This window comes from Sturnira hondurensis, unplaced genomic scaffold (assembly GCF_014824575.4).
Source record: "Sturnira hondurensis isolate 20B ecotype Veracruz unplaced genomic scaffold, ASM1482457v3 Scaffold0016663, whole genome shotgun sequence".
Taxonomy (NCBI): domain Eukaryota; kingdom Metazoa; phylum Chordata; class Mammalia; order Chiroptera; family Phyllostomidae; genus Sturnira; species Sturnira hondurensis.
The window spans coordinates 14,924,182-14,986,631 of NW_028089294.1; the positions used below are offsets into that span (position 1 = coordinate 14,924,182).

The window sequence follows — 62,450 nt, forward strand, 5'->3', positions numbered from 1 at the left end:
CTGGACTCCATCCTTGGGGCCCCGGGAAACGGGAGGCATCTGCTGCGGCAGGAACGAGCAGGTCCTGGACAGACCTTGGTAAAAGTGGGAATCGGGATACTAGCACCACAAGACATTTGCACAGAGGTTTCCCAGGCTCCAGCATGCTTCTGTTTATCCTCATTTTAGTTAAGAAGGGTGAGAATTCTTTCCTGACTTCACAGATGAGAAAACTGAGGCTTATGCAAGGTCAGCAACTTAATCAGGGTTACATGGCTTAAGGGTCACAGTTAACCCTTAAGTTAGTTTTTGGACTCTAGGTACAACACCTGCCCACCTCACCACAGTTCTTGAACTTTAGTCACTGGCATGCCTACTTCATGCTTTTGCCTCATTGCATCGCTGCCTACTATTATTTCCTTGATGTTTTTCTGTAAATAAAGTCACTTTAAAAATTGACCCCATTCTAAGCAACAATACACGTGTGTATATGTTTAAGTGATAATGTATGTATGTATACGTATCGTTGCTAAAATTGACCACACTCACCCTCCTCCCCGAAAGCCAGCTCTCACGAGCCCGGGACTGGCACTCACCTCGAGCACCCGTCCGACCGCCCTGCTCCCTCCCTGCTGAGGGGGCCTCCACAGGCTGGCAGTCACCAAGTGGCTGCCCTTGTGGAAATGCTCGGCCAGGAGGACTGCTTGAGGCCACCGCTGTCGTTGTCAGGGCTGGGCCTCAAAATCCCAGAACTACTGAATCCTGGAGGCGGAGAGAGATCACAGACTCTGACTCCTAAGGGGCAGGGCCTTATACAATACATTCAGCCACAGTCCTAAAGACGAAGGGGACACCATTCAGAGACAGAAAGATGAATCAGCTGCAGTCCTTGCTCTTAAAAACGCACGAAGATGACAAACACCAATAACTGAAAACCAGAGGAAGAAGCACAGGATCCGGAATCAGGAAAACTCTAGACTCAGTTCTGCCACAAAATCACTTTTGAGCAAGTCCCTTCATGTTCCCGAGCCCCAGTGTCCTTAAAGAGACATGATAATACCTCTTCTTTTTACCTGGTAAGATGGATAGGAGATTCAGATTTTTTAAATGGGTGTGATGTATCAACATCAAGGTGTGCACCTTAATCCTGCACATTCTTTTGTCAATGCTACGTCAGTAAAGATAAGGGGGGAGCGGGTGTGAAAAAGCCTCTGGGAAAAACCATAAAGCTGTAATAGAGTGTGTGAGGACTATACAGGCCATGCCCAAACTCCTGTGTAGAATATTTGCATTACAGCTGGAGAATGACTTTCTCCGGGTGAAGACTACAAACAACAGGTTGGGGAGAGATTTGGGGAGCACCACATGGGCCTGACCAGTGTCCCTAACTTGCTGCTTTCGGGTCTTGGGCCTGGTCAAGAAGTTGGTGAGTTGAACTTGCTCGGTGCCCTTCACTGCTTCAGAATGCTGCTCTTCTCTGATTCTTACTCTTTTTGCTTTGAAACAGGTAGCTCTCCAACCCACGGTCCCGTTGCAGCATAGTAATGGGTCTTTACTGCCCTCTTGTGGTCACTTCCAGCACTAGTGGCACTGACTTTTCAAGGGGTGTGCGTGACAGCCTGAGGAAATCAGACCCAATCTTCAAGATCAAGATTTTCCAGGGCTGGCAGAAGAACTAAAGCCCAATTAAAGCCCTGGCCAGTGTGGCACAGTGGTTGGAGTATCGTCCCACACTGCAAGGGTTGACGGTCCATCCTTGGTCCCAGGGCGGATCCCCAGTCTGGATGCATATGAAAGCAACCAATTGATGCTTTTCTTGCATCAATGTTTCTCTCTCTCCCTTCCTCTCTCCATTCCTCTCACTTTCTCTCTTAAAAAAAAAAAGGCAAATGAAAATGTCCTCAGGTGAGGATAAACACAAACAAACAAACAAAGCCAGCTGCTGGGATCCAGAGCTCCTTAATGGGAAGGGGCAGTCCCACCTGATTCTGTCCCAAGTAGGAAGAGAATTCAGGCCTCTGCATTTATCCGGCTAAACACTCAGTTCCTTGACTGTCCAGCTGGTCTGGAAATGAACATGGCTCCTCTTCCCTCTCTGGTTGGGGCGGACGCCCAAGGGTAGGCGGGCACGACTAGCCCATGCCCTCCAACCCCCACCCATTGAAACTAACAGTTACCTGAGCACCTGTTTAGTGAACAGAAAAGTGCCGTGGGGTGTAGGTGGGGTACAAAATAAGATATATAGTTCCTGTCCCCAACTCATAAAGCTTATAAGCATAAATTACCTAAGCACACATAACTAACAGACACCAGGCCACTGGAGGGAGGGCCATCACAGAAACAGAAACAAAGCGCTACAGGGCAGGCTGGGGAGGAAAAGGGAGTGACAGCCGTGGCGGTCAGGGTTTCCTGAAGCGGGGAGTCACTTGAGCTGGACTTCAAAAAGTGAGTAGGACCTCACCTAGCAAACACGAGTGCGGAGGACCGCAATGCCACTAACGATGACTGCATTTTGGGAGAACTATTTACGTGTCGAGCATGGTCAAGGGTTTCATAGCTACATGTTATTTAATCCCCACCACAGTACCACGAGGTATTATCTTCCCTATTTACTAGACAAGGAAACCAAGGCTCAAGGCCATGTACACAGCAAGGATTAATAGAAAACATAGAAAGTAAAAGCAGAAGGTGTGTTTGGGGCAAATAATCTGTTATTATTAGAGTATCAGGTACGCCTGGTCAGGTGGCAGAAAGGAAGGGACAGGGGCATATGGTGGGGTGGTTATGAGGATCAGAAAGTACAGGGGCCAAAAAGGCGAAGAGATGGAGAAGCACAAATTGGTAGTTCCAGAACAGTTACGGGGATGTGAACTGCAGCATAGAAATACAGTCAGCAATCCCATAATAACTGTGTATGATGTCAGATGGGTACTGGACTTATCAGGCTGACACCCAGTAAGTTATATGATGTCCAATCACTAACTATACACCTGAAACTAATATCATATTGTATGGCAACTATAATTGAAAAATAAAAAAATTATTTTTAAAAATTACAGAAATCCCTATGATAAGGGATTTGAAAGCCTCGAGTGAATTTAGACCTCACTCTTTGGGTCCTGGAGAAGGCGCTGAGGTTTCAGAGCAAAGGACTGTGCTCAGAGATGCACTTCAGCCACTGCAGACACGTGGAGGAGAGCCTGATGGGGCAGACATGAGAGGAAGGGGGCTCTGTGCAGAGTCCGGGGCGAGGGGAGCTTGGGTAAGACACCGGGTGAGGGGAAGGGAGGCACAGAGAAGCTGCTGAGATGGACTTGGGGGATGGAGAAGGTGGAGCTTCCCTAGGGGGGGCGCCATGACCCCTCAACTGCTGAGCTCTCCAGGCTGCATCGCCAATGCCAGGGCCAACTAGGGGGAGAAAGACTTCCGGTTTCCTGTGTGCTGGAAGTCTCATTCTTGCCCTACCATAGTCGTGCCCAACCTCTAAAACCAAAGCGAGGCAAAGTCCGTTCACATTGCAGAGGAGAAATCTTGAAAATTGTCCTCAATGTCCAAAACGAGCGAGAAATCTCAAGGTCAAAAAGCAGCCTGTCACAAGAAGACACCATCCCAGTTCGATGCTCTGACCTTCCTACCTCCCCTGCACAAAGGTCCGGGAGAGTTTTATGTCATTTCCCAGCAGTCCATCAAGCCTTGTTAGGTCCAAACCGTGTGTGGAAACTCAACCCCCCTCCCCCTCAACAAGGGCTTGGATTCCTGCTTCTGACAGCCATGGGGCCGGCGGGCTTTCCTCTGGCTCCCACTCTCAGGAAGTCAGTCACAGCTGCCCATCACTTGTCACACCCTATCCAGGAGGTGGCAGCATTTCAATGGTAAAGCAACAGATCCCCAGGCTGGGGCTGACGGTTTCAAAGTTTTTTAGGAATTATGTCACATTTCCCAAAAGAGCTAATTCCAACGAAGCTAGTAATGGGGAAAGGCTTGGGCTACCAGGAAATGCTGGGGCTTCATGCTTCCTGTCCTAGGTCAAAACAATTCCAGAGAAAATATTTATAGCAGGCATTCAACAAGCATTTTCTAATATACCAGGCAGTGTAAAACCCTTAGAAATTTCCTAAAGCAAAGAGGCTTGTTTTAACATTAAAATATATCCCTGACCTTTTCTCTACAGAGCTGCTAACTTCACCTTACTGCGCCCCGCCCCTCCGAAAATGAGCACTATAGCCAAGAAAAACTTTGTTTCCAATGCAGCAGACACGGAGCTCGGCTGTGCAAGACCGCCTGCAGCACTCCTGCCCGCCACCGGGTCCTCAACCTCACCTGCCAGTGCCCCGGACTCCGAGGCTCATCTCTGGCAGAGACGAGGGCTGTCCTCCGGCCCTCCTCTGAGATCCAGACCTCTGCAACCGGCTGCTTTCCGGACACTCTCACTTAGACATCTCAAAGGACATCAAGCTCCACCAGTCCAAAACTGAACTATAATATCCTCCACCTCCGCCCCATCCTCCTCCAGCGTCCCCTCACCTCAGTGAATGACATCGGCAATCTAGAAATCACTCCCCACCCTTCCTTGCTCTTTACTCCTCACTCATTCTCAGCCATTCTGCTTCTACTGGGTTTTTTTTTTTTTTGGACCTGGCCCACCACCCAGGCATGTGCCCTGACTGGGAATCGAACCTGCAACCCTTTGGTTCTCCACTTAGTACCAGCTGCCATAATCTCTCACCTAGACTTTGGGTAGATGTGAGATATGTCAGGAATGTGTTTTTAATGTTAAAATAAGTCTCTTTGCTTTAGGAAATTTCTAAAGGTTTTACACTGCCTGGTATATTAGAAAATGCTTGTTGAATGCCTGCTATAAATATTTTCTCTGGAATTGTTTTGACCTAGGAGAGGAAGCATGAAGCCCCAGCATTTCCTGGTAGCCCAAGCCTTTCCCCATTACTAGCTTCGCTGGAGTTAGCTCTTTTGGGAAATGTGACATAATTCCTAAAAAACTTTGAAACCGTCAGCCCCAGCCTGGGGATCTGTTGCTTTACCACTGAAATGCTGCCACCTCCTGGACAGGGTGTGACAAGTGACAGGAAGCTGTGACTGGCGTAACTGGTCCTCCTGCATCCTCTCACCCTCTTCCATCCATCCTCCACCTTGGAGCTCAAATGTTCTTTTAAAAACAGAAATCTCATCATTTCACCACGACTAACACCCCAGTGGCCTCACACTGCTCTTCAAATAGAGAGGTAGGTATGAGCTGATCTGCTGGGCAGTCCAGGATAGCAGAGCAGAGACACCTTGCTTTCAGTTAACTTACTGTGTTCTGCCTATAATGATACTTTTTTGGTAATGGCTAATAACCTTACATCTGTTTCTGAGGAAGGAGACTGATTACCTTGATTTCTGGTAATGATAAACTGTGACCGTTCAGGATGGGTAAGCCTTTCAAACAAAAACACTCCAAACTTCCAGGAACAGGGACACGCATCACTTCCTAAAGACCCTGTAAGGCACCTCTTTAGGCAGATGAGACCTTGAAAGATTGGCCTAGCGCAGCGGTGGGCCACCGAGGACCCACCGAGCAACTCCGGCCTGCCGCCCACTTTCGTAAGTATTTGCCGCAACACAGCCATACTTGTTTGTTTGTGCTCCAACAGCAGAGCTGGCAGTGGCAACAGGGACTGTGCCCTTGCAGAGCCTAAAGCACTTGGCACTGCCAGAAAGGTTGGCTGGTCATGTGCCAGAGGTTCTCCACTACAGGCTTTGCACTAAAGCCACCTGGAGTGGTTTTACAAGGGATCACCACAGAGATTCTGATTAGAATGCTCTGACGTGGGATCCACACACTGGAATGGAAAACTTCAATCTCCCTAGGTGATTCTGAGATGCAGCCACAGCTGACAATCGCTGATCTAATCCAGACGAGGACGCAGGTCCAGATGTCAAGATCTGGCTCCTGTTTGTAATGGACACCCACTACTGACATCTACAGGGCCCTCTAAGCCCGCGCATCCGCATCACCTCATTTGATCCTCGGAACAAATCTGAGGCTCAGACAGCAGGAAGCACTGTCGTCTCTGCTTCACACATGAAAGAGCTGAGGCTCAGGGGACGCAAGTCATATCCCCAAAGTCTGCTATTTAGTAAAGGGGAGCTGAGACTCAAGTGCACGCCTTTTGAATCAAGTCCACTGACCACTGACATTCACTATACAAGTTATATGATTTACCATTTTACTTTGGCATGTGGAGCCCTCTTTGCTCCAGCATCTCTAGATGTGGGGCCCTGCCTACCTCCCCAGGACACTTAGAAATCCGCCTTCTTAAAGCAGACAATGCTCCTTGGAGCCCCTAGGTTCCTCAGGGTCATTGTGGGGAGGAGAGACTGTGCGCACGCAGTGTGCGCAGACCCAGTCTCCAAGCCCTCGCTTCCCCCATAGCGGGCATATTTCTACCTGTTCAAGTGTTAGGATCCCACATACAGTTTCGTTGGAATGAAAAGTTTCACCTTTGAAGACCACTGCTCTGATTCAGACCTTTGTCCATTGCTTTCACACAAGATGGCATAGTAAGTCTGTCCCCAAATTCTTGTCACTTCTTATATTATTAACAAGTTCTTCCCTATTGCCTTAAATGAAGTTCAAAACAATAGTTTCTCACAATGCCAATCTTGGTATTGTTTTTTGAGAAGTGGAAGACATCACTTGTAGCAGACCAGCCTTCCCACAGCTATCAGAGTCACTGAAGTCTCTTATCACTGCTTCTTGCCTACCTCACGCACACCGTGCAATCCGCAGTCGGAAAGCACCACCCAGTCCATCTCCCGCTGGGCCACGCATTTCCCCTGCCTGCTCATTGACTGCCTCGACCCCAGTACACAGGCTCTCTACCTGCTTCCACGCTTAGGCTTTCCTTTCCTGTAGAAGTGAGGCATTAATGATGGGGGTGGGACAGGGGGAGATAGGACATCTTCTTGCACTTCTTCCTGCTTCTAGGCAGGAAAGGAACTTTTACTCCCCTCTCCACAGAGGCGAGAAGCCCCACATTGGGCGAGACACACCCAGTTTCCTTCTGTGACCTACCTGCACCTCTCCAGGGGAGAAGGAGTAACTAATCTGACTGGTCAGAGTCCAAGGCATTCAAAGGGCTGAGATTTGATCAGGACTGTGCACGAGGTATGCCACAGTCCTGAACCGGGTCCTGGTAAATCGGGGTCTGTTCTCAAACCGGCCCAGAGGATGACAGTGGGAGGGAGGAGGAAACCCCCACTGTGCGTCTACTTTCTGGTTCTAAGAACGCCAGGGCCATCAGGGTCACACCCTTGGCCCTAAGATACGTGGCATGACCTCGTATCTCAACACTCTTTGAGGAGGCAGTATCAGCGGCTCCTGGAGGCTGCCCGCCAGAAGCACCTTGTTGCTCAGGAGAAGCAGTCCCCAAAACTTAGTGAAAGACGCCGTGGCCTTAAACAAACATGAGACACCTTCACCTTCTCCTTTTCACAGTTACGTCTCTTACTTTACTAATTCTCAAAATATATGGTTCCTTTTTACACACATACACAAACACTTTGAAACACAAACCCCAAATTCAAGAGACTCAGATGGGCAGATAAATTTAGAAAGCCAACAGTATAGCAGAAAAGGCCAGTCACCAGACTTTACAAATGGTCATCCGAACTCCTCTGGACATTCAGCTTGATCTGTTATCCTAAACACCCCATGTCACACGGTCTCCACAGTCTTCCTTTAGGGTTCTGCGGCCATCAATAGCCATACTTGTCATTAAGGTGGGTCCTGCCATCTCCGCTTTGACCTACATCAGAGTATAAAGAGAGAATGAAATACATTCAGTTTTCCAAAGTCAGGAGGGAAAAAAAAGACTTTAGTGGCCAAAAAGGAAAACAGGTAAAGGTTCTTTCTATAATAAAAACTGACATTTTACATACAGTTTCAAAATACAGCCCTCCCTACACTTCTACCCTAACACTTATTAGCAAAAAAGCAAACACTTCCAATAATCCTATTTCTCTCGATTACTAACGTATTAGAAACCCGACCCACAGAAAAAGCGGCCTGGGATGCGCACGCGGGCAACCAGCATCTCCTCTGCTGCCCAAAGGACACGTGTGTGACTGAACTGGCGCGATATCTGTAGACTGCGATTTCAAATATCTTTAAAATATTCGCAGCTTCTGACCGAGCACGTTAACTGTCACCAGCTTTCTTCTGTGTGTGCACCTCTACACTTGCAAAGTGACAAATGGTAGAGGCTACTGGTTACAGACTGTCACGAGAAAAGGAGAAACACAGCAAACAGTCATCGAGGAAACTGGTTAAATGAGTGCAGGCACACCCACACCATTAGGAGGCATGTGCTCGTGCACACCTGGAAATCCATAGACAACTATAAGGGTCTCCATGCAGTGTTAAGTGTCAAACAGCAAGGCACAGAATATGCTTCCAATTTTGCACATGACATGGTTTGACTCATCTGGAATAAGAAAAACATTTATGTGACTAAACATTCAAAGTAACATAATTAGAAAATATTTTATTATAGGAAACCCAAGCAACATCCCATTCTGCCTAATTTGGAAAATATCTCAATATTTCCTATTATAAGTTTTGTGTAGTGTGAAAAGGGAGGGTTGATCAAAAGGATTAAACTTATTTCTATGATATCCTAATTGAGAAAAAAAAGTAATTACTCTTATTTTGACTAGTATATACTTCTCTTAAATAAAAGAACTAATCAAACTCTTACTTCAGTTATAAAGCCAATTAACACAATATAACTAACTGTATTCATCAAGGTTAATACTTATACTGGGTAATTACTTGTACTTGGGAAATAACAAATAAATTCACAAAATGCTGTGGGGTTCATCAGGTGTGGGCTGTAACAATGCCTACCACTGTCACAAATGCAGTTATTCTGACTGACAGATAACAGCCGTAAATACATCTATGGGGGGAAGAGAATAGGCTTCCATTAGGTGTAAAAAAAGTGGTGAAATATTATGTATGTTATTGCTTATGGAGGCATTTTATGAATTGTATATAATATATAAGAAGACATAGGAAACTAATATTTAGTTGTCTTTAGAGGAAATACACCGAGTAGCTGAGGCAGAGCCAGGTGATTTTTTTCACTTTAAAGAAAACTGAAAATATGAAAGTAAAGAGAAAGATAAAATGAACCTCCCCAAGCCCATCGCCCCTTTAACAACTGTCAGTACACGGCAAACCCTGCTTACCGACTGCCCCTCCACTCCCTTCCCCACCCTCCGACACCGGATTATTTAAAGGCAAATCCCAGATATCATTCCATCTGTGAACACTTCTATATATATTCCTAGAAGATAAGGAATTTTTCTAAAAAAAAAAAAATGCAACTCAACACCATTCACGCTCTTAAAATATTAAGAATAATTTCCTAATATCATCAAATATCTAACTAGTGTTTAAAATTAGCTGGCTTATAGCTTTCTCTCTTTTTTTAATAGATTCTTTTTTTTAAAGATAGATTTACTTATTTATTTATTTATTTTAGGGGAAGGGAGGGAGAAAGAGAGAAACATCAATGTGTGCTTGCCTCTCACATGGCCCCCAACGGGGACCTGGCCTACAACCCAGGTATATGCCCTGACTGGGAATTGAACCTGTGACCCATTGGTTCGCAGTCCGCGCTCAATCAACTGAGCTACGCCAGCCAGGGCCTACAGCTTTCTTTTACAGTAGTTTGTCTGAATAAGGATCCAGGGTCCACAAATTATATTTGATTGACATTATCTGTTCAGATCAGGGGTGTCAAACTCATTTTCACTGGGGGCCACATCAACCTCGTGGTTGCCTTCAAAGGACCAAAAGTAATTTCAACTCCTTAACTGTTAAGAAGTAGTTACATTTACACAGTCCTAAAATTATTTCGGCCCTTTGAAGGCAATAACGAGGCTAACGTGGCCATGAACATGAATTTGACAGCCCTGCCTCAGATCTCTTAATCCACCTGCTCTTCCAGAAGGGAGGTTATCCTACTACATACTCTTGTAACTTCCTTATTTTGCACCTGAAATACACAGGGGTTGGCAAAAGTATTTCCCAGTTATGAGTGCACAAAACAGAGTTTATTCTTGTAGTGTTTATTAATTAATGTACTGTTTGTTTGTATTACAACTGTAAACCTACCTTTGCCCATCCCTGTATATTATATATTCATAAATATACATAACCAAATCTTAGAGAAAAAGAAAGTAAAAACCACCCACCTTCAGGAGGGACCCACACACAGTAGTCTGGGTCATCCTCTGGGTATTTGGAGGAAAGTGCTGGTGGAAGCTGCAAAGAGGAGATGGGTTATTTTATTTAGAATATTTTTTACTCTAAGAATTATGGTTCCTATGCCCATCAGCAAACAAAACTAAGAAAGAACAGTTTCCCATCAGTGATCTTGCCATAAGTAATAAAAAATGGGGGCGCATTCTCTCTCAACCTTGACTTTGTTTTAAAGCCTCAAGGAGTTGATGTCAGTGAGTGAGAGTGAAGTGATGATTTTCACAAAGGGCAGTTCACACAGGTCCAGCTTCTCTCCCGGGGAGGGAAGTCCGGTGCTTGCCTTTTACTCCAGGAGCAGAAACAAGTTAGCACAGCAAGCCTGACTGCTGTCCTCTGAAAGGCCTGTTTGGGAGCTGGCCCTTAGCTGGAGTCTGGGAACTTGGGTTTCGGGGGGGTTCCCACTATCCTAACTGATAAGAGGGGCTTCACTGTGCCTAAACTGTTAGTAAAAACCACGTGACTTATGCTGAACCCGCTTTCCTTCTTGGAGAATGCAACTGGGTACGTGTTAGGCAGGCGTTCGCCCAGTGATCTCAGTCTTCGATAAAAATCCCAGGCACTTCGGCTCCAATGAGCTTCCCCAGTGAGCAGCAATTCACAGCTGGTGACAACTCGCCGTTAGGGGAATTCAGCGGGTCCTGTGTGACTCCACTGGAAAAGGACTTTTGGAAGCCTGTGCCTGCTTTTCCAGACTTCAGCCCATGGGCCTTTTCCCTTCGCTGACTATGCCTGGTACATACTTTGCTATAGCAAATCACAGCTGTGAATACAACCACATGCTGAGTCCTGTGAGGTCGCTTGTGAATTACCTAGCCTGAGGGTGGTACTAAAGGCCTCCCAGGGAGAGGACCTAGCAATCCCATTTCTGGGAACTTCCTGTATCCATACAAAATCCCGTCTATACAAGGTTATTCATAACACTGTTATAATAAAAGACTAGAAACAACCCAAGGAACTATCTGGAGGGAACTGGTTAAACAGAGTGCAGCAGGAAGCTCTTGCTGTACCGATATACAATGATTTCCACAAGAGGTTAAAAAAAAAAGCCCAAGATGTAGAATGCAGTAAATTACACCCTACCTTCTGAGTAATGAAAGGAGAAAAATAAGAACATATTACTCAATGTCTCTGTATGGCATACAAGAATGCAAAGTTTCACTGATTAATAAAAGAGGGATATGAGCAGTTACCAGGTAGATGGAGGCAAGAATAGAGAATTCAAAAGAAATAGCTTTAAAATAAAAATAAAATAGAGCCCAGGCTCCTAGGAGAGGGGCATGAGGCAGTTGGGAATTCAGCTAAGACAGACCCCGAAGACTCACCCATCCGGGTGGGAGGGTTTGTTTTCACTTCCCGAGAAGTAGAGGCTATAAGTAAAGGACTTACTCTGCCTGGACCAGGAGCTTTCCTTTTCTTCAACTCATCTCTGCTTTTCTCGTATTCATTCTTTGATGCTAATTTAATAAAGATGGAAAAACAAGAGGCAATGGCTATTTCAGAATAAGTAAAATAGAAAAAAAAATCCTGAGCATTATACTTAAAGAAAACATAATAATTAATTCTCAAAAACTCCTTCTACTGCCCTGGCTGGTGTAGCTCAGTGGATTGAGCGCGGGCCTGCAAACCAAATGATCGCTGTTCGATTCCCAGTCAGGGCACATGCCTGGGTTGCGGGCCAGTTCCCAGCAGGGAACTCACGAGAGGCAACCAGACATTGATGTTTCTTTCCCTTTTCCCTCTCTTCCTCTCTCTAAAAAATAAATAAAATCTTTTAAAAAATTCCTTCTACTATTGTAAAGACTGTATATTAAGAAAATTTCCCCGTCATTAACTCTGGTTTTCAAATCCTAAGGCTACTCTACAAGTTTGAATATAATCGCACCACTTGAATAAGTGAAGGGAGATGGGACTGACTTTACTACACTATAGTTTAACCATGACAGATAAAAGCAGCAGAAAATCAGATAAAAAGCCCTTTGAAAAGGCCAAACTTTCTTTTTTTTTAAGATTTTATTTACTTTTTAGAGAGAGGAAGAGAGGGAAAAGGGAAAGAAACATCAGTGTGTGGTTGCCTCTCACACACCCCCAACCAGGGACCTGGCCCACAACCCAGGCACATGCCCAACTAGGTATCAACGTGGCGACCTTCTGGTTTATGGGAAGAGGCTCAACCCACTGAGCCACACCAGTCAAGGCTGAATAGGCCAAACTTTCAACCACTTTCCCTGAACAGTTTTGGAATGATTCCCACAATAGGCACACATGCAACTCTGGGAACTGTAAGTTGTGAACGGCTTTGCATGGCCAGAGGGAAGCTGAAAAACATTAGGCACTTTGTGGGTCAGGGAGACAAAACCCAGGAGGCAGGAGAGGAATGAAGAATGGCAAAGGGGATGGCACCAAACGTGAACCTCTCACATATGCCGGTTCTCCCCAGGGCGCTGGCCACCCCTCCTCCAGGACACCGCGAGGCTGCCTGCGTGACCAGGCTGGCCACTCGCCTGAGGGTTCCTCACGTGATGAAGCTGTCTCGCTGATCTCTTGATAATCTTTATTCTGTCCCACTTGGCTGAGGTGACACATGTTTTCTATAAAACACAGAACCAAAGCATATTGTTACCAATAAACAAAACAAAAAAAGAAAACAAAAACAAAAGCAGGAAAAGCTAAGTACACACACCATCATCCAAGTTTACCATCATTCAACTAAAATTAAGTTTTCAATAAATGTGCCTCCAGAAGTCTGACAGAGAATCATTAATTTTCTACTTGAAAAACTAGCCACCACTGAGCTAAAACTTTTAGCAATACTTAGCAAAACCTTAAAAATGTACGTATTCCTTGAAATGTGCATATTCCTAGAAATTCTACTTCCAGGAACACGTTGTAAGAAAATAATCAGAGATGAGTACCAAGATTTATGATACATAAGCATGCTTAACATAGCCAAAATGAACACACAACTTGCATGTCTAACAACAGGGAGCTCACTCAATAAGTCACAGCACACATATGTGATGGACCACCACGCCCCTTGGTAAAACCACATTTTAAAAGAATATTTTAAACATATTTTTTAAAAGGTTACAAAACAGCATGTACCAATGTTGTAAAACCAACAAAAAAGCCTGAAGTAATTCTAATCAGCGGCAGATTTAATAATTAATGTATCTTATAAACCAAGTTTTAGAGTCTGCTATTTTTACACACATATATTTGCATTGGTCCCTTAAACAAAAAAACACAAAAGTACAATGCTTACCACTCCCCTCCCTGCTACATGGATCTAACATTCGGGTCAAAGACCAGATTCGGAAAAAGTACGAATAAGTACCTTCTTAAAAAAGGCCACCCGTTTTGCCAATAACTAAACAAAGAAGAATGCAAAAAAAAAAAAAAAAGAAACCCCAAAAGATTTACCTCTCTCAGAAGAGGAAATGGTAATTTTTTAACAACTGAAGCTGCTTCAGGAGTGTCTACATCCCAGGCCTGGTGTTTCATGCAGACACGCCCACCCGGCGTGTTTGGAAGAAGACCCGCAGACCCCCACACACATTCAGTGCCCTTGTCCGCCCCCCCCGCCCCCTGTCTTCTCCGCAGACTGAATCTTGCTGAGCAGTCTGGCTAATCTGCAGGAAAATAACCCTTGTGGGGGTAGGAGGGTACCGAGAAGATAAACAATTCATGTTCTGGGGTGAGTTTGTGGGAGATTTCTCTTTTCTTCTTTCGACTTTTATGTATGATTCAGTTTCTGATTGAGCATATATTCCTTTTAGAATCAGAAGAAAATACATTTAAAAACCAATCCATTCCCTTTCTCAGCAAGCCTTTCCTATGGGGGGGGGCGGGGGGCAGATACTACGTGCCAGGTTCTCCACTAGGCACCATGGACAGAAAAATGGACACCATGATGCTCCTCCCTGAGAAGTGTGTCCAGTGTGCACAATTACACTGAGTGCCTGTTTAGGACAGGGGCGACGAGTCAGGGGAGGCTTATCCTGAGACCCCCCTTATCAGGCCTCATCGCCCACCATATCCCACTGCCCTCCTATCACGTAGTGGCAACACTGCAGGACTGACCACGGTAGCTGGGGTTCAGATTCTGCAGCTTTCAATTTTCCATAATTCTGGAACAGACTGGAACCACCTGCCCTTATTTTGCAATGAGGATAAAAAAATGACTGAAAGTCGAAGTATGTTTACACAGAGTCAGCTGTACCCCACATCACGAAGTATTTCAAAGTCAAAAAATGCACAGGTAAGAACCGGCTTTGCTTTTTTCAATGGATCCACAATTAAAGCAGACATATCACATGAATAAAGAAACACATTACCATGCTGTTTTGTTTCTTCGGAACAGGTCCGACCTGCGGGTGGACTCGCTCCCTCCACAGCTTCTCCTGGCCCTCTTTCCTGCCGTGGCCCCCTGCTTCCAGCCTCTGGTTTTTTCTCTTCCTCATCTTCCTTTTCTTTCTCCTCTTCCTCCTCCTCTTCCTCCTCCTCCTCTTCTACTTCAGGCTCATCCTTCATTCTCATTAGAGCTGGAGGGAGTTCAGGACGCTTGGGAGGTAACTTCTGTAAGAGAAACAAATCCAGGAATAAGCAGTGCTACATACTGAAAAAGAAACAAACCTCTTCCAGGGGTGATGCTGAGTGTGTGGAATGTCTAGCCTCTATACGCTGATAAATCCTACAGAAGTTTGCTGGAAGTAGGACTTTCACAAGAAATTCTATCCATCTATGGGCCCTTAACAAGTATCTCTACTGGTGAATAGGGTCAAAGGAATATTAAGCACAAAACACTGGAAACTGCCTGTAAGGAACTCAAAAATTATTCCAAGTGAGTATCAGCTGCAGGAATTCTGTCCTGTTACCCCTTCATGATGTTAAAGGATCTTAATTCACCACCAGACCTTCTGGGGAATAAGTCAGACACACAATTCTAAGAAACGAATCATTTGTACAGCCTTTTCATTTTAGATTTAACACAGCTTCAAGGAAATAAGAATGTAAATAAGTGAAGCAGCTCCTAAGGAAAAGAAAGACATTTCTTGAAGAAGAAGACCAACTATTCTAGTCAAGACCTTTTAATAAAATTATTAGAAAAAGCTGATCATAGCTTAAGGAATACAGAAAAGGCACCAAAGTGTATGTTGGGTATATCATGTTTTACATATAGGGTTTATTTCAGTAATCATCTAAAAAGAGCTTTTTAGTAAAGAGCTTTTCTTCTGACTAAAGCATAAGTAACCCCTGCTTCCCCACCCCAACACACACAACACAGAAGAGCTTCCCTGACTCAGGCCAACCACCTACTCGCTCAGAACATATGGCTGGGACTTTGGAACTCTGCCACCAGGGGGCGGTTTACCCTAATTCGAGGTGTCGACTGACTTAGGTACCCCCAAGTTTCACAGATGAAGTCCCAAACCTAAGGACCTCAAAATGTAACTGTATTTGGAGATAACTCTTTAAAGAGGTGACTACGTAAAATCAGGCTGTTCGCATGGGGCCCTAATGCAATCTGACTGGTATCCTTAGAGCTGCAAATGCACAAGAGGATGACCATGTGAAGAGGCGGCAAGAGTGCAGCCTTCTACAGGCCAAGGAAAAACGCCTCAGACGCTGCTGCATGCTGCTCCTGGACTCCTAGCTCCAGAATTGTGAGAAAACACATGCATGTTGTTTAAGCCACCCAGTCTGTGGTATGTTGTTATGGCAGCCCTAGCGCACTAATATACAAGGGTCAGCTCTTTGGGGGAATGAAAACCTTTTAAAGGCTGCAACTACAAATAGGGATGTACCCAAATACTAATTCTCTGAACTAGAGAATAGTAGACCACAAAACTCAAGAGACAGCATACGTGGATTTGACTGTCAGGCTAATTACAAACTGACACTGTGACCTTATATTTAACCCCTCCAACCCAGTTTTCTCACCTGCAAGAGGTGAAATTGCCACACATCACCAGGTGTTAGGAGGATTAAATGGAGTAAGGAAGAGCCACATAGCAGAGCCAGGTGCACAGGCTGTTTGTTACCAACAAATGTCAGCTGGGTCTGAACACGACGACGGCTATCCACCGGGACGGAGGTATCCAACGCAGAAGGCCCTTTCTTAAATGTAGCATCCCCCCAAATCGATCAACTGGTATTCTGATTCGCAAATCAGTTACACGCAAATTGATGGGCATAAATCAATTCATTCTTTCTTTTTTAATCCTTCTTTAATCTTCCTTTTCTTTTGGGTTTTGTTGTATTTTTTTTCTCCACTCCCCACCAACCTTAATTCTTGATAACCCTAAACTGAAGAGAAAAATCCAAGACCCAAACCATGGGAAAGACAGGGTCATTACAAGTTCTCAACCTTTTCTCACATTACTATGGAAAAATGACTCATACTACGAAAAAAGAAGAAAAAAATTAGCTCAGATAACTCAAACGCTTGACACTTTGACCCACAACTTACCCCTACTGTTCCAGTTTTTAATTTGAATTTGCTTCCTCCTTTCATGGCACCAAAGAGAGGCAATGCAAGCTTTTTGGTTTTGTTTCCAGCATCTACAGTGTGGCTCTCAGTCCTAGGAAGAAAGAACAATTATGCACACCTATTGCACAGGGGACAGCAATTTATCTAAAACGTCATGACAGTGACAAAGAAACTTTTAGCAAAACAAAAATTCCCACAAAATGGGTATCTGAGCATCTACCAACAGGAAAGAGGTGTTCGGGCCAACAGAACTTGACCAGACAATGACACTACAGACTGTCACAGACACAGAGCTATGAAGGGCAAGATGAGCCTCCCGCCTTCGTCTAGTAACTCACCCCAGGCCACATGACTTCTCATTCACAAGATGATGCTTACAGTGCAAAGGCCACTAGCAATGGTAAGCCTGACCCCACCCCCACTATGGGGCAGGAGACGGACCCACCGTGTGAGGCCCTGTTTTCACCAACACCTCAGGAGGACTCCAAGTGCCTGCTTCCCTAGAGTCCACACTTGCAACCACACACAGCAGCTCTAAGCACAGAAGTTTTGAAAAACAGTGTATGTGTGTCCGTCTGTGTGTATATGTGTTGTGGGGAGAGGCAAGAGGAAGGATACTCTGTTTAGCGAGGAATGACAAAGGCGAAATGAGAGACCCTACAATGAGTCTGTCAATGTTCTCACTGGCTGGACATAGTTATAAAAGCTAAGCCCGAAAGTCAGGTAAACCTGAGGAAGGGCAAAGTGAAGGGACTGCAGAAACTAGGGGAAAAAAATAACAGAGCAGCCCTCACTAGTGTGGCTCTGTTGGTTGAGCGTCATCCCACAGAGCGGAAGGTCGCCAGTTCGATTTCCCATCAGGTCACATGTCTAGGTTGTGGGTTTAATCCCGGGTCAGGGCATATGGGAGAGGCAACTGATCAATGTTTCTCCCCTTTCCTTCCCTGCTCTCTAAAAACCCTGTAGCAATCTATATCTCACAAATGAAATAGGTTTTTCATTACTCTATGATGCCACTGCCTTCTGTCCTTTTATTTTTCGATTAAAGATATTATCTAAAAAAATAAATATATAATTCAAATGTTATCTGTGCAAAATGCTTATTTAAAATTCCAAGTATATACTGTAGTAATCACTTCATAAATTATATAAGTGTCCAATCACTGTGTTGTACACCTGAAACTAATATAATATTGCATGTCAACTGTAAGTGAAAAATAAAACAAAAATTTAAAAATACAAATAGTGACTAAACAGAAAAAAACTTTTTAATAAAATTCAAATAAATAAATAAATAAAATTCCAAGTATAAGACTTACTTTTTTAGTTCCGGAATCTCTGCTGGCTTTACAATCTTTATCAACCCTTTCAGCCTCTGTTGTTCCTTCCGCAGTTCAAACGTCCTCAGGTGAAGTTTCTTCCGGGACACACCATCTAACGCACTCCCCGATTTCATTTCCGACATGAACGCATCTAAAGAGTCCTGAGCTGGGGACTCCGACAGAGCTGTCAGGAGAGGGATAATACATGTTTAGAAAGATGACTGCAAATGTTTTACAATTCAGCCGAAGCTTCCATAGAAAAGTCACTAACACAGAGCTAGACAAAGGCCATTACTGATACTAGGAATAAGGAAGCGGGTTATAGCTGGGAGACCGTGGGGCATCACCTCGCCTGAATGGACTTCATTCCCATCATTTATTGAATAAAGAGGCTACAGTAAATAATTTATAATGTTCTTCCTCATTCCAAAATGTTATGTTGCTCCTTAGAAGGCTCCATAATTTATATGATACATCTTATTAAACAATGGAGCCCAGCACCTAGCGTAGTGTACAACAGACGAGTCGTTCATGGCCTTACCTTTGCTTGTGGCTTTCAGTCGCTCAGAAATTTCAGAGAGTTCCCTTTCAGCATCATTTAACTTTGCAACCTGTAAGGCCCAAATTGACAGGGTTAGCACACATTTCTCTTCTTTCAAAATTTGGTAGCTTTCTCCTCTTACTGCCACTATTGTTAAGTTTAAGATGATTAACTCAAAGTCCAGTTAAATCTGTTCTTATGGAGTTAACATTTTCCATTTGTTTATTTAATTTCAATTGAATTAATTTCTGAATTAAAGAATGCAAAATTAATCAGAATATACGTATAGAACACACTTAATTTTGCTCAAAAGAAAAAGATTAAGGTGTTCATTTCCAATGAGAAATCAAAAGGATAGATGCTGGGTAATGTTTGAAGCTCTGAGTACTACTTAATACAGTGAAACCACCTGCTGCCTTATGATAATTTCAGGAAGGATACTCGGTAAGACTATTATCAACCTAGACTACTCAAAATTCCTTCCAGGTTTGCTGACTGCCAGAAGCTGACCGTCCAATTCACCCCAGAACGTCCCAGGTGGGAACCTCTTCCTTTCCTTTCTCAGGGTCACATCCCAGGATGCGCCCCAGGGACCACCGACTACCCAGAGGTGGACAGACACTCCAGCAGCAAGCCGAACTTTTTTTCAACTTGCTGAAGACTTGCTACTATCAAATTTACAAACGACAAAAGTTACACTTCACTACCAGCTTTCAATACTACTACTTTAAAATTTGTAATTATAAAAAAATTTAAATAGCCCTGGCCAGTGTGGCTCAGTTGGTTGGAGCATCATCCTCTAGGCCAAAAAGCCACAGGTCCAATTCCTGGCCAGGGCACATACCCAGGCTATGGGTTCAATACCTGGTCAGACTGTGTACGAGAAGGCAACCAATGAAATGTTTCTCTTTCTCACCGATGTTTCTCTCTCTCTCTCTCTCTAAAAGCAATGAGAAAATGTCCTCAGGTGAGGATAAAAAAATAGAAATAATTTAAAAATATATATATTAAAAATTTAAATACATTATTTTATTTTTTAAAAATTTTGCCCTGGCTGGTGTGGCTCAGTGGATTGAGTGCCAGCCTATGAACCAAGAGGGCACCAGTTTAATTTGCAGTCAGGACACATGCCTGGGTTGCAGGCGAGGTCCCCAGTGGGGGGCACAGGAGTGGCAACCACACATTGATGATTCCTTCCCTCTTTTTCCCTCCCTTCCCGTCTCTCTAAACATTAATAAATGAATCTTTTTAAAAAATTAAACTACTGCAGCTACTTCTATAAATAAAACTTGCCAGTGATTCGAATGTCTCCGGCTTCTCATCGATCTTCCCGGCCTTCTTCATTCGGTTCAAACGCTTCTTCTCAACCAGGCCAGTCCGATCAAGAAATGTGTCATCATCACTGTCATAAAAGTCTTCATCTTCCCAGTTCTTGGCTTTCCTCTTCCGAGATACTAGAGATAGACAAAATAAATGTTAATGAAGTAAGTTTAAAGAAAAGAAAAAGAAAGAAGGCAAGTGGGCAAGCAGCTTAAAATGTCACTATCAAGGCCAAGATGGAGGCACAGGCAGATACGCTGTGCTTCCTGGCACAACCAAAACAAGGACAACAACAAATTTAATAACAAAAGACAACCAGAACTGCCAGAAAAATCAAACTGTATGGAAGTCTGACAACCAAGAAGTGAAAGAAGAAACCTTCATCCAGACTAGTAGGAGGGGCAGAGAACAGCAGGGCGCACAGCTGGCAACCTGATGGTCCCACATTCACATGCAGATAAACCAGGAGGAACAACTGGGGAGTGAGACATACCACGCAACCCAGGGTGCCAGTGCAGAGAAATAAAGCCTCAAACCCTCTGGCTATAAAAACCTGTGGGGGTTACAGCAGCAGGAGAAACTCCATTAGAAGGACCCATGGTGTCCTAGAATGCACACAAACCCACCCACCCAGGAATCAGCACCTGAAGGGCCCAATTCACTTGTGGGTAGCAGGAGACATGACTGAAAGCTAGGCAAGAGCTGAGCAAGAGGCATTGTTCCCTCTCTGACCCCTACTCCACATCCAGCGCCAGAACACAGCCAAGTGGGTTGCCCCATCCTGGCGAATACCCAAGGCTCCACTCCTTACAATATAACAGGTATGCCAAGACAAAGAAATAGGTAGGGCCCAGTTGAAAGAACAGATTGAAACTCCAGGAAAAAAACTAAGCAACAAGGAGATAGCCAACCTATCAGATGCAGAGTTCAGAACACTGGTAATCAGGATGCTCACAAAAATGACTCAGTGCAGACACAAAATAAAGGAAGAAGTGAAGGTTATGCAAGTGAAATAAAGAAAAATACACAAAGAACCAACAGTGAAGAAAAAGAAACCAGGACTCAAATCAACGATTTAGAACAGAAGGAAGAAGTAAACATTCAACCAGAACAGAATGAAGAAATAAGAATTCAAAAAATGGGGAGAGGCTTAGGAACCTTTGGGAAAACTTCAAATGTTCCAACATCTGAATCACAGGGCTGCCAGAAAGACAAGAGGAAGAGCAAGAAATTGAAAACTTCTTTGAAAAAATAATGAAGGAGAACTTCCCCAATCGGACAAAGGAAATACACATGCAAGTCCAGGAAGCTCAGAGAGTCCCAAAGAAGGTGGACGCGAAGAAGCACATGCCAAGACACATCATAATTAAATTACCTAAGATTAAAGATAAGGAGAGAATCTTAAAAGCAGCAAAAGAAGAAAGTTATCTACAAAGGAGTTTCCAAAGACTATCAGCTGATTTCTCAAAAGAAACCTTACAGGAAAGAAGAAGCTGAAAAGAAGTATTCAAAGTCATGAAAGGCAAGAACCTACATCCAAGATTACTCTGTTCAGCAAAGCTTTTATTTAGAATGGAAGGGCAGATAAAGTGCTTCCCAGATAAGGTGAAGTTAAAGGAGTTTATTATCACTAAGCCTTTATTATTTGAAATGTTAAAGGGACATAGCCAAGGAAAAGATCAAAACTATGAACAGTAAAAAATGACAATAAGCTCACTGTCAGCAAATGACAAATAAACTATCAACAAATGAACCTAAAAACCAAACTAAGCACAAAACTAGAACAGGTACAGAATCACATAAATGGAGATCACATGGAGGGTTATTAGCGGGGAGGGCAAAGGGGGAGTATGGGGAAAAAGGTACAAGGAATTAGAAGCATAATTGGTAGATACAAAATAGACAAGGAGAGGTTAAGAATAGTATAAGACATAAAGAAACCAAAGAACTTTTATGTGTGACCCATGGACATGAACTAGGAGGGGAATGCTAGTGGGGGGTGCAGGGTGGAGTGGAACAAATGGGAGGAAAAAAATGGGACAACCGTAATAACATAATGAATAAAACACACTTTAAAAAAAGAAAAAGAATCTTGTAATTATGTATGATGATGGATGTTAACTGGATTTATTGTGGTCATCATTTTGCAACATTGACACACATTGAATCATTACATTGTGTATATGAAACTAATACAATGTTATGTCAGTTATTACTCAATAAAAAGAGAGATAAGTATTTTTTTAAATACCACCATCAATTATTAAAAGACAGGATTCCACAAGGTGGTCCAATTTATTTGTTGGACCAATTATTGGTTCCACAAGGCGGTCACACATTAGCACGCAGATTAACCAGGCAAAGGAGGGAACAGTGAGACAGACCACACAGGCCCCAGCGGCAGGAAGCAGCAAAGGGGACTGGCATTGCCCCTCTTGGCCCCGCTCCACATACAGCGTCACAACCAGCAACTGAGTTGAAAACCTGGTGAACATCTAGGGCTCCGCTCCTCATACATAACAGGCGCGAACAGACCAAAACATTATGGCTCAAGAAGAACTCAAAGCCCCAGAGCCAATAACTATAAGCGACCAAGAAATAGCGAACCTCTCAGATGCACAGTTCAAAACACTGGTGATCAGGATGCTCAGAGAACTGGTTGATTTTAGTCACAAATTAGAGGAACAAATAAAGGCTAAACTAATTGAAATGAAGGGAAATGCATAGGAAACCAATAGTGATGGAAAGGAAACTGGGACTCAAATCAAGAGAGTGGATCAGAAGGAAGAAAAAAATGACCAAACAGAAAAGGATGAAGAAACAAGAATTCAAAAAAATGCGGAGAGGCTTAGGAACCTTCAGGACATCTTCAAACATTCCAACATCTGGCCCTGGCTGGTGTAGCTCAGTGGATTGAGCACGGGCCTGCGAACCAGATGATCACGGTTCGATTCCCAGTCAGGGCACATGCCTGGGTTACAGGCCGGTTCCCTGCAGGCCAATTCCCAGCAGGGGACACACGAAAGGCAACCATACACTAATGTTTCTCTCCCTCTCTCCTTCCCCTCTAAAGATAAATAAATAAATAAAATCTTAAAAAAAAAAATCCAACATCTGAATTATAGGGATACCAGAAGGGGAAGAGGAAGAGTGACAAATGGAAAACTTATTTGAACAAATAATGAAGAACTTCCCCAATCTGGCAAAGGAAATGGAAATCCAGGAAGCTTAGAGAGTCCCAAAGAAGTTGGACCCAAGAAGGAACACACCAAGGCACATCATAATTACATTAGCCAAGATTAAAATGAAGGAGAGAATCCTAGAAGCAGCAAGACATAAGGAGACAGTCACCTACAAAGGACTTCCCATCAGACTGTCAGCTGATTTCTCAAAAGAGACCTTACAGGTAAGAAGGGGCTGGAAAGAAGTATTCCAAGTCATGAAATCCAAAGACCTACATCCAAGATTGCTCTATCCAGCAAGCTTTCATTTAGAATGGAAGGACAGATAAAGTGCTTCTCAGATAAGATCAAATTCAAGGAGTTCATCATCACCAAGCCCTTATTATATGAAATGTTACAGGGACTTATCTAAGAAAAAGAAGATGAAAAATATGAACAGTGAAAGGACAGCAAATTCACAGTTATTAACAACCACACCTAAAACAAAAGCAAACCAAGAGGACAGCTAGATCAGGAGTGGAACCATAGAAATGAAGATCACATGGAGGGTTAGCAACAGGGGAGTGGGAGGAGGAGAAGGGGGGAGAAGGTACAGATAATAAGTAGCATAGACGGTAGGTAAAAAATAGATAGGTGGGAGGGCAAGAACAGTATGGGAAATATAGAATCTAAAGAACTTGAGACATGTGGACATAAACTAAAGGTGGGGGAATGGTGGGGGAGGGGGTGTGCAGGGTGGAGGGGAATGAAGGGGCAGAAATAGGAAAACTGTAATGGCATAATCAATAAAATATATTAAAAAATAAAAATAAAAATGAAAATTCAAAGAAAATGTTTTGGAAATTAAAATCTTGATAGCAAAATAGAGACTGAAATATAATATAAAGTTGCAGAAATCTGCCACAAAGAATGAAAACACATAGAGAAAGAAGGAAAAAAAGACAAGAAACTTAGACGGTCAGTACATGAGGTTCAATATCTCGATAGCAGAATTCCAGAGACACAGAGCAGAGAGATGAACTAGTCAATGGTTCCTGAGATGTTCCTGAAATGCCAAGATTTCCAGATCAAAAGGACCCAATAAGAACCCAGAAAAGTGGTGCAGAGACCCACAGAAAGGTGAAGGCACCACAGTGAAGTTTCAGAACCTTGAAAACAAAGGGAAACTCCTACCAACTTCTAGTGGGAGGGGAACAGTGCTGTTCAGGAGAAACATCTCCCCCAAATATGAGAATTGATGAATCACTTACTGTGATTGACCATGTGAAAAACATACTGAAAAACTCTCGAAAGGTGTGGGAAGAATGAGCAAGAGGTACAAAAAAAAATCAAACACATGAAAAACAGAATTATGTTTTTAATTAAAATATAGTTAATATAAAACATTATATTAGTTTCAGGTATACAACATAGTTACTCAACATTTATATACCTAACGAAGTGATAACCAAGTTAAGTCTAGTAACCATCTGACCCTCACAAGCTTATTACAATATTGACTATATGCCCTGTGGTGTAGATTTCATCCCTGTGGCTTATTAACTTTTTGACTATCAATCTGTACCTCTTATTCCCCTTCCTCATTTTTGCCCTTCCCCTCACACCCTTTCCTTCCGGCAACTATCAGTTTGTTCCCTATGTCTGTGAGTCTGCTTCTGTTTTGTTTCGTTTGTTCATTTAAAACAAACACAATTAGCCCTGGCTGGTGTGGCTCAGCAGATTGAGCGCAGGCCTGCGGACTAAACAACCGCAGTTCAGTTTCCAGTCAGGGCACATGCCTGGGTTGCAGGCCAGTTCCCAGCTGGGGACACGTGAGAGGCAACCATATATTGATATTTCTCTCCCTCTCTCCTTCCTTTCCCCTCTAAAAATAAATAAATAAAATCTTTAAAACAAACACAATTATTAATTTTAGGAAAAATATATAGAATTAAAAATTGCTCAGCTGTGACTAATACTGGCATAAGCATAATCACATACACAGTAAACCCTAATTTAACAGAGCCAGTAGACGACTAGGTGACTAGAGATGAGGACTGAGGAGGACCAGGACAAGGAGCAGGTGCATTTTGTTATAACTTTTGGTAGTTTAAAACTATATACGTTACTTTACAATAATAAAAAATTAACTTGGAATAAATAAAATATAAGCCCTATTAATAAATGATAGTGTAGCCAATTTTTAAAAATCAGGTAAACAACATAACGATGTAGGCAATTTCCACAGTACATTCTTATTAACAAAGTAAGTCACTAAAGAGTACAAATAATGTAACTGCATTTGAGTACAAGTGTTGGTTTTTGTTTAAGGATCTAGTTCTGAATACACATCCGTACGCACAGAAAATGTCTGGGAGAATATAAACCATGGCTGCCTTATGGTATTGAGATGCGGAATTTTTTCTTTTCACTCCATAGAATTCTGTACAATTTACATTTTCCTCCTAAAAAGAGGTTCTATTACCTTTTATGTTAAAACTTCCTCCTCCTTCTCTTCCTTTTTTTAAAGACGAAAGCGCTCCCACACTCACCGGCCTCCTGCCGTAGCAGTCCCAGAGTGTCGAGGATTCGACACGCTTCCAGGGAGCACTGGATCACCGCTTCTTTTTTCTTTCCTGAGTGGATGGCCTCCGCCACCAGCTGTTTTCCAGCTGAATCATCCACAGGTAATCTGCATTGGTTTAGAGGGAATTACAGCACAGCACTAAGCTCCAATTCTAATGAAAAAATTTAATATGTTATGGTAATAGTCATTTTTTTGAGATGGCTTTTCAATCTCTCAGTTCATTTCGTTGTATCTTGCTAAGGTTAGATTTCAAATCTTTTTCCCTTCCACCTCTTACCCATCCCACCCACCCCTCCAACAATATAAGTGCTACTACACTATCAAGATCCCAAATTAGGAAGAGTTTAATAACTTAAATTAATAACTTTAATTAAAATTAAAACTAAAGTTACTCTTTGGACTGTTAGCTATAACCATAAATTAAACCTGAAATTTCCCACTTTCCAGAAATGGCCATGAATGAGAACAGAACACACCTCACCCTGCAGAGCCAAGTGCTATGTCCCTGCTCATCAAATTCGTATTCCAATTCTTCTCCTTTGGAAGGAAGAAAGACAAAATTTTAATAGTGTCTAAAAAAGTTGATACAAAGAGAAAAAATAACTAAAGTTAAATAAGATTATCAGGTTTCCCTACCACACTGAAAACTAAATTTCAATGCATGTCAGTTCTTACTCCTGGGGATTATCATCTGATAATAAAAGTAGGATGAGTGTGAGGCAGGAAAAAAGCAAACTCAAATCAAAACAATCAACTCTCCATACATAGCTTTGTCCACTGTATAGTAGCTTTCACACTTTTAGTAAATTGTAGACTTAGATTATTAAACTGCCTGGTTTTTAGAAGCACAAACATTAAGCAAAGAATGCCACCAATTCATATATTCATGGACTCACACTCTCACACATATACACACCTATCCAAACACACATATACACACAGACATTCCTGCAACATATCACGAATGAAACAATCCTCTGCGGAATTATTTTTTAAATCCAATAAGTCAAAATCCATGCGAAGAATTACAAAATATCAGGTGAATTAAAAAATTACAAGAAGTTGGCTCAATCTTCTGCCACCAAAATCTAGAATCTTTTGGGGGAAAAAATGAGAAGAGTCAGAAGAAAAGAACTTCCTTCTTTTCAAGGTGAGAAAGACTAACAAAACTTTTACTCTTTTCCAAACAAACCCGACACAACTGACCACAAGGGCCAGTGCTGAAGCAGGAAGACAGCAGACAAAATGCGGCGTTCCTAAGTGCCTGGAGACCCAGAAAACAACACTGCTGAGGACACGTTCTACCAGGAGGGCCAGAGTGTGTTCACGCACCTTCTCGTTCAAAAAAGCCTTGGAGGGCCTTTTTCGGATCCTTTATGTAAAAGGCCTCCCTTTCCTGCTGAAACTCTAAAACAATGGGGTTCTCTTCAGCCTCATCCTCTACAGCATCTTCTCCTACAGGATACGGGAAAGAAAGGAAACACAATGAGATACAAGAGGAGACGATATGAATGACACTCACCAGCCTTTCAGGCTTCACAAAGACACAGTTATTAGTGATGAAAAGGAGAGGTGGCAGGGAGGACAACCAAAAAACCACCAGTGTCGCCATCTTCAGGTTTTCTGAATTATTTGAGAAGTTAAAACTTGGTTTTGTGACACTTTTTTCCTCTATCACCGTATTTTAAAAGCAAAATTACCTACTACGTGTTCTACAGAAGAACTATCTAAGCTCCAGGTCTCATACTTTGCCTTCAATACAATTTTCTAGCACTTCTCCTCTCTGCCAAACAGACTGGTCTATTCATTGCTCCCCGAAAATCATCAAACCCTACCCTGAACACCACCCCTTTCAGCTTCTTCCGGCTACTTTTTCTTTCCTTTAAGTCCCAGCTCAAAACTCTCCTGCTTATAAACTTTTCCCAAAGATCTAAGTCAGTGCTGCCCAACAGAAATCAAGTAAAAGCCATATATGTAATCTAACAACATTTGCTAGCAGCCATGTTAAAAAAGAGAACAGGTAGCCCTGGCTGGTGTAGCTCAGTGGATTGAGCGCGGGCCTGGGAACCAAATGACGGAGGTTTGGTTCCCAGTCAGGGTACATGCCTGGGTTGCAGGCCAGTTCCCAGCAGGGACGCAGGAGAAGCAACCATACATTGATGTTTCTCTCCCTCTTTCCTTCCCTTTCCCTCTAAAGATAAATAAATAAAATCTTTAAAAAAAAAAAAAAGAGCCCTGGCTGGCGTAGCTCAGTGGATTGAGCGCGGGCCTGCGAACCAGACGATCGAGGTTCGATTCCCAGTCAGGGCACATGCCTGGGTTGCAAACCGGTTCCTTGCAGGCTAACTACCAGCAGGGGATGCACAAAAGGCAACCATACATTGATGTTTCTCTCCCTCTCTCCTTCCCCTCTAAAAATAAATAAATAAATAAAATCTTTTAAAAAAAAAGAATAAAAAAAAAAAGAGAGAGAACAGGTGAAATCATGATCAAGTTACTGATATTAAACATTATCAATGAGATGTTTTACATTCTTCTTGCACACTAAGTCTTCACATCTAGTGTGTTTACACGTACAGCACATGCTGATTTGGACTAGCCACACTGGGAGTGTTCAATAGCCAACACATGGCTAGTGGCTCCCACACTCGACAGCGTGGGTCTAAGTCCTCAGAGACCGCTCCCTATCTGAACCCTCACTCTACTGCGGTTTCTAAATTTGTTTGGCACTTACCACAGTAATTTCCTGTTTATCCTGTCCTCCCAACAATATATTAAGGCCTTTTCTATCTTTTTATATTCCTAGCTCCTCTGGCTAAGGGACCAGCTTTCTCTGGTTAGCTATTTCACATTTCAGGGTATTTTTACAAAACATACAAAAAAATCAAAGGGAATATCCTACATGGAATAATATTCCAGTTTACTTGCTTAAATGTAGTTCCAGCTTTTTCCATGATAATCAAAGTCTGTACTTAATTTTAAAAATTATTAAATGGTTAAAATACCAATTGTATTTTATGCTGTACATACAATTGTAATTGTACGCAAAGGACGAGTTTCCAACGAGTGAACTGTAAATAAAACACATAAAAAGAAACCCACAGTGTCCCTAATTCAATGTTTTGACTTCAGAGAAGTAAATGAATCTCTCCGGGTTTTGGTAACCTGATGTGAAAATTGTATTTAGAGTCATTAAAACTTGCTTGATAAAACACATCTGAGGGTACCACCACTAATAATTTTAAAATATTAACCTCCAGCAGCAATTTTAATTTCTTACCCATTCCCCAGGTGCAGCCCATTTCATCCTCCTGACCACCGGTATTTCTTTTCCTTTCAGTGTTATCCATTTCCTCATCTTCATCCGAGTCTTCTCCCAGCATCTTCTTCTCCAACAACATTTGTTGCTTCTTGCGCAATTCCTTCAATTGCGTCACTGTCAACTCGGATTCTGCCTCTTGGTCTTCCTCTGGTCCCTGATGAACCAAGCGAAATAATTCTTTTAGGATTCCGGAGAGTTGAAGTCGCTTTCAGAAATACTGCAGTGTGTCTTGAGGTTTGGAGACCGACCAGATTCCTCCACCTTTGTAATCGCCGAGCAGGAGAATCTCCCTCCGCTGCGGAAACTTAGGGAGCTCAGGAACCCAGCCCGGTGCGCTCCCGAGATTCCAATTCTAGGTTTTTCTACTTACCTGAAGAAGAAAGAGCCTGGTGCTGCCGCCGAAGCGGAGGACGTGCCCGACGTGGACCCGACAATAGGTGCGGGGTGGGATGCGAGTTTTGTTGAGAAAGGTGCCGTGGGTGCTTCCCAGGTCATACAGGTAGAAGCCCGGCTCGTGGCCGTCGCTTTCTCCGCCCGGGCTGGATGCCCCGTGCTGCAGCACGGCGTGGTACCGAGACACCGAGGGGTGCTCCAGGCACACGTCGCAGCTAGACAGCCTCCCGAAAAGGCAGTAACTGGTCCCTTTCAAGCTACGGGTGCCAAGGATCGTGCCGCCCTTCAGGGTCTCTAGACTGTAAGGGGCGGTGGCGGGGCCGGCCCACGGCGGCTCTTGGTAAGGCGGGGCCCGGGCGGGGCCCCCGGGAGCAGGAGCGGCTGTCCGGGGCCGCGGCTGCCCCTCCCGCGGACTCCTAGTCTCCGCGCCTTCCGGCCGAGGTGGAGGGGCGTCAGGCTCCCTGGAATCTGGGTCCTGCAGCGCCGTGGGCCCCTCCTTTACCTCCTCCGGGTTTGAACGATCGCTGGTCGGGTCCTGGCCCCGCACCGCCGGGGGCACCGGCAGGGCTGGCTTTTTGAAGTCGTCAATGAGTTCTTCCGAAGCCGTTGGTTCCGACAGAGGACTAGCGGCCATCCTCAGTCCTGTGCAGTCTCGAAACTCGGTCCTGGGAAACCTCTCCCTTCGGTCTCCACGTTCCTCTCCGCGCCTCCCTCTCCCCAGCTCCCTGCGGCCTCTTCGGGCAGCGGTGCTGGAGTTGCGAGAATAAAGCGCCGTGAAGAGGTGGGTAGGGCTATACAGTTATAAGAAGAGGAACCCCGAAAGGAGGTGGTCGGGACAACTGTCAGACGGGGACATGTTTGGAAGTTGCACACTGGGTAGTAAGCACTTCCTATGGCACAGCCCGACTGCGAGAAGCCCTTCCGGAAGCCTTGGACCACTAACCCACGCCCAGCCTTCCGGCCCCGAAGTAATCCTGTGCTCCGGCCCGAAGTAATCCTGTGCTGCGGCCCCGAAGTAATCCTGTGCTCCGGCCCGGTTCTCGCGACGTGGCAGTGAAGAGTGGCATCTCCTTGCCTCTGTCCAGGGCCAGACCTTCTCGTCTCCCCGCTGCCCCGGGCATCAGGCGACTCCAGGACCCTGTGATCTGTGCCTGAGACTGCGGAGGCTCCCGCGGCGAGTGGACATTCCTTGGGCTTGGAGCTTGTTCTTCGCACTTCTTTCGGTGAAGTTAGGGAAGAGGGCAATTTTTGGGTCTCTTCGTTCATTCATTAATTCGTCCATTCTTTAATTCTTTCCAAAAGCAATTATTGAGGTATCGTGTGTGGTGGTTAAGAGTACAGACACTGGAGCCTGTCTTGATTTCCCCCTTGGCCATTTGTGACAAGTGGGCAAGTCAGTGGACCTCCGCTTCCACATATGAAAAATGGGATAACAGTAGCTACTTCAGTGGGCAGTAGAGAAAATGGAATTAAACAATTAAGGCAAAGTCTGGCACATACTAAGCACTCAGTAAGTTCCAAATATTACTGTGAGCCAGACCCTGTACTAAGATCATGGTTTTGAGAGATGGGAGAAAAAATCAATTGCAATAAAAACTCACTTAAATCCAGGAGTAAGTGCTGCGATGGAACGTGCAATACCGTTCAGTGCAGTGCTAGGAGAATATAATGGAGGAAGGTGTACTGGGCACGTCATGGAGGGCAGGGACTTAAGAATGGAGCTTAAGTCTACTGGGGATGTGATGGGTGTGGCAGGGAGTTTCTGGCAGAAAAATTCCTTAAAGAATGCATGGCATGCTCAAGAAACTGGTTGTATGACGTTATTGGAACTGAGATAGTCATTCCCTCCAGGAACTGGATTTCCACCGCACAGTGTCTGTACCTCCAGAACAGGACTTACCACACATTTTCATATTGAAGTGTTCTTTTTATTGTTCACTCCCTCACCTCAGGTCAGGGATCTTACATTGGTTTCTGTCTCCTCCCATAATGCCTGGTATTTGGTAATTGTCGTTGAATTTGAAGAGTCATATGAGCAATTAATCTGGAAAGGTAGGTTGAAGCCAGATTGTGGATTTTGTTGAATGGTAGACCAAAGAATTCTGACTGGCTTTTTCTGATAGGAAGTGGGAAGCCATTAATCTGAGTTTTTAAAAGAGTAAGTGTAGCAGTACTGGAGGGTAAATTAGACACACGGAGAGATGGGAGGAAGGAAATACCAGTTAGGAGTCAGGAGAAGTCTCTCAGATTCTTCCTGTATGTGCTTCAGAAATTGAAGACATTAAGACCATTTAGATTATTGGTTAACACTTTTTTTCCACCAGGACCAGTTAAAAGGTTCCCCATACACAACACACAGAATAAAAACCACCTTTTCCTATTTTAACTGTACTCCCTTTTCTCCTGCAGATCCAGGACATATGTGTCAGATAAAGAAGTATTCCACCTGGCCTGGCTGGTGTAGCTCAGTGGATTGAGCACAGGCTGGGAACCAAAGGGTTGCCAGTTCGATCCCTAGTCAGGGCACATGCCTGCAGACCAGGTCCCCAGTGGGAGCCATGTGAGAGGCAACCACACACTGATGTTAAAAAGAAAGAAAAAGAAAAATATTCCAGGTCTTATTTAAGCAACCAGCTTTGCAAATTGTTCAGGATTGGGAATGATGATGGAAAACAGAGTCCCAGATACTACTGCAGCTATTAGTCTGCTAGTAACCCAGATTCCACCGTGTGGTTCAGTGCAATAGGGACTGTCATTGTGTATGATTTGATGACTGTCATGTAACAGTTGTATCTCTCTTGATTTCTTCAGGGAGACCATCATTAGTCCCATGGTGTGGCAGACACTAGCATTTTTCTAAGTGGTCTTGAACAGCCTACTTTTCACAAAAATAACAGTTGGACTTCATGTTTTTCACTTCAGAAGCCTATAATCTATAGTTGGCAGAGATCTGAAACACTACTTTAGGATATCATCTACATTTGACTTGGAAACTCTTCTTATTCCAAAATGTTGAGATACTGGGGCGAGATACCAATCTCATCAAGCCAGACCAACCGAAGTTCCTTTGACTTGCTGCCGCGGGAGTTCCGTCTAGTGGAAGTCCATGACCCGCCCCTTCACCAACCCTCAGCCAACAAGCCCAAGCCCCCCACTATGCTGGATGTCCCATCAGAGCCATGCAGCCTCACCATCCATACCATTCAGCTGATCCAGCACAACCGGCGATTGCGCAACCTCATTGCCACAGCTCAGGCCCAGAATCAGCAACAGACAGAAGGTATAAAGACTGAAGAAGGTGAACCCCTTCCCTCTTGTCCTGGGTCACCTCCTCTTCCTGATGACCTCCTGCCTTTGGATTGTAAGAATCCCAGTGCTCCATTCCAGATTCGGCACAGTGACCCAGAGAGTGACTTTTATCGGTAAGTCAAGGTTTTGCTGTATGTTACTTTTCTCAACAAAATCTTTCTGACAACCCTGTTGGTCAGCATGTAATAACATTTCCCTGAGGAAACTTAGAATAAGAGACATGCACTCGGCCACCATTGCTCAGGTAAGTAATGGGAAGTCTAAGACTTGAACCCCAATCTTCAAAATCCAAAGTCTGTATTTTTTTATTTTCTGATGCAATAAATATTTATTGAGTGCCAGCTATGTACCAGGACTTCACTAGGAGCAGGTACGACACTGGTATGTGAAACAGGCCATGGCCTCATCGTCCTCAGAACCTAGTCTGTCTCTCATTTAAAATGTTTATCGTGGATTTAGCTTGGTGTCTTCAAATTGAGATTCATAGACTTATTCTGGTATTATTAGGAACCCATAAGTTCTATACCAGAATTGTTTAATGGTGTACTTTCATTTTGATAACACAGTTTAGGAAATAACAGTATAAAACCATTCTTGATCCTCACTGCTCAAAATCGGCACATGCCTGGGTTGCAGGCCAGTTCCCGGCAGGGGCGAGTTCCCAGCAGGGGATGCATGAGAAGCAATCATACATTGATGTTTCTCTTCCTCTATCCTTCCCTTCCCCTCTAAAGATAAATAAAATATTTTTTAAAAAAGAGAGAGAGATTGCTTTAAAAAAAAATCTGATTGAACACGGCAGCATCAACATCACCTGGGAGCTTGTTAGAGACACCGTCTCAGGCCCACCCAGACCTGCCGAACTGGAATCTTCCCTGTAACAAACTTCTGGGAGAGTTGTGTGTGTTTAAGCTTCAGAAGCCCTGCTCTGGAGCTTTGAATGGCTGACTTATAATCTAATGCTACTATAGGAGTTCAGCAAGTTTGCATTTGGTGCCAAATAACTTGTTCTTTTCATTTTGAAATTTGTCAGACCTTCAGAAAAGTTTAAATAATAGTACAGTGAACGATTACTCTAGTTATGTGGCAGGTTAACGTTCTGCCATATTTACTTTCTCTCATATGCATTTTGGGAGAAATGCATATACACATTTTTTTGCCAAATATTTTAAAGTTGCAGGTATCACAATATTTCATGTCTATATTTTTCACTTTAGCCTAAGAATAAGGAAATTTTCCTGCATAATCCCCATGTTATTATTACACCAAAGTAAATGAACACTTAATTAAATGGTATCATATAACAAGTTCACATGCAGATTTCTCCAGTTGTCCCCGAAATATCTTTTGTAGGTAAATTGTCTTCAATCCAGGAGCTAACACAGATTCATGCATTGCATTTGGTTTATGCCATTTTAGTGTCTTTTAAGCCAGAATAGCTTCCCTTTTTATATTATTATTATTATTTTGTTGTATTAAGTTTATTGGGATGACATTAGTGAAGCTTCCTTCTTTTTAAAAAACATGATATTACATCTTTTCTTAAGAGTTTAGATCATTTGTCTTCTAGAATATCCCACTTATTGAATTTTCTGATTATTTCCTCAAGATTAAAGTTAAATTTAACAAAAAATTTACATAAGTAATATTGTATATCACTTATTGCACCTATTTGTTATAATAGTTAGTACTATTTCAGTTGTCCCAAATTGACAGAAAGAAACTTAATATGTAAGTACAGAAAGAAACTTAATATGTAAGAACAGAAATAAACTTAATATGTAAAAGTTGCATTTGGGCTGATGAAGGCCAGATGATATCATGGTAAAGTTGGAATCATGAATAGGGAAGGAATAATTATGTAATTACATGTAGGGCACATTTTTATAGGTAAGTCCAACTTAAAAGTACTTGCTCTATAGCAAGCAGCACCATTTCAAGAGCAATTTAGTTGTAACAAAATAGTATTGTCCATCATATTAAATTGATGTTGCTACGTAGAATTTTGTAGTTTTGTGTCAAATTTCTAACTTTATTGTTACAAAGAGCTATAAACATCAGAGGGTCATACCTAGTTTGTTTTATACATATTTAAGAAACTGTGTAACCAAATTAATTTGCATCAGTTATGAGGGTGCCAAAAGAATTATTTTCCTTTGAAAATATATAGGCCCCTGCCCTGAAATATATACACCCATGCCCTGGCTGGTGTGGCTCAGTGGACTGAGTGCTAGCCTGCGAATCAAAAATATACAGATCCATGTATTACTCAAGTAAAGCAAAACTGTTTAGCCTTCTGTTTACTAGGCACTTCTGAGGCCTGAAGTGTTTGGCCCAGAAAGAATGCCTAGGAAATGATGAAAATAGTGAACGAAAAGTTACTTGGCAATTGGTTTTCTTATTTCCCAATTGTGACGTGAATCGCAGTAGTCGCTACTGAGCAGATAAGAAGAATAAAGTGGGTGAGTGCTTCCTCAAGCGCTCTTTGTACTGCAAGGGCTGACCCACGCCAAGCATGGAGCAGGGGAGAGTAATTTTCTGTGGCCTGTTTCATTTTTCTATATTTTAACTATTTACTTCCTTTGTCAAGGCAAAGTAGAAGACAGGAAATTTCAGGAAACAGGTACATTATTAGAAGCTGTTAAGAGTTATTTTTAGGAGATCAGACAACTTTTTGAAGTTGTCCATTGGAAAGGTTACAATTTCTGCAATAGTGGTTAGGTACAAAATGGTGCCTTATGAAGAGTGTGGGATCTGGAGTCAGGAGCCCCATGCGGCACTGATTAGTAACACCTAGACAGCTTTTGGCAAGCCAGCCCCTCTGAACCTCGATTTCCTCACCTACCAAATAGCAATAATCATGTCGACCCTATCCATTTCACAGCGTAGGAGAGGATTCAAAGGCTTTGTAAGCTGTATGTGTTCTACATTGCTTTGTAAAATTGAGTTGCTTCCCCACTTTTACAAGTGGTCTGTTGTAGTTATGTGAGAATCTCCCAGTTGGGACTGTAAATTTCTGAAAGGTCATATGCTGCCCAGCATGTGAGGGCCATGTTCCAGTGAGATAACCAGGGCACATGGAGCAGTGTCTGGGCTGCACTCTTAAAATTAATCAGACCCTATAAGAGATCAAAATTGAGCAGTTGATATAAGAAGGACCCTTCCTTTTCAGTGGGTTCCTTTCTATACTCTTTCTTACAGGCACGTGTTGCCTAGTCAAACTGTGCAATCGGAGGAGCTCGGAGATACACAACTGTGGGTTGCTTAGACATGCTCTGACGGCAGCAGAGGTGGAACTGGGCTGTGTAACCTGCATAGAATTCCCCTGGAAAGCTGGGCCAGCGGTGTGATTGGGATTGTAAAGCTTGTAGGGAGACAGGACAGGTCAGCCTTTTGCAAGAGTACTAATAACACTGCTACCACGTCTCCGTTTCCAGTGGGAAAGGGGAGCCTGTGACCGAACTCAGCTGGCACTCCTGCCGGCAGCTCCTCTACCAGGCTGTGGCCACCATCCTGGCCCACGCAGGCTTTGAGTGTGCAAATGAGAGTGTCCTGGAGACCCTGACTGATGTGGCACACGAGTATTGCCTTAAGTTCACCAAGTTGCTGCGCTTTGCCGTGGACCGGGAAGCCCTGCTGGGGCAGACGCCTTTCCCTGATGTCATGGAGCAGGTATTCCACGAGGTCGGCATTGGCAGCGTGCTCTCCCTCCAGAAGTTCTGGCAGCACCGCATCAAGGACTATCACAGTTACATGCTACAGGTGAGGTGGCGTGCGGAGAGAACGGAAAAATATGTGGTCCAGGGGCGTTGAGCAGGATCCTGCAATTGCTATAGAATGCAGAGCACAGGATCCTGGGACAGAGTGGACACAGCCTGCTTTCCTGAGGCCCGAGCTGAGATTCACTGGCCTCATCACTGAGCTGGCCAAACCAATCAGCGAGGTGATACCGCCCAAGGATGGCAAGGTGGGGAGAGACACCACTTTGAGTTAGAACCAGAAATATCTCACCTCTTCAACCTTTGTGGCCTCATGCAAGTCCTAAGTTTGTTCACGGTGTTGGTTTCCCAAATCTAAAGTATCAAAGGGGGCTTTTAACACCCAACAAAAAAGTCTTTACTAAGTGATTCTGATTTCTTACACCATTCATTATCCACCTACAGTACGTATGTTAACTGTTGGTTTTTATAGCCAAAAATGTGATCTTTTGTCCCAGTTCTGATTTAGCTTTGTCTGTTTTTCACCTTTATGTAGCTTTTCACTAATGACACACACACACTCTCTGCAAACAAATTTTCTTTACATGCGAACTCAACACCTTAAGCAAATTCCTTCCATTTATAGTGGATGCTTTATTCGTATTCATATGGATATTCTGTTGGCTTTTCCATGACTGTCCAACTTGTTTCTAACATTTCTTTGGAAAATTGTCCCCTGCTTGCCAATAGATTAGTAAGCAGCTTTCTGAAGAGTATGAGAGGATTGTCAATCCTGAGAAGGCCACAGAGGACACTAAACCTGTAAAGATCAAGGAGGAACCTGTGAGTGACATCCCCTTCCCTGTCAGTGAGGAACTGGAGGCTGACCTTGCTCCTGGAGACCAGTCACTGCCCATGGGAGTCCTCGGGGCTCAGAGTGAGCGCTTCCCATCTAATCTGGAGGTTGAGGCTTCACCACAGGCTTCAAGTAAGAGAAACCCACTTACTTTGATTCTAGGAGATCTCGAATCTCAGTGCTTTTTGCGTTACGGAATCACACTCTGAAGACAGAATAACAAAGTGGGAGGAGAAGAATGAAGTCTCAAAACAAATACAGCTTCACTGATCTGGAGATACCCACAGTCTTCTCTCTGTTAGAGGACGGGCACAGCTTTACAAGCATTCTTTAAAATGATTCCTACTTAGGGTGTAGATTCAGTACATGTTGATCTGCTGATCGGACGTTAATTCAGCTGACCCAGCGAGGGACGCAGCTGTCCCCTCCGTCCCTACAGGGCTGTCAAACTCATTTTCACCCGGGGCCACATCAGCCTCGAGATTGCCTTCAAAGGCCTGAACTAATTTTAAGACTATATAAATGTAACTACTCCTTAACTGTTAAGGAGCTGAAATTACATTCGGCCCTTTGAAGGCAACCATGAGGCCGATAGGACCCCTGTGAAAATGAGTTTGATGCCCCTGCCTTAGTATCTGTGTTGGTCCTTCCTGGTACTTGTACTCAATTAAGACAACTTCCAGATAGACAGAGGAGTGTTAATTGCTCAAATATACATAAACAGTTGGGCTTCCTTGCTAGAGTAACACAACAAATTGGAGCTAAAAGCAATTGAAAAGGAGCTATACCGAGGTAGCTGGCCTCTTCCAGATAGACTCTGCTGTTAATTTATGAACCAGGATGACTTGATCCTTAAGTCAGATTGCAAATTAGTCTAGACACTGGTTCTTTACAAATATAAATTGCCATTTCATCAATGCACAAATGATGCAAACAGCAAGCCCTCCGGTGTGGCCTAAGCAGAATTAGATCACAGTTTTCAAACACAGGCGGAGCCTTTCCCCACGGAAAAATAACCTCAGAATGATATTGCTGGAACACACGGAGATAGGACGGCCGTGTTGCAGAGACTCGGGCTGTGTCTCTCTCTGGCGGTCTAGGAACTGCCAGCATTTTGGTGTGATTGCTGACTTTTCATAATGTGAGGCAGGACTAGCGACCGAGACAAAAAGCAGGAAAACAAGACTGCCCCGTTAAAAGAAGGAAGGACAGGCAAACTTAAGAAGAGCCTGTGGTTGTACCTGCCTTTAGGCCCTGAGACGGGGACTCTTTCCACATACAAGCAGTTTTACTTCCCTGGTTTAGCAAAATGGGGGTGGGTGAGGTTGGATAAAGGAGGGTGCAGGAAGTGGAAAGGAAGGTATTCAGAGTTGGTCTAATTTTTTGAAGCAGAGAAATACAACCATATTCTCCAGCCAAACAGAGTCAGAACATAAGCTGGGCTCAGAATCCATCAGTCCTGGGTAGTATATTCGTTCTACTTGTTCCAGTATGGGCTTACCAGCAGTTATATGCTCTTCCATTTTTAGGTACAGAGGTGAATGCTTCCCCACTTTGGAACCTGGCCCACGTGAAAATGGAACCTCAAGAGAGCGAAGAAGGCAATGTCACCGGGCACGGCGTGTTGGGCAGCGATGTCTTTGAGGAGCCCATGTCGGGCATGAGTGAGGCCGGGATCCCGCAGAGCCCCGAGGACTCAGACAGCAGCTACGGTTCTCACTCCACCGACAGCCTCATGGGCTCCTCCCCCGTTTTCAACCAGCGCTGCAAGAAGAGGATGAGGAAAATATGAAAGGGAGGCTTTCTGTCCGGACCAATAAACCCAACAGAAAACCCAATGGACTTGAATTTGTTCCCACAGTGATTTGACTCTTAAACACAGTGGATTTTCCTGATTTCAGTGGAATCGGACTCAAGGAAACAAATTTGCATCTTACTCCTGTGCCCAGTTTTTGTAGTTTCCCATGGCAGCCAAGCCACCTCTCACAGAGGTCGTGACACAGGGATGGCTTTTGGACCTCAGCACAGGCTCTGACTCGTCCCTACTGTGAGACTGGACATGTGGCTTAGCCAGCCTCTCTGGGCTGTTCCTCTTGCACAGCTGAGAAGAATCGTTCCCTCCAGCCAGTGTTGCGGGGCCCTCTCGAATGCCGAGATGTTATTAAACCCCAAAGCTGTGCTTGAACAGACCCACAAGTAAACGCATGCTGGTATCAGATGTCAGCTTTTTCATTTAATCTCCTTCATTTTTGGTTCTGTCATTGGGAATCCAGTACTATTACCTGACAGGAAATAGCTAAATTCTGTACAACCTTTCCATCGGGAGCCTTTTAAATTCTTGTTGCCCATTAAGTCTCTTAAAATTATCTGTGGTAACAGACTTTTTGGTTATTCAGATAGCCCTATCTCAGCCACTTATTCTTGCTTTAGATTTATTCCATCTATTCTCATCCTTTTTGTCTTTATTTTCTTAGTTCCACTCAGATTTTTAAAATACTGTCATACCTTGGTACTTGTTGGCTTCAGAACTTGTGAAATCCTGTACTTTTTGTATTTTGACAAGAAAAATCAGCCCTCAACACTTGCTCTGGACTTGAGTCACAACGCTACCTGCAGAAGGAAATTTTTCGTCGTTTGGTATCAGTTTCAGCACTCTCTTGAGTTCTGGAATGAATTCAGGACGAGTACTGAAGTATACCACTGTATTTTTATTGTATTATTTCAAGTTGTTTCTTTCATTTTCCCCTTTCTGAATGAAACAAACAGGGCCTGTCCAAGGACAGGCTTGTGCTTATTCCATGTGTTGCATCTGCCTGGCCTTAGAGGACAGCAGTCCACTCCTTTGCCAGAATTCTGTATCTGCACATTATGCTCCTACTGGATGCACAGCCTCTATAATGGTAATCGGTACCTTTCTACTTTCCACGTCCTGAACAACTTTACTGTCATTACTCACCCACCACAGTACTGCCCTGCCTGGCATCTGATAGTCTCCGTCAGTCTTACTAAGTAAAGGGTGCAGCCCTGGGATGACCAGGGGTCATCCAAACGTCAGCAAGCATGTGCTTTGTGCCTTGGTAATAGGTACCAGCATGTTAAATGCTGCTGCTGTTTGTTCTTCAGGTGCAGAATGCGGGTCTTGTGAAACTCGGAGCACTCCTTTACTAAAGGCCAAAATCAAGGCACAGCTTAACTCAGTACACTCCTGAGTGCCTTCAATGCCCCAGGCACTGAGAATAAAGATGAATGCAATAGCAAGGTTATAATCTAAACTGTTACCAGATCATTTATAAATTTGCTAATTGTACATCCTTAGCACACTTATTTAAACCCTTCCTTTTCCAGGCTTAGTTTTGTTTGCCTTTTGTTTATAAAAGCGGACATTGGTTTCCATACAGTAGTCATCTAATATTTAATTCAGTTAGGAAGTATTTATTGAGTACCTATTATACGCTACATCCTTTCCAAGGGACACAAAGATGAGTAACACTTTGTACCTGCCCTTATGGAGCTGGTAGTGTAGGCCACGTACATCATTCTTTTTTTTTTTCTCCACTACCATTTATCCCTATACTCTCTACCTCTTTCACCCATCCTCCTTCCCCCACAACCCATACAAGTTATTAAGGGAAAAGTATTCAGAGGCACTAAGGAAAAAGAAACCAGGTATATTCAGTGCTTTACAATGCATATGGTTTCCTGTAGAAGAACAGGTTCAAATTTTTAGACCAGTGGTTCCCCTTAGGTGCAGAATATTGAAATTAATACTTTTTATAATGTTTAAATTGGAGAATGGGCACCAGATGGTGGAAGTACTGAAGTACCACTGTATTGAAATGGACAGGGCCTGTTAGGGTACTCGAGGTTCAGCTGGCCCGGAACGGTCCTGGGCTGTTGGAGTTACAGCGGCAGTTCAAACAGACTGCTGGGCCCACCGCTTCCTGAGTCAGGTCTTCAGTGTCCCGTTTCGACCCATGTCCCAGGAGAAGCTTATGCTTCTGGTCCAGCGACCACACTTTCAGAACCACTGGAACAGATTACACAGGGAAAAAACTCCTTACAAGAAAGGTGCTGCGTTTTAAGGTCCTGGGAAGAATGAAGGCAGGGTAAACCCCTACTGTGATCACTGGGTGTGCAATGTACATCTGACCCACGCCCACAGCCTCTGAGTAAATCACCAAGGATACTTTGCATTAAGTTCAAAGTACAATACAAACAGGGCCTGGGCCTACACCTGGTTGCTAGTCTGTGTAGAGGGGAAACTTTAGTAAACGTCACCTTCCTGGGACAGTCAGGACATATGGCTTTAAACCTCTCTAATGAAGAGAAGAGAATCTATTTGTGAACGCTTGTATTTCTCATTTGAAATTATGACAGGCAGGCTTAGAACAAAGTTAAAATTAAAAACTATCCAAGGCACCAACGAAAGCAGGATTCTTATTTATTAATTACATGTTTTGCTCACTTTCTTCAACAAACCAGGTGTCCCATAATTAGCTACCACATGAGGCACATTTCACACCAGCACCGAATGGTTGCCACTCCGCAGGCTCGTGTGTCCCCTCTCCGCTCCTGCCAAAAGGAGGGGAGCTTGTGGCTCAAGGGCCAGATGCCGGGGAAAAGGGCCACAGATCCAGCCTTAGGACAGATCTGAAGTGAACAATACGTTCCCTATTCCACCCGTCAGCAGCAAAAGTACTTGAGTTCAAAAGAGAAAATGTGAAGTTATGCCTGAAGGAATACCCGCATCCAAGAATGGAATGCCCGTCCTCGCAAACCACCAAGGAAAAGGCCGGGGGACTGGCCTCTACCAGCCAGGTGCAAACGTCTTCTGCTCCGGGCTCCATGGAAGTCAGGAGATTCCCCAACAAGAGAAACTGCTATTCTGAACAGAATTGTTCTTTATAGTAACCCCAACCAGAGGTAAGGCTAGTTCCTTCACGGAGTTCCAAATTTTGGACTTGTAGAACTATTTGTTGTTTTTCTTCCAGTACTGTGCCATCGATTCTTGCATAAAATTTTGGAATGCTGGCTCTTCGTGGCTTTCCTCGGTAACTGCAAGGAAAATGAGAAGGTCAACAGTCTTCCAACTCTCCAATCAGCCTCGCAGATTACAGCTGCAGTCACCCACCCACCAGACACAGCACTCGACTGCTAAGGGACAGGCGTTCACTTCTCCCAGGGAGGAAAATCTCTCGGAGCTTGCTCTATCTACCATGATACCAAAAGGCACAATACTTTTAACAGAGTGAGGAGAAAACCTCCCTCACAACGTAACTAAGATGAGGTCCCACTCCTATGCATTTTTATCCAAGGGAAATGAGAGCATGTGTCCAAAGATCTATTAATGAATGTGAATGGCTGCTTTATTTATAATAGCTAAAATCTGGAGACGACCCCAATGTCAATCAGGTGGTGGATGCATAAACCAGTGTTGGTCCGTCCACATGATGCAATATTACTCAACAATAAAAATCACTACTGATACATCAACAATAGGAGTGGGTCACAAAAGCATCATCATGAGGGAAAGAAGTTGATGCAAGTTAAATACTGTTTCCAATCACATGACATTCTGGAAAGGCAAACTATAGGAACAGTAATCAGATGAGTGATTGGCAGGAACTCAGTATGCAGGAAGAAACTGGAAAAAAACAGGCATGAGGGAACTTTTGGGGAGACTGAAGTATTCTGCATCTTGATTATGAGGTGGTTACAAGACTATATGTATGTGTTAAAATTCATCAAACTATAAACTTTTAAAAGGTGGGTTTTACTCTGTAAATTATGTTTCAATAAATCTGATGAAATGAGGTACTTCACAGTCAGCATCCAGTACAGTGGAATAAAGAGAAGTTTGCGCTTGGCCGCAGCTAGAACCTAAAAGGGTGGTCAAAGGAACAGATTCTGTCTGTAGTCCATAAAGCGTCACCAAGCTGACCCTTTTGGGTTTCCACAGCCATTCCATCCCCAGTGTTACAGTCCTTTCTGACTAGCTTACCTCTGCTGAGGCCTCCTTATGTGTTCCTGAAACAACAAGTACAATAAACCCGGCCCCAGATTCCTCAAACTAAGTTAGAGCCTAAAGATGAGAAGCCAGACTAATGAAAGGCCTGTGATCAGCTCAATATTAACCACTCAGTAGGAAAGCCAGGAACTCGTGGGACATGGAACTCCTTCCTGGTGCCGTATCCTTTGCCAGCTCCTCCTTCGCCTACTACTGCACACGTAATGTCTTCTCTCAGCAAGAAGCTCCCAACCAAGCCACTAGTCTGGGTTCACAAGCCACCCCAGCTACCGCTCACCTCTGTGGTCAATATCATCAGTGTCACTGTCTGCTTCCTCATCCTCTTCCTCCAAGGTTCCCCGAGTCAGGATCAAGTCAGAAGGGTCCCGAACAGGAGGTGAGCTGTCTGCAAAAAAAAAAGGCCCATGCCATGTCATGAACACAGGCCTCCTCAATAAGGTGGTTCTCAATCGAGAAGTAACCATGATTTTAAATGCAGTGGAGGAAAGTGGTCATGATGAAGGCAGGGTCCCACTTCTTCTAAACGTTAAGGTTGATGCTGCTCAACGTTTCTATAGTTCACAGAGCGCTTTCGCTGTGCCAGTAACTCGAGATCTCTCGTTTTTAAACCCAGGAAAGTAATTCTCGAGTAGCTTGTCTTAGTAGGAAGGTCATTTGTTTTTAACAGCTCACAGCTTGGAACAGACTGTGGTTTTCTTATGAAGGCTAAAGACATCTGAGCAGATCCACAGTGCGGGTAGGTCAAGGGTGAGCACAGAGCACCAAGGAAGCATCCTGTCCGAAATGAAGTTCTGACAGGGTCTGAAGAGAGCACAGGGTAGAACAATCTAGAGCAGATGAGCCAGGGTATTACTCAAAAGTAAAAGGGAGGAGAAAGTGGACACTGAATAGGGTAATAGAGGCAAATTCTCTACTCAAGGAAACTGAATAGGGCTGAGCTCACTAACCAGGAAAAGGTCTAATCAGGCCATTCCTAGGCAGGGGGTCAGCCTGGAGGGGTTGGGCTCTGTAGAACCTAAAACCATGCACCTAACCCCAAGTCCCTGGAAGACTCGACCACTCTCTCTGCAGAGGCCTGAGGCCAGGTGGGGAACAGGGTGGCAAAGAGCAGCAACATCAAGGGGCACAAATCTCAAGGAGCCTGTGGCCCTGAGAAAGGATGATGGCAGGGTGACCTGACAGTCAGTGCTTCATTCTGTGCAAAACTAAGAATTACACAATGATACTTGTGATTTTCCTCAAGTAATTTACCGAAATTACCCCAAGCTTTAACAGGTTATCTGAGTACAGCAGACCCTTTGCAAAAGCAGCTTTAACAGTTGTCACTTCATGTATCCATGAGTGATTCCAAAGATGTGAGCACACAGAACTTTACGTGGCTGAGCTGTGCAACAGGGACGGCAAAGGCAAGTTCATGCAACTGGCCAACCCGGCCCACTCCCAGCATCCCCTCCTCCAAGCGGCTCTGCTGTTCTCTACTAGGTGTACAGCAGTAGCTTCTGTGAATGGAACTTCAGTCCTTCAAAGGCCAGTCCACCAATAAGTGTGGGTGGCTGGGAGCATGTATATTTAACTATGAGCACCAACCTAGAAATCCCTAGAGAATCAATGACAAAACTCAAACAATATAAAAAGTCAGTAAAGTAGCAAAATAAAAAGACTAATGTATAAAAATCAAAAGCCTTCATATATACAAACATAGTAAGCTACAAGATATAATGGTTCAGAAAAGCCTATTTTCAACAGTAACAATGAAGAAAAATCCTTGGAATAAACTTAACAAGAAATATGCAAACCCTACATAAGGAAAATATCTCCCCCTTTCCCTTCCTCTCTTTTTTTTTAAAGATTTTATTTATTTATCTTTAGAGGGGAAGGGAAGGAGAGAGGGAGCGAAATATCAATGTATGGTTGCCTCTCATGCATCCCCTGCTGGGAACCGGGAACTGGCCTGCAACCCAGGCATGTGCCCTGACTGGGAATCCAACTGCGATCGTGTGGTTCACAGGCCCGCGCTCAATCCACTGAGCTATACCAGCCAGGACTCCCTTCCTCTCTTAAACATAAGTATCTTCCTGCTGAGCAAAAGTACTGTAACCCTCTGGGTTCCTAACATTGAGGCACCCTCCAGTACCGGTAGCAGTTCCTGTGTCCAAGGTTACGGAGCCCATATCTTTCCGAAGACGTTCCAGTTGTTCTTTCTGCTGCTGGCTCTGTGCACTGGCCTAGATGCACAGAAAAAAAAATAGCATCAGATTAAAAAAGGAGCCCTCAGTTACACGGCAGACTTCTAACTGGAGATGACCGATCATACAAACTCTGAGGCATGGCAGATAAGGGCTGGCACGGGGGCAGGAACACTGAGTGGTGCAGGCCCGGATTTGAAGTTCAGGCTGCAGGGCTCTGGAGACAGAACCCAAAGTTTTAGAAACTGGACACAAAACACATCAAAAGACCCCTCAGGCAGACACAGCAGGACGACTCAGTGACGTGGAGCTCAGCGCGCCAATGGGAATGGGATACCAATCAGGCGGGGTGAGAGCGTGAACCACCTCTCCGTTCCTCAACAAAATTCCACAACTAGCCTTTAAATGGACCTTGGAATAGGGGTGGGGTAGGGCACATGAGGGCTTAGCACATGTAACAGGAAAAATCTGATTTTTAAAACTTCAGGTAAACAGAAGAAAAATAATTAAGGGGTCTTTCTGGACCCAGACAGCACACACAGAAATTTACAAATTTAAATTAGCAAGTATCTAAAAGACACCCTAACAGCCAAAACAAAAGTAGTGACGGCAGAAGGTTTGAGGGTTTTTTCCCCGTGGATCTAAAATATGCAAACAGCTTCCCCCCTTACCAGTGATTTCTTCAGACGTTCATATTCAGGACGATACTCCCTGGAAGAGAAACACTTTCTCAATCCCTGTGCCTAATAACCTTTCCTGCCTGCCCCACATCACCGCTATTTTCCTAGGACTCTGACAATAAAAAAGACCTCGCTTCACTGAACATCAGGCGTAACAAGCGTTGCTGAAATTCTATCCCTGTGCCATTGAAAGCCAAGGTGCCAGTCCTCACCCTGAAACTAGAGAAAACATCTGACTGCCGAGCTGGAAAGATTAACTCCAGGACACAGGTGGCAAACACCAGGCCCTTAGGCCAAATCCAGCCCTCCACCTTGCTTTATCCAGCCTGTCACTTTGTTTCTACCTGGCAGCAGCATCAAGATCCTTACCACTAGCTAAGGAGTAGTTACATTTATACAGTCCTAAAATTACATCCGGCCCTTCGAAGGCACCCACGCACCCAGGAGGCTGATGTGGCCCCTGGTGAAAATCAGTTTGACAGCCCTACTATAGAGACCACGAATGATGAACTTATCATTCATTTGGACAAACAGCTGAGACACCTGCGCAAAGGAAGCTCAGTCTGCTGGGTTCAGGAAGCCCAATATAAAATTATGTGGTTTATCAGGGCAATAATAATGAGGATACAAAATAGAGTCTTAACTGAGGCTCTGATCACACACACATACACAAAACCCATATCTGATGAATCAAAATTAAACTGATGTGCCTGAAAATCAAATGCAGTTGTTAGCATCTTGCTAGTAAGCATGAAGCAAAGGAGCACGCTGGGAAGCAGCCAATAGGCTACAGGCCTAGGGAAGCATCTGCGTGCTCCGGCTCCACTTTCCCTTAGGTAAGTGCAATTCCAATACTGATGGTGACAACAGTTGTGACAGCCATTTAATATCAAATGTGTTATTAAATGTCTTCACAACGTGTCAGCAACTGCGCTGGGTGTTCCAGGTGCCGTCCCCAACAATCCTCACGATGACCTTGGCAATAAATGCTATTGTCTCTGCTCTAGAAATGAGGAAAACTCGCTAGAGTCACTTGCTAAGGTGGAGGAAACAGAAATACGATTCACACCTGTCTGACTCCAAGGTCTACGTTCTGAATCGGGGGGTGAGCAATGTGGTGAACAGGCCCAGTGAAGCCCACTGCCTACCTTTGTGAGTGAAGTGTTACTGGGGCACAGCACGCCCACTCATTTACAGACTGCCCACGGAGGCCTCTCTGCCACAATGGCAGCACTGGGCAGCTGCAACAGAGGTCATACGGCCCACAAAGCCTAGAGTAATTATTATCCGGCTTTTTACAAAAATCCCATAACTCCTGCTCTTAATCATTCAGTGCAGTGAAGATTTTATACTTTTTTTGAAAGTTAATGGAGACGTGTTAAACCTAAGTGTGGCCACAGCCAATATACATATTCATGCCAAGTATAACATGTACACTATGAAAACCAAAAAGCTCTGCCTGGCAACACTGGTTATCACATCGGAATTGTGAGTCACTAAGAGTGTCATCAACAGGATCTTCCTTTTTCTCACCTTTCGTATTCCTCCGCAGCACTGGTCACTTGCACGAAGAGCTCCTCTAAGCCCGTGCCCAGAACAGCAGACACGCCCACCACCTGACAAAGCCAGTACGAACGCCATTGAGGAAACGAATGTGTTTCACAACAGTGTACATTATTTTGTTCAAATCTCATACAATTTTCATAAAAGTTTAGTTACTTCAAGAAGTCTCTGGCAACAAGTACAAGGTCTGTCCAGAAGGTACCCAGCCATGTTATATGAAAAATAGAAACATTTATTAAAGATACAAGACACAAGAGACATTGTATATAGAACAATGATACCTCAGTACCCTCCGAAGTAGGTACCTTGAGACCTCACAGTCTCCCAGTCGCCACCAGTTGCCTTGTTGAAATTTCCTGAATCTCATCGACAGTCTGAAATCTCTACCCTTTTAAAGGTGATTCTAGTTTTGAGAAAAGCCAGAAGTCACAGGGCACCAAATATGGGCTGTATTAGGGCTGAGTCACCTAGGTAATTTGATGTTTGGCAAAAAAACTGCACAATGCAAGAGCAGGCGCACTGTCGTGATGAAGCTGCCAATCACAGGTTGCCCATAGCTGCAGCCTTCTGAATCATCTAAATGGTTTCCGGGGAGGAAAGTTCAAGCTTAACGCACAACTTGATGCAGATTCATTGTCTACTCAGTCATTTTGAATGCAAATGGCCACACAGTACACATGCTCACTCAATGGCATCTACCACCACCACTGATGAGTACAGTGAAGTTGTTAGATACCGAAGTGTTGTATACGGAACAACAGTTCACGCATTCGCATTCCAGTCCACTCTCCTCGGCTGCCAGGTTACATCGATGTTACACAAACTGTTCTTGTTGTATTAACAATGGCTGGACTTTTTCTAGAAAGACCTTGTAAAGCTAATATTGGGTTGACCAAAAAGTTTGTTTGGTTTTTTCCCATAAAATGGCTCTAGTAGCACTTAGTTGTCTTTTTACTTCACTCAAAACAATTTTGTTAGATTATACTGTGACACCTGTCATATCAGCATGCAAAAAAAAAAAACTTATCGAGGGGCTCTGGCTGGTGTAGCTCAGTGGATTGAGCGCGGGCCTGTGAACCACACAATCACGGTTCGATTCCCAGTCAGGGCACATGCCTGGGTTGCACGCCAGTTCCCAGCAGGGGACTCACAAGAGGCAACCGTACATTGACATTTCTCTCCTTCTCTCCTTCCCTTCCTCTCCAAAGATAAATAAAATCTTTTAAAAAATTATCAAAATTGGTGAATTTTTGTGTAGCCATTTTAATAGTTAAGATGGAAGATGATATGCAACATTTTTGGCGTATTATGCTTTATGATGTCAGAAAAGGTAAAAACATAACTGAGACACACAAAAAAGGTTTGTGCAGTGTATGAAGAAGGTGCTGTGACTGATTTTATCAAAAGTGGTTTGCGAAGTTTCATGCTGGAGACTTCTCACTGGACGAGGCTCCACAGTCGGACAGACCAGCTGAGGTTGACAGCAGTCCAATCAAGACACCAACTGAGAACAGTCACTCTTCTACCACGTGGGCGACAGCCAACACACTCACAATGTCCAAATCAATACAATTATTGGTGAAAATAAAAAATGTGTCTTTTATTTTACAGAAAAAACCATACGGACTTTTTGGCTGACCCAAAGCAGCATGCCTACGAAAACGTGAAGGAAGGAAGTATATGAAGAACAGAGAACTGAACAACAAAGATGATTAGGACGAAATAACCAGCAGGACTTTTTTGTCTGTTCTCTATTACATCAAACCACTGGCTATTCTCTATGAAAGTTAGTATCTCGGTGCCTTTATTTGGGCAATTAACACAACCCTTGCCACACATACCCACTTTTGCTTATACGAATCTTACCCTTCCTTCAAAGCATGCCTCAATGCCATACCCCCGCCGACCAAAGGCTCTCATTTAAGAGTGCCCTGCCCCTCCCCGGCACCGTCCCAACATCCCGCCTTTCGTCAGGCACCACACGGTGTCTGCTTCGGCTCTGTGTGCGGCCTTCTCTTCCAGCTAGGCCATAAACTCTCTGACGGTAGGGTCTCTAATTTATCTTTTAAACCTCCAGCTTTCAGTAAGTTAATGCTTTAAAATTTACTTTTCAGAAGGTAATGAACTCCCTTCCTGAGATGGGCCCAAAGCCCATCGGTGTTGAGAGGTCTTCTGGAAAGCCTGTCAGTGTAAGTAGAGGGGAACTTTTACCCTGAGTGAGCTGTAAAACTCATCTAACACCAAGCTCATCGAACGGGTCAGGTTGCTGGCGTATGTAGTCTCTTGATTCAAGGCATCTTGGAAAGCCTCAAAATCTTGCATCCATTCCACTGCAAAGCTGTGATCAATGATGTCAGTCTGTTCCAGAGAGAAGCCAACTGTGAGCAACCGGAGATGAGTACAGACAGAAAACAACACCCCCCAAAATTTTTAATTAAGTGGTAACAGCAAAACAATTATTTGTATTTTCTTTCTCTGCTTCCCCCAGTTCCTTTCCCACTGCAACATGCCAAAGAACCAAGATCCTTGTGTGGTGTAAATAATGAAATGAAGATACGAGTTCTCTTGGGTGAAGCAGACCTTTCATCCACTGCCGAGTGACCACGACCACAGTGGATGCCTGCACACTGTAAGTTCTGAAGTCAAGTGGTCTGCTGTATCCTAGCTACCAACCAGGAGGGGAGTTTGGGGGGTTTGCTTTTTAGTTTGCCATTTCTAATAGACTAGCAGTCCCATACCTCCCCCACCCTCCACAATCTTGATTCTGAGGGATGATTTACACCCTATGGTTGAAGGGCTGCTCTCACTAGGCTGCAATAACTTTGCCTGAGCGTCAGTGATAAATATTTAATCTGGCTGCATCTTCTTCCTAGAAGCGCCCATGACAGTTTCAGTCAAGCTTAATCTGCTCTCCAGTGTCTAAAATAATCCTTCCCACCTATTCTAAATCTTCCAATAACAGAAAGTTCTGATGAACAAGAAATACAGTATTAAATCGCAACAGTAAGGATCTACTTACTTTATTCATAACCACAATGAAAGGAAGCTTGGTTTTGTATAAGATGCTGAAAACCAAACATCAAGACATTATTAGTAAAAAAAACTTCAGCTCTTATCTACCCAGTCTGTTGGAACTGAGTAAAAACAAGGGGAATGAGTTCAGACTCTCAGTAAAAGGTATCCACTCTCACAAACAACAGATTCTCCTCTCCCATAGGAAAACCACAACTGCCATCAAACACACAACACACACACACTCTCTCTGAGCAATAGTGCTTTGCTACTGATCCTGTTTCCTGTGTTTGTGTGCAGTTTGTTTGGTTGTTTATTTTTACCAAATAATTGTCTTTTCATAATTAATACCAAAATGGACTAGGATTTCTCCCATCTAATAAGAGATACCCCCAGTCATATTAGAAGGGACAAGTGTTGGTGAGGGCTTTTGTGTACCTCCAAAATCCAATTCTCTCAGCTTAACAATGGCACGCCTCGCTCCTAGGTCTGATGCACTGACACACCCTAGTGAGGCATGTTCTTCCTCTCCTAATGGCACCATACGTGCGGCAAACCTGTGTGTTTTAGAATTATGGTAACTCTTTTTATTCAGGGTTTCACCTCACGTTTAGCTTCACTCTACCTATCACTACACAGAACAGAAGCACTTTTCTATTTAGACTGGGGTCTCACTGAACTGGGAACAACTACCGGGAGACTCGTACTCATACACTACCTCTTTCGGCAGCGAGAGAGGAAGGTGAGAAGCTGCTGACCGAGAACGCCAACAGCACACGTGCCTCTTTCTCTTCTGACCCCTCTCCTACTCTCCACCACTAAACCGAGTGGCAAACCTGACCGAGCACAAATCTAGAGGTAAGCTGCAGGACTGAAAGAAGAGGAGGCCTCATACCTTGATGTCATATCATGCCCACCAATAATCAATTACCTGCAGGCGTAGAGCATATTGGACATGAAGGTCACTGGGTTGGTACTTCTCGACGTGTCCATTACATAAATGACAATCGTTGGAAATGAGGATGCCTAAAGCCACAAAATAATCAAAGCCTTAGCCAGGGGGCTCATGGCCTGCCCCCAAACTTTTCCGACCTTCTTCAGCAAGGGAGAACCACTTGAGGCAGGGTTTACAGAACTTCTCTAACTCCCTCCCACGTGAGGCCCCAAGCAAGGAAGAGATGCTCGTCCAGCCGGCGCTCAGGAACAAGTCCCACAGTGCTCACCAGGGCTTCAGTGATGATGGTCCCAGACGCTGACCAGGTGAATACTTCGATCTGCCCAGGCGTGTCAATCAACACGTACCTGCGACAAGAAAGACCATTAAAGAAGTATTATACTTAGCCAATGCTGAAAATATTCCATCACGCAAAACACCAATCATCTGGTTATCCAAGACCTGGATAACCTCTTCACACTGTCAAGTCTACTTTCCTCCCATTGCCTTTAAAATGCATACCACATTCCCTCAGGCTTTGTTCACATCTGACATTCATGCTAGTGGGTAAGAACAGCAGTCCATAAATTTCTACAAATGATCACAGAGGACACTGCAATAGTTATAGAAACATCACATTAAAAATGAGATGAGCATTAGCTCTGGCCAATTGGCTCAGTTGGTTAGACCATCATCTTGATATACCAAGGTTGTGGTCAGAGCACATACAAGATCAACCAATGGCCCTGGCTGGTGTGGCTCAGTGGATTGAGCACCAGCCTGTGAAGCAACTCCCAGTCAGGACATACACCTGGGTTGTGGGTCAGGTCTCCGGGTTGGGGGTGTGCAAGCACGAGGCAACCAATCTATGTTTCTCTTGCACATTATGTTTCTCTCCCTCTCCTTCTCCCTTCCTTTCCCTCTCTCCAAAATAAATAAAATATTTTTTTAAGAAATCAACCAATGAATGCAAAAATAAGTGGGACAACAAATCATTCAGCATCTCCCTCTACCACTTATCTCCTTCCTCTCTTCCTAAAATCAATTTTAAAAACTTAAAAATCTAAAAAAAATTCTCAAAATGAGCCACTTCCAAAAATTCTGGAAATTTACAACCAGAATGTAAATTTCATAGGAAAGCACCTGGTTGCTTACGGGTGGGGGTGGGGAAGGGAAAGGTGGAAGAGAAGGAGGAATGGAGGGGCAAGGGAGTGACGGCTAACACACACAGGGTTTCTTCTTGAAGTAATGAAAATGACCTAAAATTGACTGTGGTGTGGTTGCACAATCCTGCTGTATAATATTCCACTGTGTAACTGTATCACAGCTTTTTGATCCACTCATTTACTGATGGGCACTTAGGCTGTTTCCAGCACTTGGCTATTATAAATAGTGCTGCTATGAACACTTGGGTGCGTAGGTTCTTTTGAATTGGTGTTTCAGGGTTCTTAGGTTATAATCCCAGTAGCGGAACTGCCAGGTCAAAAGGCAGTTCCATCTTCAGTTTTCGGAAGAAACTTCACACTGTTTCCCTGTCTGCGTTCCCACCAACAGTGCATAAGAGTTCCCTTTTCTCCACAGCCTTATCAGCACTTGTTGCTTCCTGGTTTGTTTATGATGGCCATTCTGACTGGTGTGAAGTGGTATATCTTTGTGGTTTTAATTTGCATCTCTGATAGCTAGTGAAGCTGAGATTCCTTTCATATTTCTCTGGGCCCTCTGTATGTTCCCCTTGGAGAAGTGTCTGTTCAGGTCCTTTGCCCATTTTTTATCAATAAAGCTGTTTTTAAAAATGAGTAAAAATGTGAATGGATACTTCTCCAAATACATAGCAATGGCCCATAAGTACATGCAATGATGTTCAACATCATTAATCGCCGAGGAAACAGAAATCGAAATAAGAATGCAATACCACCTCACACCCACCAAGTTGGCTATAATCAAAAACAAAAACATAACAGGTACTGGCATGGATGCAGAGAAACTAGAACCCTAAGCACTGCTGGTGAGCATGTGCACTGGTGCAGCCACCAGGAGCTGCGGAAAAGGCAGAACAGGGAATGACTGCCAATGTGTACAGGGTTTCTTTGGGAATAGTAAAAATGTTCTGAAATTAAATAGTAGGAATCAATACACTAAAAACCACTAAACTGTATGAATTAAAGGAGTGTATTTTATAATATGTGAATCTGTATCTCAAGAAACCTTTTTTAAAATCACCTCTGGTGTGACCCCATTTTTGTAAAATACCTCGTCGGTCCACCCCTCTACAGACATACACATAGAAACGTGGAATGATAGTCAGTGACAGTAATAACAATGCAGTAGTTTCTAGTGGGAATCTAGTGGGTGATAATGTCACTGCTTACATATTACATAGTTTGAATTCCTTATAATGAGCATATATTCTTTTTTACAAAATAACTGAGTTATCTTTCTTTTTTAAAAAAGCAAACTTATTGCTCTGTCTGGTGTGGCTCAATATATTGAACGTCATCCTGCAAAATGAAAGGTCACTGGTTTTTCCTAGTCAGGGCACACGCCAGGGTTGCAGGGTCAGTACCCAGTGTGAGTACATACAAGAGACAACTGATCGATGTTTCTCTCCCTCTCTTTCTCCCTCCCCCTCTCTCTAAAAATAAATAAATTGGGGTGGTGGGGAGGGGTGGGGGAAAAAGGCAGAAAACTGTACTTGAACAATTTTTTAAAATGTTAATAAATGAATAAACAATTTTTTTAAAAAGCAAACTTTTAAAAACCTATTAACAATTAACCATGGATAATAATTTTATTTTATATTTTGATACTGTTAAAACTAAAAAACAATTATCCTGACTTACATCAATTATATTCACTTAAACAAGAGTCAGAAAGGTGTTTCAGAGACCACAAGGCCAGCAAGTATGCTTCCCCAAGCGAAGGCAGACAGACAACTGAACTTGGACAAAGTTTCAAAATGCCTCCTAATGGGCCAAGGGCATGTACCACAGTGACTGGGGGTGGGCACTGTTAGACTGCACAGCATCTTAACGATTTTCTTGCTCACCTTTTTTCACTTCTAACAGTTTCATCCCAATCTACACCGTTTCAAAACTTGATGCTATCTTGAAATCTTCCAAAAAAGCCTAGAAATGTGTCAAGAGTAAAAAACAGGTACTAAACTGAAATCACTTACTTAGACATGTTCTGCGCTTTCTCAATAAATTTCATCACCTAAAAGAAAAAGATGCCAATTATAACAGGTTTATAATCACAGGGCCCTTTCCAGGTGGCCTAAACCCAGAGGTACCATCAACTATCGATTCTCTGTGTTCTCAGTCTCAGGGCACCAACTGATACATCACTGAGCCAAAGAAACACAGCCACATGGGCAGCATGGCAACACCCTGGAGCACCGTGCAAGGGTCTGAGAAGCTGAAGACTTGGTCTGTCACTGTCGAGTCACTTCTCCTGATGCTCCAGCAAAATGTTTAACAGCCTATCTCATAGAGTGACATCAGGGTAAAAGAAAAATGAATTACAAAGCACTCTTACAGAAGAAGGTAACAGAGAAAACCTCAATGACGGCTAATGTGTCACAAGGTAAAAGCCCCATTATTTGTCCCTTCCATGCCTGCTAGCCCATCTCACCCCTCATCCCCTAATTCCATCCTCAGGTAACAATGCACCCCCAAATGAACCCATCTTCTGGATTTGTTTTATCGGCTGTCACAAATACTAAATGTACAGTGTTCACAAAACTGATCATCTTCTCATTGCCTACTTCTGTGTACCAAAATGCCTACTTATTTTCTATATTTATACCCAGGTTTACTGCTCTTCTTCCCCAATGTTATCAAGCTAATACATTTAATAATCACAGGTTTTTACACAGCCATGTCTAGATAAGCAAAAACAGACAGACATACCTGATCGAATCTGGTAGCAAAGAGATTGAGTGAGGTCACTATGCCACCATTGGGCCCAAGTCCATATCTGGACACTAAGTTGAGGATTTAAATTGCTTATAGATGAATTCAGATGATAAAGCTCATACCTAGGGTATCATTCACACAACACTGCAGCATTAGTGGTTCATTAATGGACAATGGCAAGCTAATCCTTGACTAGTATGTATCACACGGCCTTGACATCATAGGAAACATTCATCATCAAGGTCTTCTTTCATTTATTTATTGTTTTAGGGATTGCCAGGCAAAATGAAGAAACTAAAGGGACCAAAACATAATAGATGCATCAGGCAGTGACAGCCTGCTGGCATTAGCTATTAAGATCATCTACACAGCACTTTCGCTCTGATCCTTACTAACCAACCAAGCTGCTGATTATAATTGGCCTTCCTACCTAGACTTACCTACAGGGAAAGGACTCATTTCACACAGCAATGCACTAAGAGTAGATCCTACTCAACCTATTCATGCCTGGGTTTCCCAGGCTCAAGAGCAGGTGACTGCGGACGGAGCCTCCAGGAATACTACTTCCGGGACCCAGGCAGGCCACCAGCTGGACTCTTAGTACCTATGCTCTCTAATTACAACAGTCTGTAGTCTGGGAAGATAATGGTAAAAAACTGAAATCACGAGTTCAAAAAGTATTTCTGATCACCCATAATACCTCTTCCCACACTCATCTTTCATCCTAATAAAATGACTTTAAAGCAATCAAATGCTTTTGCTAGTATGTTTCACAAGGAAATGCAAAAATACTCTTTTAAAGCCACAAAATACACAGTAACTAGCCAGGTACGAGTGAACATGAAAGAGGATGTAAAAAAGGATACTGTTTCATGACTTCTTTATACTTCACAGTGTCACGAATATCTGCAGGAAAGAGGGAAGACTTAATCAGAATTTAACACATGAGAAACAATACAACTTGAGGCCCTCCACCGATAACACCCTAAACCAACAGGTCTTTCATGTCATCTCTGCTTCCTCAGAAGGAAAAAAATAAGTTTCTCTCTTGGCATGAGTTCCTTTTCAATTTTGTTTTCTACATTTTTAAGCTAATAGAATTGAATCATAGCAGGAAAATAAGCAAGACTGTAAGAAAAGGAACAGAAGGGCAAATGGTACTCTGTACTTTCTCTACCAGCAAGAAACTGAAACTAGCCTTATAGGATTCTCTTCTTCTACCTTCAGCTTCACACTGGTTTCTGTCCTTACGAAGGATAATTGTCAAGTAACCCATGAAGAGTATTAGGCCAGGATTTCTCAAGGTATGATAGAGAAAGTCTGAGGAGAAAAGTTTTACGCAACTTAAATACTTTGTCAGTAACCACATGCATAGAAAAAGAACTAAATCGAGAAAAAACGGTTCTTACTAATTGAAGGTAATGCAGACACAACTTTTAAAAAGGAATTAATCTGTCCAGTAATATCTAACTAACCCTATCTACCAGTCTGTAAACCTACCCCATCAACTACTAGAATTTCATCCTTTAAGTGAGAGGATGAGTGATTTCCACTCCCCAGACTTTTCCCAAAATGACCTCGCTTAACACAAGGCCTTCCTTTACTAGTTTATTTGGGTTGCAAGCATCTTAACAGGATTAAGAAGAGGTTAGAAGAGGATCAGGAAGCCTAGATCCTATCAAGAATCAGGACACAAGATCACATCCATTCTTAACTGTTTATAGTCACAAATTCCTCTTATAACTGGAAACCTCTCCCCAAAACGATGCACATATGCACATTTTTCCACGTAACTTTGGGAGTGGAAATAAGGTTCCTACAAATCATTAAGTGAACTACCACACCACCACCCTTACACTCCAACTAAACTTTGAGAAGAGAAACTAAATAAAAAGGTATATATAAGAGCCTGGTGGAAGGTTTATGGCCTAGAAGTGAGAGGACTAGCTTTCTGTCACCCCAGGGGGTGACACCCCAGTAGCAATAGCTTGACACCCCAGGGTCAGAAAGGAGAAATAACACTGACTGGTTGGAAAAGGAATAAACAAAGAGAAAATATGAGTAAGGTAAAAGCCTATTTCGGAATTCTAGTGAATCCAACAGAAATGAAAGTAAGTAGTTTAGAAAGAATGAACAGCATTGAAAACTGGCCGGCTGGAGGCTTTCCATTCTGAGGCACTTTTCACAGAACAATACAGTTTACTCACCAATATTGGCGGGAAAGGGAACTTCATGCACAGCTGGGTCCAGGTTGATCACATAAGGTGGAGAGCCTTGGCTGTGCAGGTGTCCTGTGAGCCTCTGTGGAGATATGGGGTACAGGGTGGAGTGAGAAGAGGGGACATGACAAGGGGACACATGACTTTTTTTTCTATCTGATATATTCACCTCCAACATCCAACTCTCAGTTGAAATGCAACCTTTCTTTATTACCCACTTAACAGAGCTTCCCCTACTCTCCATCACTTAGTTACTTGCTTGGTGTGGGTTTTTTCCTATCACCTCAAATAAAACAGTAGTCCAGAAAGCAGGAACCTTGTCAATCCAATTTCACTGTATTCCCAGTGCCTATGTATGAGTCAATGGATGACGATTACCAGGCAGCATTTAATGGACAATGGCAAGCTAATCCTTGACTAGGATGTATCACACGGCCTTGACATCATAGGAAACATTCATCATCAAGGTCTTCTTTCATTTATTTATTGTTTTAGGGATTGCCAGGCAAAATGAAGAAACTAAAGGGACCAAAACATAATAGATGCATCAGGCAGTGACAGCCTGCTGGCATTAGCAGGTTCTCAAATGCTCCAGAGAATGACAGTTTTGCAGTTTCTTTCATGCATTTGGAATTCTGGAGGTAAAGTAAGGAAGATTGCGTAAAGGGGGAAAAAGAAAGGCGGGGAATGGATCACAGGATAGTTAATTAGATTCTGTGCTCTCTTAAAAGAGATACACATAACAATGAAAAGAGCTTGCTTAGAGAAAATGTAAACCTCCTCCTGAAGAAGTTATATGCCTGTGGTGTGACTCTCCACCAAGACCTGCCCAGTTAAGAATTCATGATCCATATGATTTCACTCATATGTGGAAATCTAATGAACATATTAAACAAAATGGAAACATACTCAGAGAAGAGACCTTCTCTGTCCGAGGGGAGGAGGGCTGTGGCCCCGGGTGGAAAAAGTAAAGGGATTAAGAAAAAAAAAACAACAACAAAAGAAAAACCCTCAGACACAGACAGCAATACGGTGATAAACAGATGGAAAGGAAGTGGGGGTGGTAGGAAAGGGATAAATGGTGATGGAAGGAGGCTTGAGTTGGGGCAAACACGCTATGCGATATATAAATGACATATTATAGGACTGTACACCTGAAACCTATGTAATTTTAATAACCAATATCACCCCAATGAATTCAATTTTAAAAATGTGTAAGTCAATCACTCTGTGAGGTAGCTTTCAGGTAGACATACTACAGCACCTCTTTTCTGTCCACACCTGAAATATTACAGACGCAAGAAACACGTAATTCCGTAGCAATCTACATCAAAGCCTGCACCGTACCAATCGCCAGCTACTTGTAGCAGCCTTCAAAAAGTCGGCAATTTTATCGGTAGGACAATTCCACTAAGAGGGTGTAAGCGGTACCAAGTATGTACTGAGGGTGCGCAAAAGGGAGACCTAATCAACCCAGGCGAGGGTCCAAGAAAGTTTCGCCGAGTAAGGAACCAGAGTTGCTGGCAGGTCCCGGAAAGCCAGGCGCCAGCCCCCTCCAACTCCTCAGAAAGACTTCCCTCCGCTTCTCCCCGAACCTCCACAACCTCTCGCGCACATCTGCTACGCCCGCGCCACGTACGTCACCTGTACAAACGTGGTCTTCCCAGATCCCGCCATTCCCAACACCAACAGACATACTGGGGGCCGAAGACCCCCAGAAGCCTGGGACGCAGCTGCACCTGCAGGCGCCGCCATCTTCCTCCCTGGTTCCGCCCACTCTACCATAGAGACGTCACGTGGCTAGAGAGGCTTCCGGGACAGTGGGGCGGGAGGGCTGACCGGAACTGGCTCCAACCTGCTCAGAAAGGGACGAGCGAAGGAAGAAGTTAGAACATCTTCCAGTCCCGGCCTGCTCGGAAGCCAACTGGGTACTCTGACGGGGAGGGGGAGGTGCTGGTAGGGCTGGCGGTGGCCGGGAGGAGAGGATCCCACCGTTACGGAGCTGGGCTAGGGAAGGGTAAAGGTGTATTATGGAGAACCAGATGAGATTCCTGGGGCAGGGCTCCCACGATGCGGAAAACAATGCAGCTCTTATAGTTTGAGCTTTGAATAAATGGAGAAGGGAAGATAAAGGGAGCGAGCGAATCTTACGTCAACTTTTACAGTCGTAGGCCATCTATTTCAATAGCCACACGCCCAAGTCTAAGATGATAAGATTACTTAATGTTAAATACATTAAGTACTTTAGTTTTAGGCCGCCTATTACATTTTCTTATATATGTGTACTTAATAGTAACGAAATGCCTTTTGTAATTAACACATGCCATTTATACTTAGTAGAACTGGGAATAGTATTTTAAGTTAGTATAGACTTTTAGGGTAGGATGGTGGTGTTCTTTTTTGCATTTATATTGATGTTTAGATTAATGATTTATTTGAATGCTGAATCCTAATAAAGGCATATAACCCCGTATTTTAACATTGCTCCTCTGTGGGAAAATACAATCAACGTTATGTTTCCCAGAAATTGCCAGTAATGAAAAACTTAAAAATAACATTTTTGAATTTAGTTTTATTCATATGTAAAATTAATTCCTTTGTACTGAATTAAAAAAAGACTCTCCCTCAATGTACCTTTAACTTCTAGCTTTAACAAGGAGTCTCCTTGGGGATAGCTTTTTTCTGTTAAATATGTAATTTCTTCATTAAACAAGTTTTTGTAAAAAAATAAAAGGCTACTTGGATTATAATTTATCCATTTTATTTTTGTTGGTGTATTTTCTAGTTCATCACTTTTTATTACTTCTGCATTTCTTACTCATACTAGTATGCAAATAATAAAACTGCAGTTTTAATGCAGCAAATGTAACTTTCGATAACATGCTGTTAACTTGAATACTCAGTTCATGAGCTGAAAATACAGAAACATAGCACTTGAAAAACATGGTACCCGAGACAAGTCTGAAGCCCTATTCTCTCTGGACACATAGACCCTATGAAAATATGTAAGGCTGATAAGATCTTAGAATCTTAACTCTTCTACAATTAGTTCCTCTACTGTCATAGCTGATCCAATTATCTAACTCCAGAGGTGGACAGCTGCCATCCTAGATAATGGATTTGGAATACTGCTTCAGGCTGTCCCTCTCGGAGTGAGGCCTCTGAGAGCTTGAAGACTAGTAGATGAATCAACTGATAAAGGTACTTCATACCTGGCGAAGTGAGCAGCTGATTGACCACCTAAGATCCCAATCTACTGTTTGTCTGCTGTTAGCAGGTGAATGAGGTTTGATTTATAATTTTCAAAAGCTCACTACAAACTGTCTTGTGGAGGGTATCCAAGCCAGTGAAAGCAGAAGGAAACCAATCAGGAAGCTAGTGCAATCTAGGCGAGAGGTGATGATAGTTCCACCCGGGATGGTAGAAATAGAAGTGAAGCCCTGGGGGAGAGTAAACTATATGGCTAGGGGGAGATCAAAGGTTAAGATAAAGAAGAAAAATTTCCAAAGTAATTCCTCTAAAGAAAGGTTAAGAATGTTTTGTGTTAACTGATTTTTAAAATACTTAAACATACAAATAATATAAAGCTATAAAAATTCACTATCCACCTTAAGAAATAAGAACTTCTAAATTCACTTGTAGTCCAGGGTCCCAGAAGCATTATACTAAATTTAGTGTTTATCATTCCAGCACGTTTTCATACTATGCTTATGTATATTAAAATATAAACACATTTGTATATACTGTATATTTATATATCCATAAATAGAACATTTTGCATGTTTTGAAACCTTATACAAATGGTAAACTTGATGTCTTATGTAGTAATTTGCTTTCCCCAGATGTTATTTCTGAGATGCATTCATGATGAAAAAGAAGCCCCTAGCTTCATAGCTGTAGTTTTTCACTGCATGATGTCACAGTTTATCCTTTCTCCAATGGACAATGGACAATTAGGTTATATAAATTAGAGTAAGCTAATGAAGAGCCCCAGAAATGTATGTTTCAAATAAGACATTTATTTCTTGCTCATATATTCATCTGATAGATGTTCTGGGTTGATGAGTAGCCCCTCCGGGGGTGATTCAGAGTCCGCTGTCCTCCGTTTTGTGCTCTAACACCCTAGAGCCCCATCATCTGCACCCGAGGAAGCGGGAAGCATGGACATACACTCACTCCAAAGTTCTAGCCTGAAGTGACACCATCACGTCCACTCGCATTCCACTGGACAGAAATTGGCTACCCCTTCCCCACTAGGGAAGGGGAGTGAAGGGCTGGGAACTGTAGTCTAGCCATTTGTTCTATGATCCTGTAATTTTGCAAGCTGAGAGATTTTGGTGGACAGCAGAAGTCTCCACTACATGTTGTTTCCAGTATCTATGAACTGTACTGCAATAATCATTCTTGTTTGTGTCCCCTGCCCTAGCCGGGCAAGAGGAGTTTCTCTGCACATGCCTGGGAATGAGACTGCTGAGTCTGAGGGCCTATTTTCAACTGCACTGTAGATGCTGCCAAATCATTTTCAAAGTGTACAAATTCACATTCCAAATCATGCATCAGAGTTCATGGCTCCAAAACCTAACCATATCTGATATTGTCAAACTTA

The 62,450-nt window shown here is 43.4% G+C and overlaps 3 protein-coding genes across 7 annotated transcripts; 1 reads left to right on the top strand and 2 right to left on the bottom strand.

The window, feature by feature from the left end:
• Positions 1 to 7,465: 7,465 nt before the first annotated feature.
• Positions 7,466 to 30,141, bottom strand: SLC4A1AP (solute carrier family 4 member 1 adaptor protein). The gene is made up of 14 exons (XM_037066673.1): positions 29,423 to 30,141; positions 29,011 to 29,206; positions 27,063 to 27,185; positions 26,207 to 26,267; positions 25,696 to 25,835; positions 19,956 to 20,116; positions 18,663 to 18,732; positions 18,119 to 18,305; positions 16,779 to 16,890; positions 14,644 to 14,884; positions 12,811 to 12,897; positions 11,696 to 11,763; positions 10,243 to 10,312; positions 7,466 to 7,787 (listed from the first exon to the last, which is right to left on the bottom strand). The coding sequence occupies exons 1-14, from the start codon at positions 30,077 to 30,079 to the stop codon at positions 7,738 to 7,740; spliced, it is 2,223 nt and encodes a 740-aa protein (XP_036922568.1). The 5' UTR covers positions 30,080 to 30,141; the 3' UTR covers positions 7,466 to 7,737.
• Positions 30,139 to 40,961, top strand: SUPT7L (SPT7 like, STAGA complex subunit gamma). 4 transcript variants are annotated; one of them, XM_037066674.1, is made up of 6 exons: positions 30,155 to 30,226; positions 30,347 to 30,668; positions 32,257 to 32,867; positions 36,192 to 36,516; positions 37,203 to 37,440; positions 38,838 to 40,961. In XM_037066674.1, the coding sequence occupies exons 3-6, from the start codon at positions 32,455 to 32,457 to the stop codon at positions 39,098 to 39,100; spliced, it is 1,239 nt and encodes a 412-aa protein (XP_036922569.1). In that variant the 5' UTR covers positions 30,155 to 30,226; positions 30,347 to 30,668; positions 32,257 to 32,454; the 3' UTR covers positions 39,101 to 40,961. The 4 variants fall into 4 exon arrangements, with proteins under 4 accessions (XP_036922573.1, XP_036922569.1, XP_036922572.1 ...); XM_037066677.1 differs by having other exon boundaries at positions 32,368 to 32,867; XM_037066678.1 differs by lacking the exon at positions 30,347 to 30,668 and having other exon boundaries at positions 30,139 to 30,226; positions 32,368 to 32,867.
• Positions 40,962 to 41,718: 757 nt separating this feature from the next.
• GPN1 (GPN-loop GTPase 1) lies at positions 41,719 to 59,622 on the bottom strand. 2 transcript variants are annotated; one of them, XM_037066679.1, is made up of 14 exons: positions 59,489 to 59,622; positions 57,833 to 57,926; positions 56,492 to 56,531; positions 55,620 to 55,686; positions 54,887 to 54,924; positions 52,001 to 52,079; positions 51,709 to 51,803; positions 50,785 to 50,830; positions 49,977 to 50,123; positions 47,736 to 47,818; positions 46,194 to 46,233; positions 45,471 to 45,561; positions 43,614 to 43,721; positions 41,719 to 42,363 (listed from the first exon to the last, which is right to left on the bottom strand). In XM_037066679.1, the coding sequence occupies exons 1-14, from the start codon at positions 59,597 to 59,599 to the stop codon at positions 42,278 to 42,280; spliced, it is 1,125 nt and encodes a 374-aa protein (XP_036922574.1). In that variant the 5' UTR covers positions 59,600 to 59,622; the 3' UTR covers positions 41,719 to 42,277. The 2 variants fall into 2 exon arrangements, with proteins under 2 accessions (XP_036922574.1, XP_036922575.1); XM_037066680.1 differs by having other exon boundaries at positions 59,584 to 59,608.
• Between the last annotated feature and the right edge of the window lie 2,828 nt (positions 59,623 to 62,450).

Coding starts and splice junctions, on each gene's coding strand:
- SLC4A1AP (XM_037066673.1), bottom strand. CDS start 30,079: ATGGCCGCTAGTCCTCTGTCGGAACCAACGGCTTCGGAAGAACTCATT. Junction 14,885..16,778: donor TAAAAACTGGAACAGTAGGG/GTAAGTTGTGGG, acceptor TTTCTCTTACAG/AAGTTACCTCCCAAGCGTCC. Junction 10,313..11,695: donor AAGCTCCTGGTCCAGGCAGA/GTAAGTCCTTTA, acceptor TCCTCTTTGCAG/CTTCCACCAGCACTTTCCTC.
- SUPT7L (XM_037066678.1), top strand. CDS start 32,455: ATGTTGAGATACTGGGGCGAGATACCAATCTCATCAAGCCAGACCAAC. Junction 36,517..37,202: donor ATCACAGTTACATGCTACAG/GTGAGGTGGCGT, acceptor GCTTGCCAATAG/ATTAGTAAGCAGCTTTCTGA. Junction 37,441..38,837: donor GGCTTCACCACAGGCTTCAA/GTAAGAGAAACC, acceptor TTCCATTTTTAG/GTACAGAGGTGAATGCTTCC.
- GPN1 (XM_037066679.1), bottom strand. CDS start 59,599: ATGGCGGCGCCTGCAGGTGCAGCTGCGTCCCAGGCTTCTGGGGGTCTT. Junction 56,532..57,832: donor TCCCTTTCCCGCCAATATTG/GTGAGTAAACTG, acceptor TCTTTCCTGCAG/ATATTCGTGACACTGTGAAG. Junction 52,080..54,886: donor AAAGCGCAGAACATGTCTAA/GTAAGTGATTTC, acceptor TTCTTGTCGCAG/GTACGTGTTGATTGACACGC.